General features: G+C 35.9%; 2 protein-coding genes across 2 annotated transcripts; one reads left to right on the top strand and one right to left on the bottom strand.

The window, feature by feature from the left end:
• Positions 1 to 12,483: 12,483 nt before the first annotated feature.
• On the bottom strand, positions 12,484 to 20,526 carry LOC117323599 (cell death regulator Aven-like). The gene is made up of 6 exons (XM_033878911.1): positions 20,235 to 20,526; positions 19,469 to 19,622; positions 18,956 to 19,122; positions 16,088 to 16,580; positions 14,526 to 14,585; positions 12,484 to 12,835 (listed from the first exon to the last, which is right to left on the bottom strand). The coding sequence occupies exons 1-6, from the start codon at positions 20,445 to 20,447 to the stop codon at positions 12,780 to 12,782; spliced, it is 1,143 nt and encodes a 380-aa protein (XP_033734802.1). The 5' UTR covers positions 20,448 to 20,526; the 3' UTR covers positions 12,484 to 12,779.
• A 10,852-nt stretch (positions 20,527 to 31,378) lies between these two features.
• On the top strand, positions 31,379 to 69,122 carry LOC117323598 (flocculation protein FLO11-like). The gene is made up of 7 exons (XM_033878909.1): positions 31,379 to 31,751; positions 45,383 to 45,558; positions 60,072 to 60,216; positions 60,501 to 60,607; positions 61,374 to 61,515; positions 61,800 to 63,042; positions 63,179 to 69,122. The coding sequence occupies exons 1-7, from the start codon at positions 31,613 to 31,615 to the stop codon at positions 63,186 to 63,188; spliced, it is 1,962 nt and encodes a 653-aa protein (XP_033734800.1). The 5' UTR covers positions 31,379 to 31,612; the 3' UTR covers positions 63,189 to 69,122.
• Positions 69,123 to 72,089: the final 2,967 nt, after the last annotated feature.

The raw sequence follows: 72,089 nt of genomic DNA, 5'->3' as shown, positions 1-72,089 counted from the left end.
CTTTAAATAAATACATACTCCAAATGTTGCTTCGTTAAGTATGGCGATAACGCGTCTCAAGTATCATGAGTATCAAAAGGGTAACACAAACTGAGAGACTAGGTTTGTGTAAACGATCCGGAAAGGACTGAATGGGCAATTAAGTGATACAGGGATTGTTTACGAACTTATATGTGATGTACCGCTTATTGTTGGATTGTCTTCACAGATTAACTTTGGTATGTACACTTTCTCACCAAAACCTGATCCTACACTTGTCTGTATAGATACTAGATACACGTATTGAATCGTTCCAAGAAGATTCGCTTTTGTAATGAATTAGTGTTTGTACGTTGGATAGTAAAACATAAACGTACTCCCTAGGATATAAAAGGATAATAAATATCCCATTGCGCGTGTTCTACAGTAGTAACGACAGGGGCACTGATATAGACCCCGAGGGTGTGCCATCCAATTGGAGAACAATAATCTGGACTCTATCCCGAAGAATTTTGGCAGATTCCTTGGGTGAGAATCTCGGCATAACATTCTAACATTACTGACAAGGTATACCATACCAACAGCGTTAATCTCGACAGTGTAGATTTATTGAGAGGAAATGAGGGTTGGAACGGGAGAGACGGAAATCGGGGCGCTAGGGTGGCGCACGAGGGTAAGAGGCGTGGATTGTAGGTCTCGGACTGACACGCCATTCCTATATTAAACATTGTTGTTAGGATGACACCAAGATGATGAATTATCACCAGACTTATCTCCCCTAATCAGGAACTAATGATGAGTTCGGTTTGGGATAGTTCTCCTGTTGTTCCGAATTCTTACATACTCGTTTAATGAACCTTACACCGTTAGTACAGTTCCTTTACGGTGACACTAATGTCTGTAACGGCCATTGAATTTAGAGACAAACATGTTTATCAAAATAAGTTTTTATTCTGAACAAGCATGTATTTTACTATTTGCAGGCAACAGGACGGGGCCATGCTATGTGGATAAAAAAAACTTAACCAGTCTCGGTAAACGTAACAAAGTCGTTTATGGTAATTGGAAGATGTGAGCATAAAGAGACCAATTAATTAGCCGGGGTTCCTTAGGTATGTTAACAACCTGTAAAACTGTACATTAGCGATAACAGTGGCGGCCCAAGATAGAGGGGTTAAAGGTCAACCTAAGAGCTCCGTCAATACTGAGTAACGACGGCGATAGAGAGGCCATCCATTATCCCATAAACTCATTAGAATCTCATCAATCTTTCTAATTTGTCACAAAAATAAATCTGAGACTGTTTAACATGATAAATGTTAGTCAAGTTTCTTTGGTAAGGCCATCGTTTGCGAGTGATCTTCGGGCCATTTTCTGATTTTACGGATGGAATGTGCCATCTTCATGATTCTGGTATATTTCGGCCACTGACGAGGGGCACTACTTTATGGCTCGTGAGATGTTGTTTGGTCATGCGGCACTTGCCCTTTCGTCATGCACGTTTTAACTACTTTCGTGTTTCTTTCTTTCTCTCCGAAACACCTTTCTGGGCAACTCGTTCACCATGTTTTACTAGTCTACGGGTCTACATGTGGTGTCACCGCCTACAACTCTACAAGTATATATTTGTTTAAATTATTTTACACTTTTATAATTTAGTCTATATCAGAACCTATTCGTGTTACATCCTCCCTAAAACACCACCAATAATTTATTAATAAGCCATAATGATTTGGCGAATTTGTATGTTTCTTGTGGGCTTATTTATGGCAAAATGGCCATTACACCAATCGCTAGTGGGCTGATATTTGTTTTGTCCCAGAGAAATCGTGTGATCCAATCTCTTTGAAGTCTAATTAGCGAAGTGTTCTCTTCCGAAAAAACGCGACGGAAAAACATTCATATTTAATTTCCAGTCTGAAATATACTTATATTTTCACAACCAGACGCACAAAATCTAACCCCGGCCATAAATTTTCCATAAACACGTAATGTTTTCGACGACTTCATTAGGGCGTGCAAATGTAAAATACAGGCCCCTTCCATCCTGGTCAGTGTTGATTTACGCCTTCATAAGAAATGGACAAGTCATTAATTTGAAATCAGTAACGCTTTGATGTAAGAACAGAGAAGGGCTGAGCGCACATGTCCTCGCTGACGGATTCAGATAGACGCTTGCGTTGTCCTGCGAACGATTGGTCGCGTGTCGGGGTTAGATAAACTTCGGACTGCAGACAAATTAACGTACCACATCAGCCGACAGATAATAGATATAGCAACGTTTTCCATAATTGATAGATGAAGCCTATATACCGAGTGGTCCACGACCAAAGTAATTGCAATCCTATTTGTTTCTATAGTTGGGGTAGATTTTATTTTTATAAAGAAGTTTGTTGTGAGTTTCAGGATAAATGGTATTAATTATGAACGGCCATCTGTGTGTAGTAATAATGTCAGACGAAACCCCTGTATAGGACTTGTCACATCGCAACAATACCGTGCCCTCTATGGCGTGCTAACAACTCATACTTTTATCATATGTAATTTCATTTTTTCGCAATGATCCAGCGATCTCCAATTGTTGGCCTTGACCCTATAAATGCAATAAAAGTGTCATCATTAACTTTTGAATACCAACGATAGTTCCAACTTAAAGTCGAAGAAAATGTTACAATAGCAACAAATGAAGTATCTTCACGAAAACACATAAACATGTAGAAAGAAAAGGCCGTGTTACAGGTGCTCTGGAAGGGTAAACAATTTTTGCTTCATCGACGGCACCCGTCGTGTAACCCCGTGTAATCACGATCTCACAAAGGAAAGCAAGGTGGTGACAACGTAACCATCACGCATATTTAACAAGCATAAATAATGCTCGTAGCAAGATTATTACCACCATAAGGGGCGAGGTATGTCACTATTGAGAAATGGAAAGTTCAAAGTAAAGAGACTGAAGTTCGTTTATCATACAGCTAAGTGGTAAGCTGTCAGACACGTTGTAAATAAAGGTTGAAGTTCATGATTTATGTCCCAAAGTTTGCCTTTAATGTCAAATTCTAGATTGTATCAATCGACTACGGCCAGGTCATTACTTTGTGGTTATTAAAAGAAAGGCTTTATCGAAATATCGAAATTATTGGGGTTCCAACCGACATGGCAAGGTTTGTATTTGCCTGTTTTGATCAACTCTTATTCGTTAAATTCTGCCTCGTTTAAAACAAAACAAGACCATGTAAAAACAATGAAATATCACCCACTATGTGTCATGGTAACATCGTTAGCGGCCATGTAGTTCATGGCCAAGGGATCGTAATAAAAAAAAAACCTCTGAAATTTGATACAAATGAGATCTTTTGTAAAAAAAAAAAGTCAAAATTGTAAACATCAAACATGTCTTCATTTTTAATTGTTTAAACGTGTCATGACGAGGCTTCATGTTGTGGCGCACGCTCGGTCACCCAGACGGGATTATTTTTATTGACTGCTGATAGGTTGTCCATTTTAAAACTTACATATAAACATTGCTAAAACTTTATAGCATAAAAAGCGAGTAGTTTGCTATACATATTGACTGATGCGCAGTGGAATATAATTGATGGCTTAGAGTCTTACTTCCGCTCATCAAAGCCTCACTGTAAAAACAAAGGAAGTGGTCTAAAATGATCCCGGAGCGGGACAACCTAAACCGGAATGGGACAGTTTTTATTACGTGTATTTATATCCATTTGATTATCTGAATAATATATTATGATGGAAGTTTCCTTCGGGTGACTCACCACAGCTTGGACACATATACAATTTACATAAGAACTGATGCTTCGGTTTTGACTCATCGACCATTGAAGCCTGAACAGTAAAATAGGTATTGATACATTCTGTCTGCACAGCAGATTGTTTCCGGTCATAGCCCCAGACTAAACTAAACTGTCTGACAGCTCTGTATAAACATTTGTTTGGATTGTCGCAGCGTACGTTGTCTGATTCAACACTACATAGGCTTAAATGAAAACAAACTATCGAAATAAAAGTTTGGTTTTTATTTAGATACGCCCTGCTGCAGGGGACGTCGAGTACTCCACACTGACATAGTACCCAAAGGTCACTGTCCACCCTGGCCAGTCATTGTCACCAAATAAAGGGTTAATTCCACTTAATAGGGGCAGTGATCGTATGAACATATTTAGTTCCAAATATGGTTAATTTGAACTTAACTAGTGATACTATCATAGTTACTGTTAATGCTGATGCTGTGAAGCTACCGAATAAACATTTTTATTGCATTTTTGCCAGTGAAATATAGAAAATTATCAAACTAATAAAACTTATATTTTCACTGCAGCGATGAGAAGTGAAAATATGATTTTGCAGTGAAAATATAAGATTTTGCAGTGAAAATATAAGGTTTTCCGTTTTTGACCAATCAGAGCGGACCTTTGTATTCAACTCGTTGAAACTTGCCGATTTTTCCAATCGAAGCGGAGATAGATAAATGGGTTATTTTGCTGTATTTCCGAAATATTCTGACTAGTTTTTGACAAAATACTCACTTGACGTTAGCTATTCATGCACATATTCGCCGATAACAGCAGAAAACGTTTAAATTGCGCTGATCAATCCTTCCAAAATGGCGCCGTCAAGTTGACGTGGAGTAACGTCACAAAGAGATGACGTCATTACTGATTCCCGCACTTTTTTACGCTATTAATTTTTCGATGTTTTTAATTTTGTTTTTAAGTTTATGAAATGATGCAATAAAAAGAAAATTGAATGGTTTCCCGTTAAATATAACATGTATTTCACTCGTATGACAGAATATTTCGATATTTTTCACTCGTGCTTCGCACTCGTGAAAATATCGATATTCTGTCATACTCGTGAAATATATGTTATATTAAACGGGAAACCATTGAATATCCTCTATATATATACGTTGCTTAAAATTATTTGTTCAACTGAAAAAGGGGTAATGAAGTACGGTGATGTTGTCAACTGGTTTCCGGAGAGTATGCTGACATCATGGCTGATGGGATTGGTTATCCTTCACAGGTCGTCATAGAGAATTTTCTCGTGCCATCTGATATAGAGAATGTGGGACAGACATTGGTTGACAAGGGTAGAAAGTTTGTTGGCGATTGTGTTGGTCACTCGCCATGTCGCTGATCCATACAGCAGGACAAACTTGAGATGTGTATCTTCGTGGGCCTGGAGGTCAAGGTCAAGGTCAAGGTCGTGGTGCTCTGGAGGTCAAGAGTGGTCGCATGGTGTGCGGCTACTGACATCCTCAAACGTACCAACGGCATAGAAGTCCTTGAATACAACTCTTCCAATGTAGACGGAAGTCCGTGTTTCCTTCCCCCTACACCTTGTGTAAGTGTTGTTCGTCCTGAACACCTCTGCCGTCTTTGTGTTTCTTCGGAAAGTCTCGGTAACGACAGTGGATTCTTCATGTGTTAACTACCCTTGAAATATATCTGGTTTAGGAATATTAAATCAAGTTTCATGATTCGACGTATGATATAACAAATGTATTTGAAAAAACACGACGTAGTGTGAACCATTGGAGTGCGTGTATACAGGAGCAAAAAAAAAAAAAAAAAAACTCTCAGCCGCAACAGAAAATGACATAAATAAATGTTCCACATCATGAGTCGGATACTATTTTAAGAAAATTACAATTTCGTTTGAATCATCAAAATGTCTAGATTATGTATTGAAGGGCGTTAGCGTTACTGTTATAATCAATCTAACAGTTTTGTTGACACAGTTTTAAAAATAGTCACCGGAAGTCGGACATGTCATGACACTATGCCACGTGCACGTGTTTAGAATACCGATGCGTGAGACAACCGGAAGGACGTACAGTACACTCATATTTTCCGGAAAACAGATGCCGGATTAATTTCATACAACGATCATTTGAATGAAGTATACATTAGACCAATATAGACCATGTTGGGCTATGACATCCATTTACGATGCTGTTTGGTTCTAGGCCGGTTTAGATAGTATAGATTGTCAAGATCTACATTAGGATTAACTTTCAACTTCATTTAATTCTCTTTACAAAAAGATGATTATGGAGAAAAACACTTATTATACAACATTCAACAAATATACAATGTACAAATCACAACGTTCAACCAATATACAGTATATCAATCACAGCATTCAACAGAGAATACATTGTATCAATCACAGCATTCAACAAATATACAATGTATCGATTACAGCATTCAACAGATATACAGGGTACCAATCACAGCATTCAACAGATGTACATTGTATTAATCACAGCATTCAACAAAATTTAAAGTGTATCTATCACAGCATTCAACAAATTTACAGTGTATTGATCACAGCATTCAACAAATTTACAGTTTATCGATCACAGCATTCAACAAATTTACAGTTTATCGATCACAGCATTCAACAGATATACAGAGTATCGATCACAGCACGTAAAGGAGTGTTTGGTTAATGTTCAATCAAGAATTACTATCTTTAATCCTTTGGTTCAGAGGAATTAAAAATTTTACATGCGAGATGAGAATAGACAATATATGGTCCATGTAAAATGCCTCTTTCGCTCGGATAACCACTGACCAGTAGAAATATTAATGGGCGTCCCAGAGTACTCCAGATTGTAAGTTTGATGACAAAGATCTGCTTGGTCATTGGTCACACTGTACACGCCCTATACTCCAGCCTTTTAAACACAATTTGTCATCATGCGTTTCAGACCATTTCGAAGGTCCAGGATCCAACATTTTAACATTTTAAGGCTGATTTGATGATAGCATATGACCTTCTTATAATATTATTAGCATCAATCATCACGCTTCATATACCGGACAAGGACTTTTAACGTCAACAAACATATATCGTATATATTAACCTGGAATAATAGCCGTTACTAAAGGTTAGTCAGCTTAACCAGGTGTCAATCAAATTGACGTTAGCTGAGGATTGTTAAATACATAAGGCTAAGGCATTGTTGTGGTTTGTTGAAAAGTTATTGCTTATTTATGCTACAATTGAATATATTTATATTTCCGGAACAACACATGCATGCATGTGCGTGCGCAGTGTACTCTGAAAAAACAATCTCACAATCCACCGTGCAGCCGGACATGATGAAAGATTACTGATATGGAACGGCTAAAATATATGTGACGAAATCAAGTATATCATGGTGAAATATTAAAACAATCTTGATAACATTTCGGCTTTTAAAAAAAGCTATTTGTTATTGATTAAAACTATTTAAGTATCAGCTTTGTACAAGTAGTCCACGTGAAGCGGTAAACTTTAATTCTTAACAAAAAATGAGGTTTCGAAGCTATTTTGTTTGATATTTTGAGTTGATGTTCAATGGATGAAATAATGATATGAAAGAGAAAAAGAGACATTCATTTTTTTTTTATTATCATTTCCATATTCTCTGTGACCTGTCTTGGAAGTAAATACCGACGGGGTTTTTGTGATAGGGGAGGTAACTCGTACTAAACATTTCAGACAGTCACAGGTTGTACTGCATGCACCCAATATTTGATATTTATAAATACTTCATACATACAGGAGCCGACCAGGCACTAACATCAAAAGCTCTGACCTGGCACATCAAAGTCCCCGATCTGGCACACTGCCTGGCATCGACACCGCAACCCATGGCTTCAGATGCTGGTCTGCATCTTATCGTCAGCGGACCGTGACCGACAGAACCACTATGTATTATAGTACGTACAGGTGAAAAACATGCTATCATCACGCGCAGGCCAACTATGTTTATATAGTGGGTAATATACTGTCTGTACAGAAACTTGATCCATTGGGAATTAAGATATTTCAGATTGGAATAAAGAAGGTGTACCGATCGATTCCCAGATTCTTTGGACGGGGCCAATTCTCTCAGCCAAATGTACTTTGAACGTAAATGATAATACACATTTATGTACACATATCTTTTATAGACATATTAGCGGAATGAGTTATTGGATGCCAAAACACACTAGCTTTGATGATGAAGACATACACCTTGTGTTCTATAGTATAAATCAGTCCGTTTTATGTACAACATGCAACCATTTGTTGGAAGGTTCAGTCGCAGTATATGGATTTATAACAACGCCTTACAATTCCGAAACAGATTGTAATCGACTATATAAGATCTATTAATAGCTTTACTAATTACATTGTCATTTTATTGTCAGTCTGATGTTGATACGTTGGTAAAGCCACGTGTCTTAAATGACACAATTTCATTAACCGGAATAATATTTTCCTTACCTCCGAACATGCTTTACACTGGATCTATTAACAAAATACGATCTACTGAAACGCAAATCATAATAGTCCAGTCCCGTGTTACCTTTTGAAAGGAAAGTACGAGACGTATGTAAGTGTCAAGCGAAAATTGAACCTTACTGCGTTTTGGCAACCCGCTGTCGGGCCATATTCCGTCAACAGGCGGCGGAGAGTCGAGAGAAACTCGGGCTAATGACAAATCGGAGGGATGCCATTAGTATATATATATATATATATATATATCTGGCTAGGCGATTGGGTGCCGTAGATTGTGAATTCGAGGCACGGTCATATATACATATATATATATTTGAAACGTTTTTTTAAGAACGCCGATGTGGCGCAGCGGTATAAGCTGCGGGTATTTCTGGCTAGGCGATTGGGTGCAGTAGATCGTGAGTTCGAGGCCCGGTCAGGGCACGAGTCAAAAAGTTGTCTTCCTTCGTCATTTGTGTTGTTAAGTTATATCATATATATACCTTGGCCTGTTTTGATAAATCTTTGTTGTCGGACGCAGTGGACACCAGGCATTGATTAATAAGGCTAACAAGAGGCCCAGAGGGCCTGCAACACTCACCTGGATATTTAAACAATCGTGGCAAAATACCTTCATTGAAAAAATATACAGTAATACGTGTACTTATACTACATTAAATTTCGTCTCCTACAGACGACGCTGATATTTTTACGAAACGAATCGCTAATGCACCCAACAATGATGAGTGCATGAGTATGGACAGACGACGGACGCTGCGACATGACATAAACCCAACTCGAGCCAGGTGAGCTTAAAATAGAACAAAGGCAGCGAGGTCCTTAGAATTATTTCCGACATTTGAGCAAATTTGCGCACGTACATCAAGGACGTCCCTGGTACAACGTACAGAACTTGTGGCTAATACTGTCATCTGTCTCTGTTTTTAACTTTCCTGTTTCTGATCATGATGTCATAGTTTATCTGGGGTCCATCAAAGGGGGAAACTAAAACGATATGTTTAATAATCGATATTTAAATACACGTGTCAGTAACATAAGTGATATGTTTAGGACATAAATTCGTACGTATAATGACTAGCTATTGGCCGGGTGTTTGGGCTATTGTTACATGTAACGGGTTCCTCTGACCCTATTTCCAATCAATCTATTGTATATGTATCATCTCAAAGAGCACACGGGCGTGGCCATAACAGTGTATTCAGTGCAACATTGCAAAGGGAGGGGGCCAACGTGTCAACTCACAGAAATATGGAAACGTGATTCATATTTAAATTGTCATCTATACATATTGTCGCGTGGTTTATTGAGGTTCCTCATAATTTATATCAGGTTCGTGGAAAGTAATAAGGTCTAAGCGGGTTATCAATCATCAGTCAATTTGGACCACATTGACCTCAAGTGCCATTTTCATTTTGAAAGATGTATTTGTATCATAATCACCGAACACCTGTTTCAATAAAAGATTTTATTTTTTATTTTACTCGCCTTTCTACGCTAACGGGTCAACCTCTATTTCTTTTTCAAATCAATATCAATATCACATGTGAATCCTTCCTAAAAAATGGTTTCAATTAGTCGAATGGTTCTTGAGAAGAAGTCATTAAAATAAGAGGCCCATCGACAATGGTCATCTGACTATACATATACATACCAAGTCACCGAGAAATACCCATGACATATATACACACAAACACTGGAAGTACTGTACACATGACACTTGTAATACACATGACACTTGTAATACACACGACACATATACACACAAACACTAGTAGTACACTTGACACTTGTAATACACACGACACATATACACACAAACACTAGTAGTACACATGACACTTGTAATACACACGACACTTGTAATACACACGACACACAAACACTAGTAGTACACTTGACACTTGTAATACACACGACACATATACACACAAACACTAGTAGTACACATGACACATGTAATACACACGACACTTGTAATACACACGACACACAAACACTAGTAGTACACTTGACACTTGTAATACACATGACACTTGTAATACACACGACACATATACACACAAACACTAGTAGTACACTTGACACTTGTAATACACATGACACTTGTAATACACGACACATATACACACAAACACCAGTAGTACATACGACACATATACACACAAACACTAGTAGTACACATGACACTTGTAATACACACGACACATATACACACAAACACTTGTAGTACACATGACACTTGTGATACACATGACACTTGTAATACACATGACACATATACACACAAACACTAGTAGTACACTTGACACTTATAATACACACGACACATATACACACAAACACTAGTAGTACACATGACACTTGTGATACACATGACACTTGTAATACACATGACACATATACACACAAACACTAGTAGTACACATGACACTTGTAATACACACGACACATATACACACAAACACTAGTAGTACACATGACACTTGTAATACACCCGACACATATACACACAAACACTGGTAGTACACATGACACTTGTAATACACATACACACAAACACCAGTAGTACACATGACACCAGTAATACACATGACAGATATACACACAAACAGTAGAAGTACACATGACACTTGTAATACACACGGCATATATACACACAAACACTTGTAGTACACATGACACTTGTAATACACATGACACATATACACACACAAACACTTGTAATACACATGACACTTGTAATACACACGACACATATATACACACAAACACTTGTAATACACATGACACTTGTAATACACACGACACATACACACAAACACTAGTAGTACACTTGACACTTGTGATACACATGACACTTGTAATACACACGACACATATACACAAACACCAGTATTACACTTGACACTTGTGATACACATGACACTTGTAATACACACAACACATATACACACAAACACTAGTAATACACATGACACTTGTAATACACATGACACTTGTAATACACATGACACATATACACACAAACACTTGTAGTACACATGACACTTAATAATACACACGACACATACACACACAAACACCAGTAGTGCACTTGACACTTGTGATACACATGACACTTGTAATACACACGACACATATACACACAAACACCAGTAGTACACTTGACACATATACACACAAACACAGTAGTACACATGACACCAGTAATACACATGACACATATACACACAAACACCAGTAGTACACTTGACACTTGCGATACACATGACACTTGTAATACACATGACACATATACACACAAACACTTGTAGTACACATGACACTTGTAATACACACGACACATATACACACAAACACTAGTAGTACACATGACACTTGTATAAGTACATACAACACTCTGCTGCAGTGAACTAGCTGACCTGTATCTAGTGCGATTAATTACAAACTTACCACAATTGTTGTAAAACTAATTCTTTTATGAGAATGTGTTAAACTATCCTAGAAAGTGTTTCCTCTAGGGATGTTCTAGGAACGGAAAAAACAATCATACCGAGCCAAAACTCTTTGGCAAAGTAGACAATGATATTGGATACCCGGGTATACTACCCAAATACAGAGCTGATAGTGCTAGGGTAAGTCGGTACAGTGGCTGATTCAGATGCTGACTTCAAAGATGTCCAGCATATAATCTTGGCCAGATAGTCTACCAATGCACGGTTGCTCATTAATATTTTACATTATACCTCATTTTAAAACACTTAATCTTTACTATGTCTTCACAAGTTTATATCTCAGGCAAAAGCGGATTGTGCGCTATAAATTTTGCACTTGATTTCACCTCAAAATAAAACCCATAGTTTAGATAAACAAATAAATTTTACTACTTGTAGTAAGATTTTTGTGAGGAAAACTGCACTTTGATTTGTGGTCTAAGGGAGATAACCTACCTTGTAACTAAATGCACAGCAGGTTACAGTCTGTCAATGTTTTGCCAGGAAACATATTGTTTTGTTTTTAAGATTGTTTCCTGTAATGACTTGTATCCATAATTGATTTGATTTTTAGAGTCTGACTACAAAGATATCCCTTTAAAACTGTCTGTATCATGGGCATGAGTGGTAAAGATGGCAGACACTTTTTTCCCCCAAGCTGCAAATGAAGGTAGAATGACTGTTTCAGTAACAAATACAAAATAACTAGTCATGGGGACAAACATTTTATTGTATTTTCATGTTTAACAAAGCCAAGATTTTAGTTTTACACATTCAGCAATCATTGCCATAGACAACATGTAAAAGCAGACATCTGTTGTTAAATATGCTTTGTTTGGTTTGGACAGACATTTTAAAGCAGATGGACTTGTCACGGCAGACTCATCATTGGAGGTTGGATGATTTCCCCAGACTTGTCATGGGAGGTCAGATGATTTCCCCAGACTTTAGCAGGCAGACCTGTGAGGACAGACTCGTTACGGGAGGTCAGATGATTTCCTCTGTTCAGTCCAGGACACTATCTAACCAGTCCTCCAAATTTTCTGTTTCTTTGTTCAGTTCTGATGAAGAAAATAACAACAAAAATATATCAGTACAATAACTGGGAATGTTCTTTTGTGAAAGTCTAATGTATAAAAGTTTGACAAGAGGGACAACAGAAGTTTTCCATCAAGGGTTCATGAAATGTGAATATCTAGTATTGTACATGGGATTAATTTTGAGAATATATTCATACACACAACATATGTTTTGAATTGGTTAAGTGGCTGTTTTTATGTTTTGTGTACGTGTTGTTATAGATTATATGATATCTTGAGATGTGCTGTGGTAATGTGTTCCTTAACTACCCGAGTGATTTACATGTTTATTTACCTGTGTTATGTATGTTTGTGAATTTTACCTGTCATATACATGTACAAATACAAATGTATTAATATATGTATGCTTTGTGTTTTACCTGTGTTATATGTGTATTGAGGTGATATGTATGTTTTACCTGTGTTATATGTGTATTGAGGTGATATGTATAATGTTTTACCTGTGTTATATGTGTATTGAGGTGATATGTGCAATGTTTTACCTGTGTTATATGTGTATTGAGGTGATATGTATGTTTTACCTGTGTTATATGTGTATTGAGGTGATATGTGCAATGTTTTACCTGTGTTATATGTGTATTGAGGTGATATGTATAATGTTTTACCTGTGTTATATGTGTATTGAGGTGATATGTATAATGTTTTACCTGTGTTATATGTGTATTGAGGTGATATGTATAATGTTTTACCTGTGTTATATGTGCATTGATCATAGGTGATATGTATAATGTTTTACCTGTGTTATATGTGTATTGAGGTGATGTATATAATGTTTTACCTGTTTTATATGTGTATTGAGGTGATATGTGTAATGTTTTACCTGTGTTATATGTGTATTGAGGTGATGTGTATAATGTTTTTACCTGTGTTATATGTGTATTGAGGTGATATGTATAATGTTTTACCTGTGTTATAGGTGTATTGAGGTGATATGTATAATGTTTTTACCTGTGTTATATGTGTATTGAGGTGATGTGTATAATGTTTTTACCTGTGTTATATATGTAGTGAGGTGATGTGTATAATGTTTTTACCTGTGTTATAGGTGTATTGAGGTGATATGTATAATGTTTTACCTGTGTTATATGTGTATTGAGGTGATATGTGTAATGTTTTTACCTGTGTTATATATGTAGTGAGGTGATGTGTATAACATGTTTTACCTGTGTTATATATGTAGTGAGGTGATATGTATAATGTTTTTACCTGTGTTATATGTGTATTGAGGTGATATGTGTAATGTTTTTACCTGTGTTATATATGTAGTGAGGTGATGTGTATAATGTTTTTACCTGTGTTATATATGTATTGAGGTGATGTGTATAATGTTTTTACCTGTGTTATATATGTAGTGAGGTGATATGTATAATGTTTTTACCTGTGTTATATGTGTATTGAGGTGATATGTATAATGTTTTACCTGTGTTATATGTATATTGTGGTGATATGTATAATGTTTTTACCTTTGTTTGATGTAGTGAGGTGATGTGTATAATGTTTTTACCTGTGTTATATATGTAGTGAGGTGATATGTATAATGTTTTTACCTGTGTTATATATGTAGTGAGGTGATGTGTATAATGTTTTTACCTGTGTTAATGTTTTTACCTGTGTTATATGTGTATTGAGGTGATATGTATAATGTTTTTACCTTTGTTTGTTGTAGTAATCCCTGTTTTATCTGGTGGGGTTTTTACTGTATCTTGGATACCTGCAAATTACAAAATGAAAAATATCCTGTTTTTTTTTTTTATGTTACCCACTTTGTACATATTTTTACATAAAACATCAGGTATCAAATCCTTTTTTCTGTAGCATTAATACTTGTTCTGCAGATTACACAGTCATTGATGTAGAACTCAATACACCTTTTCTTTTCATGTCTAATATCATATCAATGGTATTGGTATTCAGGAACAGATCTTAGAATATTATATTTGACCCCTATGACCTTGAAAGTAAGTCAAAGTCATTCCTGCTGTAGTAACAAATCTGATAGCCCTTCATATATGCATGCTATTGGCCCAATATCATTCCTTGGGCTATTTGGTTATTGAGGAGATGTCATTTGAATATTTTGTTACATTTGATCCCTGTGACCTTGAAAATAGCTATTTAACACATTCAAACCCTGTATTCCAGCATGCTATCAACCCAGCATCATGACCTTGGCCATCTTGAGTTAAAGAGAAGTTGTTTAAAATTTTGATAAATTTTGCCCCTGTCACCATGAAAGTATGTCATGCTAGGTCATTCAGTTAGCTATTTAAATTCAAAATATGACCAGAAGGTCAACAAAGGTTTTAAAGGCAAAACAGATGGAATATTCCTTCACATTTCCATCAATTATGACATCAATGACCTTGATGGTTGTGAAAACATAAACTCTGACCTTTACTATACACAATGATGTCATTTTATGCAATTAGTTCACTAATACTAATTAGATATTGCTTCTTATCTGCAGAACTTATATGTAAATGAAATGTTTTCTTAATCATATCAAGATTTATACATGTTCAAGGGGGAAAAGTCTGTATCTTGTAGGGATATCTAGGGTCCAATTATCAAATGATCTTTATTGATTCCATGCAAGTTTGATCTTTTCTCTTCTTTCCCCTTAATTATCCATTACAACAGTTCTGTCTACAATACAAAATAATGCTGATATATGCTCAAAGTTTTAGTGCTGTGTTTAATTATTTTATTGCTTGATTGCCTTTCAATTATAATTTTCATTCAAGCTTTGAAAAGAAATCTGTAAATAAAAATAATGATAACAGAGTTGAAAGTCAAAATCACAGCTGTTTTTGTTAAATATCAATCTTAAAGTCAAATATGAAACTGCTAGTAAACTAAGGAACATGAGGAACCTACATGAAACAGCAATACAAATCCTCAGTCAAAATTAAAGATGGCTGTAAAAAGTTTTGGTTTTTTAATCAATCTCAAAATTGAACATGTACATCAGAGTACCAAATCGAAACTACAAATGGAATTTGAAAAAAGATCCTTTCAGTATTGCTGAATGAAGTACAACATTAAACAAGAATCATTTAAGCTGACTAAAAGATTAACGAAGGAAGATTTGAAGTTGAATAGCAGATAATTAACTGATAATAGGGCTAAAATGAAGTTGTAATTTAAATGAAAATGTGTATACTAATGAAAAGCGTATGAAACACTGGGGAGTATTAATCTTAAAAAACTTACTATTTTGCTGAGTTGTCTCCCCTAGATCAGTGGAATCTGAAGGATTGTCAAGAGACAGAAGAAAGTCCAAATCATCTTCTAGGTTATTACTGGTCACACCTCCTGTCGTCTCACCTGTATTAGTATGTGTGTTAATTACAGGTGTTCTAACCACAGGTGTAGTGTTCACAGAGGCACCAACATTACATAATGGATCTTTTTGGTTTGATTCAGCAGCTGCAGATCTATGACAGACAGGTTCAGATTTAACTAAATGTTCATCTTTTTTCTGTCCAGGTCCTGTCCTCACTGTATCTACCACACTTGGTACTTTATCATTGTCAACTTGAGGCTGTGTATGGTCTGTTTTACAAGGACTTGTATTGTCCTGCTGTTTGATGTCCGAAGTGTGAGGACTTTTATTGTGAGGCTGTGTTACATCCGCCAACTTAAGATTTTGATACTGTAGCGTGTGCTCTTTGGCATCAGCTTCCATCTCCAGTATCTGTTCAGCCTAGAGAAAGAAAAGTAGAAATATTTATCAGTTTCTTTAAAGACATTTTCATTGGTTTATCACACAAAGCATATAAATTCTTCTCCAATAAAGTTGATATGTATACAGATATACAACAAGAGATCCCAGAGGGATCTTGGCGCCCACCATTGAATGATCTTTATAGGTTCCATGTCAGATTGATCTTTTCTCTACTTTTCCCTTCCTCTAAGTCTTACTAATCTGTGTAAATTCAGAAACAGCCCTCTAGTGCTTTTCAAACAACGGTAACCTATACATAAAATTTAAGATTTAGCGATCATGGCTGTCTGTTATTTTCGGATTGGTCCCAAAATGCAACACCAGGGACCAAGGGGAACCTACATATGAAATTTCAGAAAGATCCCTTCAGTACCTTCTGTAAAATAGCGATAACAAACTTCAATTGTCAAAATACAAGATGACTGCCTGTCGGGCAGGTTGTTTTCTGACTGGTCTCAAAATCCAATATGCATAACTAGGCACAGAGGGCAACCTACAAATGAAATTTCAGAAAGATCCCTTCAGCGATTTCTGATAAATAGCGATAACAAACTTCAATTGTCAAAATCCAAGATGGCTGCCTGTCGACCATGTTGTTTTCCGATAGGTCTCAAAATGTAATATGCATAACCAGGCACCAAGGGGAACCTATTTATGAAATTTGAGAAAGATCCTTTCACTACTTTCAGAGAAATAGCGATAACAAACTTCAATTGTCAAAATCCAAGATGGCTGCCTGTCGGCCATGTTGTTTTCCGATTGGTCTCAAAATGCAATATGCATACCTAGGCACCAAGGGGAACCCACATATGAAATTTGAGAAAGATCCCTTCAGTACTTTCTGAGAAATAGCGATAACAAACTTCAATTATCAAAATCCAAGATGGCTGCCTGTCGGCCATGTTGTTTTCCGATTGGTCTCAAAATGCAATATGCATAACTAGGCACCAAGGGGAATCTACATATGAAGTTTGAGAAAGATCCCTTCAGTACTTTCTCAGAAATAGCGATAACAAACTTCAATTATCAAAATCCAAAATGGCTGCCTGTCGGCCATGTTGTTTTCCGATTGGTCTCAAAATGCAATATGCATAACTAAGTACCAAGGGGAGCATACATATGAAATCTGAGAAAGATCCCTTCAGTACTTTCTCAGAAATAGTGATAACAAACTTCAATTATCAAAATCCAAGATGGCTGCCTGTCGGCCATGTTGTTTTCCGATCGGTCTCAAAATGCAATATGCATAACTAGGCACCAAGTGGAACCTACATATGAAATTTGAGAAAGATCCCTTCAGTACTTTCTCAGAAATAGCGATAACAAACTTCAATTATCAAAATCCAAGATGGCTGCCTGTCGGCCATGTTGTTTTCTGATTGGTCTCAAAATGCAATATGCATAACAAGGCACCAAGGGGAGCCTACAAATGAAATTTGAGAAAGATCCCTTCTGTACTTTCTAAGAAATAGCGATAACAAACTTCAATTGTCAAAATCCAAGATGGCTGCCTGTCGGCCATGTTGTTATCCGATTGGTCTCAAAATGCAATATGCATAACTAGGGACCAAGGGGAACCCACATATGAAATTTGAGAAAGATCCCTTCAGTACTTTCGGAGGATTAGCGATAACAAGAATTGTTTACGGACGGACGGAGGGACGGACGGACGGACGGACGACGGACCACGGACGCAGGGCGATTTGAATAGCCCACCATCTGATGATGGTGGGCTAAAAATAGTATTTTTTCTATTGGCTATACAAACTAGATACAGAATTTTCTGTTGCACATGTCATAATCATCAAAATCAAATGTTCTGATCAAAGTTGAATTTTCATTTGACCACATATCAGTATTGTCCTCTCCTCATTATAAAGATTATCTCCCCTTTGACTGTCATAATTATGTACTAATTTACCATATTTTCCCATCAGTTAAATGATAGCTGGTTCCTGCCAACTTGGTTACCGGCTAGGGAGATATTTTCTTTAGTTTATTTGGTAGAGCATTAGACCAGTCAGATAGGAGTCAGTGGCATTCAAATAAATACAATATATAATGACGATGAGTTCTGTAACAATATACCATAACAGATTTATACCTACACTAAAGAGATCGTGATCTACCCCCAGTCTGTGGTACAGAGGTATACACTGTAACAATATACCATAACAGATTTATAGCTACACTAAAGAGATCCTGATCCACCCCCAGTCTGTGGTACAGAGGTATACACTGTAGCAATATACCATAACAGATTTATACCTACACTAAAGAGATCCTGATCCACCCCCAGTCTGTGGTAAAGAGGTATACACTGTAACAATATACCATAACAGATTTATACCTACACTAAAGAGATCCTGATCCACCCCCAGTCTGTGGTACAGAGGTATACACTGGAAACTGGCGGCCAGATCAGATGGGTCTATAGTTAACAGCTTTGCATCTGTACACACACTTTCTCCTTCTTCCCAGTCCTCCTCTTCCTTGAACCGAAACTGAGAACTGGTGCCACCTGTCAAAAGAGATCAAATGTTAGCATTACAATTAAACAAACATCATGTTCTCTGTAAAAATCTGGGTCACAATGTTTAAATCGGTCACTACAGGTATAGTGATATAGCCAATGTATTATGTCGGATATATTTCTTGTCAGTCAACATACTGCTCCAATATCTGACAGGCAATACTTGTGTAGCAAACATATCTAAACATTAAAAAAAAGCAATTTACTATTATTGGCAAACTTGATAGTACCAGATGATACAAAAAAGATTACAATATAAGAATGATAATATCAATTGAAAACAACCTTTTAACACTCGAACTAACATGTAGCAACAAGCGACTTTCTGCCATACCAGCTGTATTTAAAAGGTTGACAAAATCCTCTCCTTTTTTCTGTGTCGTCTCCGTGTCCGGGGGAAGTATTTCATATCGTGCCCAGTTGCTGACAACTTCTCTACGCTTGAATGTCTTATGGACTTGTGCAGATTCTTGGTCATTGTCACTGCTCTGTGAATGGAAAAATTGTGTGTGCTACAAATTAGAAAATTTTTGTTTTCACTGTGGTAAAACCTGTAAACAACATGCTCACACATCCTCAACGCACTACTGAAAAGAATACACATGCAAGATCTTCAGACTGCATTTATTTTTATAACGTACTTGAAACTGGCTTTCAAAGAAAATACTAGAGGGATACATTTAGTTAAGCAACTTTAGTGAATTTTACATCTTACAATACATTTGTATGTTAAAAGAAAAATACTTTTCTTTCCATCAATGTCTAATGTATGTCATACATTGTAAGTTACATGAATGTGTATTAGGATTAAGGAAGGAGTAGTGAAAAATATCCTGCCCGTGCCATGCTTCGAACTAGCGACCTTTTGCTCTCCTACCACAAGGCTAGTCTGTGCTAAGTTCGTTACAACTTATATATATATATATATGTACGACCCATCTCATAAATTATTCTATCATTTTTAACCTGGGGTACTGAGCAGTACATGTACGTTTAAACTTATCTGTAAAAAATGTCAAAATCTATAATTTGTCAGAGGAAACTCGGATTAGTAACAGAGATTTATGGTTTATTAATCATAAACTACATAAAAATCTTACATCACTACCAGAGGACGAATGTGTGGGTTTTGCAGCACCAGCGTGAGAATCGGATTTTTTCCCTTCTAGTCTCTGGTCTACTTTCACTTTACCCTTTCCACCAGCACTCTTTGATTTCGGTTGACGTGAATCTTTCGACTGGTCATCTTTATTTATACCATGCTTCTTTTTATATTGAGTGCTTCTCTTCTTTTTATGTTCGTCTGGTCGCATATTTACAATGACATCAGTTGAGTTTTGTTAAGCAGGCGATGAAAAGAAAGCACAGCGTGTTGTGTACTTCCGGTAAGATGAAATAATTATGAACCCGACAAACGGAAATGAATTTCCGGATTAATAATGGAGGCGATGCAGGACGGGATTCATCACAGGTGCCTGACTTGTTTTATAAAATAATAATATATAGATGAGACATGTACGTTTTTAGCTTGGTGTAAAGTGTACTCTATTTAATATTTATTGATTCATTATTCTAATAAAAATCAGTGATTTAAATAACAACGTAGATGAGATCAAACTAAATCACATTGATTTATTTCAATTGATTTCTGTTTTACCACTGATTGGCATCAGCACTTTTGTTAATTAACCTCACCATCATCAGATGACAGACTATTCAAATAGCCTTGTGTCTGTGGTCATTGATCCGTGATTGGGGTGTCTGTGTTCGTCTTTTTTCCTTCCTTAAATTACATATAGTCTTGTTATCTCATAATTTCTTGAGGCAAATTGTACTGGGTATCCACAGGTCTTTCTTGGTCTCTAGTTGTGCCCTTTTGATTTTAGGACCAATTATAAAAACAAAATGGTTGACAGGCAGCCATCTTGGATTTTGACAAAACAAAAATTGTTATTGCTATTTCTTTAGAGGTGCTGGATGGATCTTTCTCATGTGTAGATTCCCTTTGGTCCCTTGTTGTACTTTCTTTTTTAAAATTTTGACACTGATCATATAATACATAAGTATTATTTTACCAGGGTTTCATCAGTTTTTTAGTATAGGACTGATAAAGATCATTTAAATGTGGGCAGCAAGATCCTAGAATCCCTTGTTATGTTTGGTTTTCCAGAGGAGTAAAGATAAAAGCTAACTACAATGTATACATTAAGTGGTTTTTACTTAAACATATTAATTTAGGGTTTGATGTACACATAAGTATGTACATTGTAGTTGTGTATGGAGTTATAATCAGTATAATAGCTGTATATATACATACATGTGTCTAAAGGTCTCTGATGTAAGTTATTTATCACATGTGACATGAAATGAAAGTAAGAAATATGTATTCAAAATCTTTTGATGAAATAACTGGTCCCAGAAATAGAACTATATTGTTGTTCCAGAAAGAATTAAATATTAGTGGCTTTAGACTAAATATCATCAGGAGTAAATTTGATGGTATTGACTGTAAAATTTGTCAACAGTCAATCAGGGTCCCTGATAGAATACAGTGATAATTTTGATTCACAAGATGACCTCTAATGATATTATGCAAATTAAATATCTTGTGTATCACTTGCAGGACCAACAGTATTCATTGTTCTGGGGGTTTTCTTGAGTAAATCAGCAGATAACCAACAAGAGTGTTGTTCTATATAATGTAATATTCCTTTATTTTATAGCAATTGTGAAACAAGTTACATCAACTTATGTTAATCATTCTTGTTAGCCTGGATGGAAGCACGTGAGAGTCCTTACTGTGGGAGGAAACCAAAGTACCCGGCGAAAACCCATGTTGTAGGGCAGGTGACCCCATACCTTTTCACATCTGAACAGCCAGAACAGGCCAAAATCAAACCCTGGCCACTTGTGCCAGTCCGACCACCTGAATTCTTTATGCCAAAATGAGACAGTAATTTTAAATCTCATAAATGATCATAAAATCTCAATTCAACTAAAAAGGAAATTCTCAAATAATCAGATGAGTATTTACTATACCACTTTTAGCAATTGCTCTGTGTTTTAATTTTTCAGACTGTTTTAATGGTGATTTGACTGATGAGCGAGTTTCCATTGGTGTTATAAATATCCTTTTGTACATGTCAAAGGGTAAAGATGATCATATTTACCCTTTGACTACTTGACTTTACGGCCGGACTCTTGTATTCCTTGTGGAATCTGTCGACCGGGTAACACAGAACTATACCCTTTACACTTAACGATGGATCTCCCACCTCCCGTATATTCTTTTGTACATGTGTAAAGAAATTCTCTTACTGAGTAATATACTATATACCTATATAAATAGATAATTTTAAGTTTAGGATCACAATGAGTGTAATAAACTACACTTCCTTAAAAATAAAATTTATCAATTACTCAAACACTGATATGAAAGTCTTAATGAGGGAACCTAGCCAAACACTAAAGTCAAATATATTATTAACATCCCAAATGATATTTCCCAGTACTTGATTATCTTAACCTGACTACCCAAATTATCATCAGAGCTTGAATCCGATCACATGAAACGTTTCAATAGAAGAGTTGTATGTACAGATTTTTTTATTATTAAATTTTCTTTACACTTGAATGTTGATTTCATTGCTATCATGGCTAGTTGTTGGCTTGTTTACATTTATCTGAAGTAAAATGAAAATGTATAAAAAAGGATTGTTAAGAAGTGAATGAAAGCAGTTTGAAATAGAAATATGAAAAAGCATTCATTATGAAGGAAATAAGAAAGTGGCTATACATGTATATGGATATATGTTCCTTGTGCTCCATTCATTGGAATAATGCTAAGAAATGACAAGGTCGTGCCAGAATCAAGGTATTCAATGTTTGAATGACCTTGTAACACAGAACTCAAATGGACCAGTATGTACACCAGACTTGACAGCCTTACCTGCACTATTGGCCTGACACATTAATCATATCATCCTGATTTCAATGTTAAAAGTTTATTTTTTCTTGTATATTTTGTATGAAGAATATGACATTTCCTAGGTAAGATTTTTCATTAATTTCCCCCAGTTTTGTCAGTACTAGAATGCCAAGCAGTGTGTATTGTTAGATCTAGTATGGTATAATAAACTGTATCGGTTCATTAATTATAAGTGTCACCGACTATAGGTGAGTGGCCCCACCTGATACTGCCAGGCAGGTTAAGTCGTCGCCGCGGACACACAGGTACCAGTACCTAATCAACATCCCACCTGTAACATTTCTCACCTTATGTATTGTATTATTTAGTTGAATTAATTTAAAGTTTGTATTATGACTGGTTCTGTTGAAAGAGAAAAACAAATTTTCATACAATATTGATTTTTTTCCTTAAATATGAATAATATAATTTGACGCCTTATTTTAAGCAAGTTATAGATTAATATGTTTTTCCTAGCACCATGTGACCTGTTTATTTAACAAACAGTTATGGTTACAAATAATGAATTGTTGATCATAGCTACCTGTAATGTATATAAATAAATTTTCCGTTATAGATTTTAACAATTCAAGTGTATTCTGAAATATGAATTTCATTGTGTTGATTAAATATACGGTTATATAAGTACCCAGTTTCTTTGTGAAGCACTTGACAGAATTATGAGGTGAAGGTTGGTGTACTGGGTGTTTACTTTGGGTCATCCTGTGAAACACCAATCCCTTAGTATGGTAACAATGTACTCACATCATAATTAAATCAAGAAACGATAACATATGATACTGGTGTTTACCTGTATGAAAATTGTTGAGTCACTTGAAACCATGGACCTGATAGGACATCTGTTTATGATAATATAAAATTAAATTGTATGGTTCCCATCATATACACCTAATGTACATATTAAAAATATCAAATCGATTTCAAAATCTCCTGTTAAAGATATAAATCTCAAAGAAATTTAATTTAAAGAAAATCAATTACTATAATATAAGTTTTGATAATAGCAATCTGCAAATTAAACAGGTAGAAATTTAAAAAGTGGAATACATGATAATAGATCACAAATGATACATAATGAAACAAAAAACAATTTATGTGTTCAGTATTGTTTAACGTCCTATCAACAGCTAAGGTAATTCAAGAACACCAACAATTAATGGCTATTAAGAGCACAACTCAATATTGTAGAATGTAAGGGAATCAAATAATATGCTGTAAATTAATGATAAGTAATTGAACACAATGAATTAAGAAAGAAAAGGAACAAATGGTAAATAGCGGGAGAGAACAGTACATGGGTTGTGTAAAGGAGGTCTTTTGATGGGTGTGGAGAGCAATTAAGTATGGAGGACATTTGAAACGTTAATAAAGAGAACTCAATTAATGAATACTGAAATGGAGAACATGAACAATGAACGATGGAAAAGAGCACAATTAATGAGTTGTGAGAGAGAGCACTATTAAGGAGCAATGAAAAAGAGCATGCTTAATAATGGGGTGTTTGTGAGAGAGAGAGCACAATTAAGGAGCAATGAAAAAGAGCACATTTTATGGATTGTGGAAGAGAGCACAATAACGGGACAATGAAATAGAGCAAAATTAATGAGTTGTGAAAAGAAACACAATTAATGAGCAGTATGAGAGAGAAAAAGTGTACAATTAAGGAGCGATGAAAAGAGCACAATAAGGGGCAATGAAAAAGAGCTCAAGTAATGAATTGTGAGGGAAACACAATCAATGAGAAAATAAGGTGCATAATTCAACTAGGAATGAGAAGGAATAAAAAGAAGTGAAAGCACAACCAATGAAAATTGAGATAGATCAAACTTGAATAAACATTAATTAGCAATGAACAAGTGATGTTACAGATTACTGTTACTGAGTATATTAGCAGAGTTTGTGAAAGAGGACCAGACTAATTGACTATAGTTGTAGCACAACTAATGACTAACAAAAGAGAGTATAATTTAATGAGAACATTTGACAGGACAGTTGAGTAGGAAGAGGGAATACAATATACAATGAATGAGAAGTGAAAGGGACAAATTAAGTCGTGAAAGAGAACTAAAGTAATGGGTAATCACAGTTTACAATTTAGAGTAAAAGGGGACACAAGTATTGAATAATTAAAGATAACAATTAATAGTGAAAGGGAACAAGAGTAACCGGGTAATTAAAAATAACAATTAAGAGCAAAAGGGAACACAAGTAATGGATAATCAAAGATAACAACTTTAATAGAGTTAAAGGGATCAGGAGTAATTGGTAATTAAAGATAAACAATTAATTACATGTAGGAGTGAAAGAGAACTTAATAAATGAGAAATCAAAGCAAGTACAATTAAACATTGGTAAAAATATCCATGAAATTTAGGCTCTTCATTGTAAACATTATATAATTTCTGCATATTAAATCACCTTAACTTAACATTAATTTTGTAGAGAAAACTGGCGTAGGGTTATCACCAGCCTTCTCTAGAAGACTAATGAATGCTCCCGTATCCCTAAACCCCACATTGTGGTGACAAGTACTCACGTTAAGTGGCTTCACGTTCACATTGCGGGGTTCAGGATCAAAGAGACCGCTCTCTGACACCCCGCGGGATTAAATACTAGCTCACGTGCGGAATGAGTTCCAACCAAGGGAGATAACTCCCCCGATTTTCACTACAATTTGTAATTTTCTTCCCATTTATTTCAGAATGGCTGTCACTAACCAGGTTCTTATAATCATGTCTTCTACCTGCAGCTTCAGAAGGAAGGACAAGTTCTTTTGTCACGGTGAGTAGTAATAAATGTGATGCATGTACATTCTGTACATAGGAGGTCAAGGATTATACATTCTATCTAACAGCAGAAGATTGGGTAATTTCAAGGGACTATGTTATTGTAGCTTAATATGTAGGTTTTTTCTCATATTTCTATATTGATGAAAAATAATTGCCTCAACAACAATGGGACACCTGGAGGTTAAGTGATTCAGACTTGTAAGTAGCTTGTTCAGAGCTTTCCTTGACATTTTAAAGGTCATTGAGGGAAACAGGTAATGATCTGTCCATGAAATGTGCGAAGATAACTTAAACCATATTTCAGACATTGGTATTACATGTAATCATGTTGAAGGGAGTAAGGTTCGTAGACAACAAGGCTTCATGAAACATACAAACTGCTCTATTATATAATTACAAAGTTAAGACACAAGGTAGGTTTGTTTGGCAAAGAACGAGGCAGAACAGTTTTGCTTTGGAGACAAAGAATGAGAAAGAAAAAACTTGCTTTGGAGACAAATATTGAGGACGGAACAATCCTGCTTTGGCAACAAAGAATGAGAAAAAAAATGTTTATGAATTAAAAATGAAAGTAAGAACAACCCTGCTTGGGAGACAAAAAATGTGAGACAGAGCAAATCTATTTGAAGGACAAAGAATAAGAGACAGAACAAACCTGCTTGAAGGACAAAGAATAAGAGACAGAACAAACCTATTTGAAGGACAAAGAATGATAGACAGAACAACCCTATTTGAAGGACAAAGAATGAGAGACAACAAACCTATTTGAAGAACAAAGAATGAGAGATCTAACAAACCTATTTCAAGGATAAAGAATGAGAGATCTAACAAACCTATTTCAAGGATAAAGAATGAGAGATAGAACAAACCTATTTCAAGGATAAAGAATGAGAGATAGAACAAACCTATTTCAAGAATAAAGAATGAGAGACAACAAACCTATTTCAAGGATAAAGAATGAGAGATAGAACAAACCTATTTCAAGGATAAAGAATGAGAGATAGAACAAACCTATTTCAAGGATAAAGAATGAGAGATAGAACAAACCTATTTGAAGGATAAAGAATGAGAGATAGAACAAACCTATTTCAAGGACAGAGCATGAGAGATAGAACAAACCTATTTGAAGAACAAAGAATTAGAGACAGAACAAACCTATTAAAGAACTAAGAATGAGAGACAGAACAACCCTATTTGAAGGACAAAGATTGAGAGACAGAACAAACCTATTTCAAGGACAGAGCATGAGAGACAGAGCAAACCTATTTGAAGAACAAAGAATTAGAGACAGAACAAACCTATTTGAAGAACAAAGAATAAGAGACAACAAACCTATTTAAGAACAAAGAATGAGAGACAGAACAAACTTATTTGAAGGATTAAGAATGAGAGACAACAAACCTATTTGAAGGATAAAGAATGAGAGATAGAACAAACCTATTTCAAGGACAGAGCATGAGAGACTGAACAAACCTATTTGAAGAACAAAGAATGAGAGACTGAACAAACCTATTTCAAGGATAAAGAATGGGATACAACAAACCTATTTGAAGGACAAAGAATGATAGACAGAACAATCCTGCTTGAAGGACAAAGAAAGAGAGACAGGGCAGCCCTGCTTGAAGGGCAACGAGTAAGAGGCAGAAAAAACCCTTTCAGGGAACTAAGAAATAGAGACAGAACAAACCTATTTAAGAACAAAGAATAAGAGACAACAAACCTATTTCAAGGATAAGGAATGAGAAACAGAACAAACCTATTTGAAGAACAAAGAATGAGAGATAGAACAAACCTATTTGAAGGACAAAGAATAAGAGACAGAACAAACCTATTTGAAGGACAAAGAATGATAGACAGAACAACCCTATTTGAAGGACAAAGAATGAGAGACAACAAACCTATTTGAAGAACAAAGAATGAGAGATCTAACAAACCTATTTCAAGGATAAAGAATGAGAGATCTAACAAACCTATTTCAAGGATAAAGAATGAGAGATAGAACAAACCTATTTCAAGGATAAAGAATGAGAGACAACAAACCTATTTCAAGGATAAAGAATGAGAGATAGAACAAACCTATTTCAAGGATAAAGAATGAGAGATAGAACAAACCTATTTCAAGGATAAAGAATGAGAGATAGAACAAACCTATTTCAAGGATAAAGAATGAGAGATAGAACAAACCTATTTCAAGGACAGAGCATGAGAGATAGAACAAACCTATTTGAAGGATAAAGAATGAGAGATAGAACAAACCTATTTCAAGGACAGAGCATGAGAGATAGAACAAACCTATTTGAAGAACAAAGAATTAGAGACAGAACAAACCTATTTAAGAACTAAGAATGAGAGACAGAACAACCCTATTTGAAGGACAAAGATTGAGAGACAGAACAACCCTATTTCAAGGACAGAGCATGAGAGATAGAACAAACCTATTTGAAGGATAAAGAATGAGAGACAGAACAAACCTATTTGAAGGACAAAGATTGAGAGACTGAACAAACCTATTTCAAGGATAAAGAATGGGATACAACAAACCTATTTGAAGGACAAAGAATGATAGACAGAACAATCCTGCTTGAAGGACAAAGAAAGAGAGACAGGGCAGCCCTGCTTGAAGGGCAACGAGTAAGAGGCAGAAAAAAACCCTTTTAGGGAACTAAGAATGAGAGACAGAACAAACCTATTTAAGAACAAAGAATAAGAGACAGAACAAACCTATTTAAGAACAAAGAATAAGAGACAACAAACCTATTTCAAGGATAAGGAATGAGAAACAGAACAAACCTATTTGAAGAACAAAGAATGAGAGATAGAACAAACCTATTTGAAGGACAAAGATTGAGAGACAGAAAAAACCTATTTCAAGGACAAAGAATGATAGACAGGGCAGCCCTGCTTGAAGAACAAAGATTGAGAGACAGGACAGTCCTGCTTGAAGGGCAACGAGTAAGAGGCAGAAAAAACCCTTTTAAGGAATTAAGAATAAGAGACAGAACAAACCTATTTGAAGAACATAGATTGAGAGACATAGCAATCCTGATTGGGAAAGGAGAGACAAGACAGTCCGATTTGAGTAACAAAAAATGATAGACAGAGCAAACCTGCTTTAAGGACATAGAATGAGAGACAGAACAGTTTATTTAAGAGACACCATGTTTGGGAGACAGGGGATGGAAGACAGAACAACCTTGATTGGGAGATAAAGAATGAGAGATGGAACAATCCTGTCTTGAAAGAAAGAATCAGATAAAGAACAGTCCTGGTTTTGGCTGTAAAAGCTCAAACTAGAAAGTGCCTAGTTCTCCCTATTCCTTCCTATAGGGAACAACCAACCAATTGAAAAAATAGATTTTTGAAACAGCCCCTGTGTATAGAAAGTTGAGCTAAGGATAATATGTCTGGCAGCCACTGATTGGCCAGTATGTTATGAAGCGAGAAAATAGATATGTAGCCTGATAGGTAACTATCAATAAGAAATGTTGATATTAATTTCGTAAGTCCGATTGATTTTTTTCCCAAAAGTTCAGGTAATAACAATTAACAGGTAAACATTTAAGATTTTTGAGAATTTTTACTGCGAAATTCACCCATTTTCAAAATGGCTACCCTGGAGAAAATTTGAGCTGAAGGACCCAACTTTTTTTTTTTGATTAGGTGTTATATCAGACCCTAAACTTTTGTTATAAACCATAATTGTCATATTGAATTCAAGAATTTGAATGAAATACTCGAAAATGTTAACACTAAAGTCTATGGGAAATCAATTGGTTGGTTGGTCTCTATAGCAAGCTACCGCATATGACATTTTGTGCCATCCAGCGTCCCTGGAAACCAGATGATGGGACCGACTAGCACATTTTCCGATGGGATTCTCATCTTGGAGGAATTGTAGCAGAATTTCGAGAGGAATTTAGAGTCAGGGGGGATTTATAATGAAAATATGACCCATGTAGAGTCACATGTTTATATTTCTGAGTAGCACAATATCTATACTCGGCTATTAACCAAAAGCCATCACTTTAAATTCAAAGCTTATCAAGATATTAAAATTAACATTTCAAAATTGATTCAATTTTAATGTCGTTTTCTCTTAAGAATTTCATCTCTGGTACCGAAAGAAGAATTAACCTACCAGCCTTAGACTTGCAGTCAGGCACTGCATATTTTGATAGCATGTCCTATGGTTCTATCCTGTTCGAGAAAAGTTATATTTGAAAAATGTGAAAGATGCTGTAATAGCAGAAATGAATGATTTTTTAATCTATTTTTCATGTGGAAAATTTTTTAATAGAATATGCCTTCATCAATATTTGCACCTAAAATACATGTACTGCAATGTAAAATTTAGACGGTATTTAGAGGAATGACATTTTCTTATCTCTGCAATGTAAAATTTAGAAGGTAAGAGGAAGTACATATCTATATTCTGTGTAAGCTGTTACTCTGGGGACATATCAAGACAGTCGAGGATCAAAGATTTCCAATCGCTGTTTCATATCACTTTGATACCTAATTATCTTTAGTGAATAATTCAGTGGAACTAACACAAGATCTAGAGATATGAGATTGTCTATTGTCAGTACCTATCAACTATTTAGTCATCCACATCACTGATTTTTTTTGTTTATGAAATATTTTTGGAAATTTTTTTTCTTTGGAATGTGATTTTTACGTTTTGTACATTTTTAAACATACAATTCTTTTTGAAGTGACAATGCTACCACAGCTGCATGTATGTAATGTGTGCACATTTTACTGCTTTAAAGTCATAATAAATCCACATTTAAACCTAATGATTTGAAAAGGCATGTCTAGTGTTGTTGATAAACACGAGGGAAGGTCTATTGAAATTTGATCTTCAACAAAACAACTCATAAAAAGGTGTACAAGTTCTGTGTTAAAGTAAGATGATTGGTCATCGATACCTTATGTAAACATTTTAATGGTGTGGATGTAATAGACTCATACTGTGTCCACTGTTGTGTCATAATCTGTGTCCAGTGTAGATGTCCAGTGTATCACAGGTGTTTGTCCACCCATTGAGTGACCTTGCTGGCCCTATCAGGTGAAGGATTATACGTTCGTATTACGTATCTTGTATATATAATGAGGGAGTGTTATTCATCTCTTTTGAATATAATCGCCAAATCTTTCATCTTCTTTTGAAACTCGACAGAGATAAGAACCTGCCTAATGAAAGAAGAACTGTCATAAATTTCACCAGCTTAACAATTAATATCGTTTATACTTAGAGTGTTCAGTCAGGCGCAGCATTATTACACTAGTCATCTATTTGGAATATTGGTTAATTTTGACTGGGTGCCAAAACAAGCAGGTAATGGTTGATTGGAGACACTTGTAAAGAGAACAGACTGTGTATTGTCCCGACCACTATACGCACCAGTGTCTATTCAAATACCCAATAACGGTAGGTAAATAGGTGTTGTGCCTATCGGAGACTTTAGGTGATCACGTGATCACTGTGTATTATTGGATTTCCCCAGGTAGGTAAGGTGAGGTAGGCAGGTAGATTGGTTAGTATCGACGAGCTCTCAACAAGAGTAGAAACACCCAGACTTCACGACGGTGGCCATGCATTTGTCTTTATAATAATCGCTGGCCGGATCCAAGATATACTTCACCTCACCTGTAACGAGTTTAATATTTACGTTTTCGCCATCATCACACCTGGACCATGGATTGCCTGGTACAGCAGCCAGTCTGGACAGGAGCCTACCATCACAGGCCTCTGCCCCTCTCTCACCATCATCATCATTTCTTCTCTCCCTACTACTTCCCAAAGAAGAGATCATCAATCTCCCATTACTATCCAGGTAAGTTAGAATGTCAGTAGGGGACTCCCTATTCTTTATGTTAATTACTGTGATTGGGATTTCTGATCATTTTGGGTTTAAGTTATGACCTATAGATATACACTAGTGTTTGGTAATATACTTATATTGTGTGGTATGTAGTCAGGATTCCTCAAACAGTGACCGAAAAAAAACTCACAAATCACATAATTATTTCTAATGTGTACATTATACAAACTTCTCTGAGACTATCTAGCGATTGCGTAATCTCTTGTGTTTTCTGGGAAATGACTCACAAATGAATACAAAGCTTTTCAGGATTTATTATGATTGAATTAATTAATTTCCCGGATTTTGTACATTCAAACCTAAAGACCACATTTATATAAAAATGCTGTCTTTAGGGTCACCTGTTTTAACAAACACCTCTCTTTAAAGACCATCTTTATATAACGAGAACCTGTCTATTGGAGCCACCTTCATACAAATTTGTATAACAACATCCTGTCTATAAGAGCCACCTCTATATAACAAAACCTGTCTATAAGGACCACCTTTATATAACAAAAAGCATTCCATGAGAGCCACCAGTTTTGGTTTCTAATGTAATTAATTGTACACGAACCTCTATATAAGAGTCACTTTTCTCTGTTCCATTGATTGGTCTTTATAGACAGGTTGACTATAATACCTGGTATGTTAATTGATTTTGACTGTGTAATTAAGTTCACAATAGAGTTTAGATCTGTCTATATATTGTACTGGAGGTAACTCAATTCAATTTTCGAATTTATAAATTTAGAAAAATAAACCTTGTCTTAATAATGATCAATATTGATGTCTGGGATAGACAGGATTCTATATAACACAAGTCCTCTACATTCAGTTGATATACCAGAAACCAAGTTAAATATCTAGTTTATACAGATTATATTTTGGATACATAATTCAAATTATGCAGGTTTCTACAATACATGTGGTCTGAAGTATGAAGGTTTTTGGAATATACAGGATGTTTTCTCAATAACTTGTACTGTATAGCTAGGTTAGGATCATGTGGCAGATCTCTCTGATGAAATCAATCTTATTAAGTCTGAAAGTATTGAACATCAGACCTGGAGATACAATATACACTATAGACATTACATTAGTAACAATTGTAGATTCACCAGATATTGTATTAGTGAACTTTATGGCTAAAGATATTCAATAGACAATATTTCAATTTCTACTCAAGTTGGACTCAATGAAACTACCAAACATAATCTGTTTCATTTGCTCATGAATTTGACAGATTAACACTGATCAGTGCGTATGACTACATGGTTAAAATCCTTCCGCAGAACGATTTAACTTTTTCTACGTTGTTGTTATAAACATGGAATAATTATTAAAATGATCAAATTTATTATGTATTCTTGTATTTCATGAAAGACCAGATATACTAAATACTTCTATTTTGACAAAAAATGCTGTTTTTAATCCTAATATTGCGGACTATTTAACTCGACCAACAAGACATGCACAATCCGGAACTCCTCGGGCTTTTCCGCATTTGGACTTGCACAAGCTTCGAGACTTTAATATCTAAACCGACTTTTTTATTCGAAAAAAAAAAAAAAAAAAAAAAAATTGAAATATAAGGATTGAATCTTTAATTGATTTGGTCGATTTCATGGGGTCATGAATTGAGTTGGTCTTGAGAAAAATTCATCATGAACTGCAGACTTCTAGATACTATAGACATTATGTTAGTGAACTTTGTGACTAGGAGATACATTGAGTGTTATATTGGTCGACTTTTTGACTAGGTGTTTCATTGAGTGTTATATTAGTAAACTTTGTGACTAGGTGTTTCATTGAGTGTTATATTAGTGAACTTTGTGACTAGGCGTTTCATTGAGTGTTATATTAGTGAACTTTGTGACTAGGGGTTTCATTGAGTGTTATATTAGTAAACTTTGTGACTAGGTGTTTCATTGAGTGTTATATTAGTGAACTTTGTGATAGACGTTTCATTGAGTGTTATATTAGTGAACTTTGTGACTAGGCGTTTCATTGAGTGTTATATTAGTGAACTTTGTGACTAGGTGTTTCATTGAGTGTTATATTAGTGAACTTTGTGACTAGGTGTTTCATTGAGTGTTATATTAGTAAACTTTGTGACTAGATGTTTCATTGAGTGTTATATTAGTAAACTTTGTGACTAGGCATTTCATTGAGTGTTATATTAGTAAACTTTGTGACTAGGTGTTTCATTGAGTGCTATATTAGTAAACTTTGTGACTAGGTGTTTCATTGAGTGTTATATTAGTGAACTTTGTGACTAGATGTTTCATTGAGTGTTATATTAGTAAACTTTGTGACTAGGCATTTCATTGAGTGTTATATTAGTAAACTTTGTGACTAGGTGTTTCATTGAGTGCTATATTAGTAAACTTTGTGACTAGGTGTTTCATTGAGTGTTATATTAGTAAACTTTGTGACTGGGTGTTTCATTGAGTGTTATATTAGTAAACTTTGTGACTAGGCATTTCATTGAGTGTTATATTAGTAAACTTTAATTTTGTGGTTCTCTATGCCCTGCTTGAGTATGCATTTCATGTTTATTGCCTACTTTTGTATGGAGTGAATGTGCCAGAAATGATTTTTGACTGGCTGTAATGACAGTGTAAGATAGTCATAAGTCTATTAGTTTTGACTTTGTGGCAGGGGTTTGTTGCTAATTATTTATTACACTGTAATTGGTTAATTAGTAACTTATATAGGCGAGGACATTCAGAATATGAAGGTTGTGTTGTTGACATACATTGTCAAAAAGTAAATGTGGGTATAATTAACAAGTTTTCATTCATTTTTATTGCTTTTTCTTTGAGTATAAATTTTGTAGTGTCAGCAATCCCATTGTGTTACTTGTACCTTAGTTATGTATTTGTATTTAAGTTGTGTATCTGTATCTGAGATGTGTACCTGTATCTGAGATGTGTACCTGTACCTGAGTTGTGTACCTGTATCTGAGATGTGTACCTGTACCACAGTATAAAGGGAATACATGCATGTACCTAAGTTGTGTACCTGTATCTGAGATGTGTACCTGTATCTGAGATGTGTACCTGTACCTGAGTTGTGTACCTGTACCTGAGATGTGTACCTGTACCTGAGTTGTGTACCTGTATCTGAGATGTGTACCTGTATCTGAGATGTGTACCTGTATCTGAGATGTGTACCTGTACCTGAGTTGTGTACCTGTACCTAAGATGTGTACCTGTATCTGAGATGTGTACCTGTACCTGAGATGTGTACCTGTACCTGAGTTGTGTACCTGTATCTGACTTGTGTACCTGTACCTGAGTTGTGTACCTGTATCTGACTTGTGTACCTGTACCTAAGTTGTGTACATGTACCCATATATAAAGGGAATACCTGCACCGAAGTTGTGTACCTGTACCTAAGTTGTGTACCTGTACCTAAGTTGTGTTCCTGTACCTAAGTTGTATACCTGTACCTGTATATAAAGGGAATACCTGTACCTAAGTTGTGTACCTGTACCTGTATATAAAGGGAACACCTGTACCTAAGTTGTGTACCTGTACCTAAGTTGTGTACCTGTACCCGTATATAAAGGGAATACCTCTACCTTAGTTGTGTACCTGTACCTAAGTTGTGTACATGTACCCGTATATAAAGGGAATACCTGTACCTAAGTTGTGTACACGTACCTAAGTTGTGTACCTGTACCTAAGTTGTGTACATGTACCCGTATATAAAGGGAATACCTGTACCTAAGTTGTGTACCTGTACCTAAGTTGTGTACCTGTACCTAAGTTGTGTACATGTACCCGTATATAAAGGGAATACCTGTACCTAAGTTGTGTACTTGTACCTGTATATAACGGGAATACCTGTACCTAAGTTACTTACCTGTTTCTGACTTACACTACAGTACCTGAGCTAGCTGTATTACAACTCAACAACCTTATCTGGGTAGGATTCTGATTTACCTGTCTCTCACCTGGAACTCTGTAGCTGTGTTCCAATATTTACACAAGCATGCTGACTTCCTGTGGAATTTTACAAATGTGTATCATAATCTCATTTAACTTCTTCTAACTGACAACTGAAGAATTACATTATAAATGGGTGGAATTAAATCTTACTTCCTGCCCCTATTTAGCATGATTCTGTATAAATACTTAAATCTCACTGGTATTGTGGTCAGTTTGAATTATAGAGCCTGACGTAACGACACCGGTCCATCCACGTAGGGTTTAGTGTTGTATTTTATTTATGACTGGGTCTAACTTCCACACCTCTGTATCCTCACATGTCCATGTAAAATGTGAATGGGATCCCATTTATTGCTTTCATTCGTTTCTAGACTACAATTGATTTTGTCTCACCTGTATGGACGATGACGTACAATTTGTTATCATAAGTATTCAAGTTTCCACAAGAGCAGTGATTATTAATTCAGTAGGATTAAAAATGATATGAACTGAATAAAATTATAGCCAAAATTTTAAATTATTTATTGGAGAAATGATATATAGAAACCCAATGCATGTTGTTATTTAGTCATTTAAAAATTTTAAATTGATCTTAACTCCAGTTATCGTTTATTTAATTCTTACAAAAGCAGCTGAAAATCTTTATAGTTTGATACAGTATAACTTTTAAAAATATTTAAGGTTATTTAAGTGCAATTAATCTGAATGAAAGATAAAACATTGCCTATTGTTATTATCCTTTGATCGTTTGAATTTGTGGTAGCTATCTCCTGGTTGTCTGACTCGACTGTTAACGATACCAGACAATATCCCTGATGCTATGTTTAGATCAATTCTAACATTGGCCGACAGCTTTAGTCAAGCAATCACAGAATTTGTTTTACGTTTGCAGTGTGAAAATACGTCATTGGATTGTGTTAAAGGCAACTTGATTATTGACAAACCAGTCTGTTACCTTTTGAAATCTCCAAGGAGAACATTGATTTTCTATCTCCTGCGAATTGTTTCCTCCCTTTCAATTTTTCTTATTCAGATTCTGATGACAAATATACACAAAATGCTATTTGTTATCAAACTCAATTTTGTAAAGTACAAAGATCAAGTCAAAAAGTTCAACAGGAAATCTGGTTGTTAATGGGTAGGGTTATACAAAGGACCCAGTGATGTCACAAATCAATTTCCCATCACAATTAAAAACGATTTTTTATGGTGCATTATACTAATCAATGTCCCAGAGTTCCATATTTCAATGATTTTGTTTTCTATCATTATATAAGGCTTTTAATGCCTGTGAGAGGGATGTAATTACACAAAAGTGCCTGCACTGTTGTTTTCATTTTTGAATGCATTTTATTTATAGTGAAAAAAAAATCTTGACAAATTTATCTAGAACTCGATTTCACTTCCATTACTGAGTATCCGTTTTTCCGTTAGAGTACACGATTTCTGTTATGACCAATCCATTTTGCTATAGTACCAGATATTTCACTTCAGCAATCCATTTTTTTAGGTACACTTTATACCTATATTTCCACCTACAAATGTACATTAAGATACTTTAACTTCAAATTAACTTTGTTTGATTTTGTTATATCCCCGAAAACTTCCAATTATGGATCACCCTAATTAATTGAATATGCTGTTAATTGCCACCAGGTTTTAGTTTAGACTAGTAATAATGATGAAACACTCTATATATAGTTGATATTTTGAAAAAAAATAGATATGTTATAATATGTATGTATATTATAATCCTATATGCTGATGTATATAAAATGAATAAAGTTGTATTTTAAAATTGATATGCTTAACTGCCCCTATCTACTGATGTTAAGAAATGAATTAGGCCAGGTATGCTTCTATGCAAATTAATTATATCACATAAATACTTTCATATATTAATTAACTTCAATAAAGTTATGATTATGCATGACCATGTGATATTCAGTGTAATCTAGTTGCTCGTAAATCAACATCCTGAAATCATGTCTGCTGTACCTGATGACCTTTGTCTTGTGACCTCCCTATCTAGTGTAGTGACCTCTGTATCCGGTGAGCTCTAGATCTGTATCTGTTGACCTCTATATGTATCTAAGTGGCCTCTAAGTATCCGATGACCTCTGTATCTCAGGTGACCTCTTCATCTGAAGACCTCTAGATCTGTATCTGTTGACCTCTGTATCTGGTGACCTCTAGATCTGTATCTGACCTCTGAGTATCTGGTGACCTCTGTATCTAGTGGCCTCTGAGTATCAGATGACCTCTGTATCTCAGGTGACCACTTCATCTGAAGACCTCTAGATCTGTATCTGGTGACCTCTATATGTATCTGGTGACCTCTAGATCTGTATCTGTTGACCTCTGAGTATCTGGTGACCTCTGTATCTGGTGACTTCGAGATCTGTTTCTGGTGACCTCTGTATCTAGTGATTTCTGAGTATCTGGTGACCTCTATATCAGATAATCTATCTGTATCTAGTGACCTACCTATATCTTGTGACCTATGAGTATCTGGTAACCTAGCTGCTTGTATCTGCTGAGTTCCATATCTGCTGATCTGTCTGTATCTGGTGACCTGCCTGTTTCTAGTGAGTGCTGTATCTGGGGAGCTCTGTATTGTTTGACCTGTCTGTATATGGTCAGCTCTGTGCTTGATGAGTATCTGGTGACCTGTCTGTATCTGGTGACCTGTCTGTATATGATGACCTGTCTATATCTGGTGACCTGTCTATATCTGGTGACCTGTCTGTATCTGGTGACCTGTCTGTATCTGGGGAGCTCTGTATTGTTTGACCTGTCTGTATATGGTCAGCTCTGTGCTTGATGAGTATCTGGTGACCTGTCTGTATCTGGTGACCTGTCTGTATATGATGACCTGTCTATATCTGGTGACCTGTCTATATCTGGTGACCTGTCTGTATCTGGTGACCTGTCTATATCTGGTGACCTCTCTATATCTGGTGACCTGTCTATATCTGGTGACCTGTTGGTTGCCCTATAATGCTACTCAACGAAAGTACTGGTATATGTTTCCCAGGAAGGCCAATGTCTTTATTGATTATTTGATCCACCAAGTCTTCCGTTAGGAAATCAGACAGATTGATCGCTCTCTGCTATAAGCTATCCTGATCAGGTTGGTCCACAGGTGTTAATTCCAGGACTTGAAGGAATACACATGTACATCTCACCTGTACAACATACCTGTATATCTCATCTGTACAGCATACCTGTACATCTCACCTGTACAACATACCTGTACATCTCACCTGTATTTTGTATTTTGTATATCTCACCTGTTCAGCAAACCTGTATATCTCACCTGTACATCATACATGTACCTTTCAAGTCATATCAAGTTGTATATTATACATGTACAATGTACCTGTTCAATATACCTTTACAAAATGTACACATGTATATTGTTTAGTGCAAAGGCATGGCATAAAGGTGATTGGGACATACATATCTGTTGTAAAAGTATTTGTTAGCTGACTGGAGTATAGGTAGGCAGTTATGAGAACACTGACTATACTTGGTAATTTGTCTTGTTAAATTTCCGATATTTCATATATAAAATTTCTTATATGTCGTATGTATAAAATTTCTTATATTTCGTATTTAAAATTTCCAATATTTCCTATTTGAAATTTCCAATGTTTCATATATGGAATTTTCAATATTTCATATATAAAATTTCTAATATTTAGTATATAAAATTTACAATATTTTATATACCACTGTGTATACACCTATAACGTTAAAGTATATAATGTCATAAGATGAGGTGAATTTAGTGCATATCAAATGAAGAAATAAGTTATCATTTAATCAAGGATATGTACATTATTGGACAGGTAAGTAATACAGTACTATACATGAATGCCTCAAAGATCACTAAGGTCAGCCTAGGGCTAGGGGGTACATATGCATTTGATTATGTCAAAAGGTAGACTAATTAATTGCCAGTTAATTAAAGAGGGAAAGAAGGGGAACTTACTAATATAATTTTTTTTTATATCAATTTTTTTTTAATCTATCTTAGTAAATTAAATGTCTGTTTGGTATATATTATGTATAAAACAACACATCATATAAGATACATAAGTGATTGTCATTGTATAGTTCAGTTACTTAAAATTCTGTTTCCCAACAATGAAAATAGTGTACCCTTGTGAACCTACTTGGTAATTGAATTAAAAAATCATAGAAGTGTATCCAGCTTGGTGACACTGCCACTAAGTTTGTTAATACTACAATTCACATGTGGGCATTCTTCACACATTCCAAGGGTTTGTCTTTCCACCACAATGAAGGCACCCTTTATTCCCTGGTGTCTTTTACTCCAACAATGAGGACATCATTTACACCTTCCCTAGCTTTGTGTTTTCCTTCACAATGACAACATCATTTACACCTTCCCTAGTTTTGTCTTTTCCTTCACAATGAGGACATTTTTACACCTTCCCTAGCTTTGTGTTTTCCTCACAATGTAGACATCACTCATACCTTCCCTGGTTTTGTCTTTTCCTCACAATGAGGAAATCATTTACACCTTCCCTGGTTTTGTCTTTTCCTCACAATGAAGACATCGCTCATACCTTCCCTAGCTTTGTGTTTTCCTCACAATGAAGACATCGCTCATACCTTCCCTGGTTTTGTCTTTTCCTTCACAATGAGGACATTTTTACACCTTCCCTCATTTTGTCTTTTCCTCACAATGACAACATCATTTACACCTTCCCTCATTTTGTCTTTTCCTCACAATGAAGACATCACTCACACCTTCCCTGGTTTTGTCTTTTCCTCACAATGAGGACATCATTTACACCTTCCCATGTGTCTTTTTTCCACAATGAATTAATTTTGGTCATACATCAACATAACCAGACATTAGATTCTTTGATTGAAGTAGGGAAAGTTGGAGTAGGATATCAATGCATTGGTGTTATAATTAGGAAATTATATGGCAGTATTTCATCATTAAAATTGTGATGATCAAATTAGAAATATATATTTATTTTAATGATTTAGCTACAGTAAAAATAGTTTTGGTGACACCATAATCCTTAAGTTTCAGTGTTTAATACCCAAACATCTTGAAACAAATTTGGAATAAGGCTTTTTCAAACACAAATCAAACACTGATTCAAACAAACCAATTATGAATAAATATATGATAGACAAATGTTTAGGTAGCTGACAACTCGAGATTGTTAACACTATACATGAACAATCAGGCTATGGAATTACAAGTGTCTGTAGTGTATTAAACCCCTGTTTTTGACACTGTACCTAACATATATCATGCATTTAAGTGTCTGGCAAATGACTTCAAGTGCTAGTGCATTAAATGGTTGACCTTCGACCTTCCTATATTTCGGCCATGGGCCATGCGGGAGAGCCAGTCGATGAACCTTGAAGAGTTAAGGCATTCATCCTCTACCTACGGTTCCCTACTCAAAGTGCCTTAATACACTTCAAGTTGCCAATTTCTGCTATATTGTGAAGTCAGTGTTAAAAGTCGGTGAGAAGTTTGAAATCCCATTCTGCGGTGAACTCTGTGTTTGATAATTTGATCAGGTCACTAGAGTATTTAGTTGCCATTTATATACAAATTTACAGTTGAATTGACAATTAATTCTTATTGTTTGCTCACATGTAAGAAAGTGTGTACCACCCTTCTCTGATTTCGCTGATTTATATAAATGTATATTGTAGAATTCTTATAAAGTTTTTGTTCTTTCCTTATGGTAAGCGATTCAATAGAAAGATACAAAAAATGTAAATGATATATTAAACTGATATATATGTATGGCTGCAGTTCTCCATTTTTTCTTTGATAATTTGCTATCCTTATTGAAAGAAAATCTCATTTGTAATTATATCATTGTAAATTGAGAAAATGTCATGCACAATCTGGCAGACTTAATATATCAATGGCTCATAAGTTAATGTCACCATTATAATATTTATGATTTTCAAAAAGGATTTTCAAACCTTGCCATCATCTTAAAATAAAAGGGTACATGTCAATTCAAGTTTGCTATGATGGGCCCTGCATAAATCATAAATAGAAAGATGAAAATGACAATCAGAAAATTATGTTTATGTATTATGTCAAACCCATTGTGGCACGTCACATCTTACTTGAATTTGACTTTCGGAATTGTTAAACAATTACTTCTTCATACTCAAAGCTAAAGAAGTATATGTCATTAGTGAATGCCATTAGTTTCTGACATGTAGTTCAAATGAGTCAAACCACACAGAAACCTGAACGATATATACAATGTACCTGTATTCAGAGTAATTTAAATCAGAATTAACTTTTTGTTAAATGTTATTTTTATTTAAGATGTGTGATTATTACTGTACAAGCATCAGTGTGGAACGCTATACATTAACAATTTTCAACTGTATTTTTTATTTGACTGCGACATGGCATTTTGGAGGTAACGGTGACCTTACGAATCATTAACTATTGTTAGATAGGAGTGGGGAGGGGGTGTACCAGTCTGTCCCGCGACCTACTGGTCAGTTATAACAAACTCTGTATCAGTTACAGTAAAAACCTATAAAAGTGAGATTTGCTGTTTAACAAGAGTTCTACTGTCGACATGCTCCTGTGACTGGTGTCATTACTGTCTAGGGGGTAAATGCTCCCACTGATACGGAATGTTCAGTCAACGATCATATTGGTTATATTAATTGACATTTTAAAAAGTTTTTGTTTATATTAATTGACATTTTTAAAAGTTTTAATTCTATTACTACATGTCTTGCTGTTTTAGAAAATGAAAAACATATTAAGATACATTATAATATTAGATGATTGGATCAAATGAAAGCATTTCCAGTGTACATTCCAGAAGTCTATCCAACATATGTAGTTTGGTATATATGTCCATCAAGTGTATATTTTGGGTTTGTATGTTTTTATGTCAGAGGGAACTCTGACATAAAAACATACAAACCCAAAATATACACTTTTGCATTATTGCATTTTGTTTTGTTAAAGAGGACAAAATTTAGGGTATAGGTCAAAGTTCAGTGTATGATTTTGTATGAGAAGTCAAAGTTCAGTGTATGTTTTTGTATGAGAGGTCAATGTTTGATGTTTGTTTTTGTATTAGAGGTCAAAGTTCAGTGTATGATTTTGTATGACAGGTTAAAGTTCAGTGTATGTTTTTGTATGAGAGTTCAAAGTTCAGTGTATGATTTTGTATGAGGTCAAAGTTCAGTGTATGATTTTATATGAGAGGTCAAAGTTCAGTGTATGTTTTTGTATGAGAGGTCAAAGTTCAGTGTATGTTTTTGTAGGTGAGGTCAGTATTCAGCATATGTTTTGAAAGAGACCAATGTTTTTGGGGGTTAGTCTTCTGGGGTATTTGACCAAATAAGAGGACTAATCCCATGCATTCAAGATCTGTTTTGTTGATGTCTTTCTTTGCCCAAAAGAAATGGTACTGTTTATATTTTCTATGTTCAAGAGACTATATCAAGTGTTTTATTTGATGTTTGTAAGCTTGTGTAATGTATGTGTTTTTAAAATGATTGTTCATTCTTAAAAGGAGATGATTGCCTGTTAGAAGAAATCTACAGGTGTAGGAAAAACCAAGTTGGTCTTTACAGTGTGTAAATATTAGGTTCAAGTTACATGTAGACTTAACGACTTCCTTCAACTCTTCACCGATTGGGTTTACATCCGCAAATCAGTGGGGTACGTGGGCGGACCTGTCCTGTCTTACAGTCCTTCTCACAGGTGCTCGTCAAACCCTCTAAATCAAAATCTCCACAGGACTTGTTACTGAATATATTTGAAACAAACAGTGACTTTCTTTTAAAAAAAAATCCTACTTTCATGTTATAAGATTATGCCTGATTTTGTTTTGTGTTTGAATGCTAAACATTCATATTTAGAGTTTCTTTGATTTATATACGGTATATTATATATGTGTGTGTCCCATTAGGTGGATGATTCACAGGTTTACCATTCCATGCTATTTTTACCTGATGTAATCTTTCGGTGTTTGCCCATTGTAATCGGGATTGATACGGCTTATGGTATTGAGTGTAAAGCCAGCTCTTGGTATATTGTGTACACTGTTGTCCAAACCTACTCAGGGAATAATGCTCTCGAGACATTTTCGTCCTAGGTTGATAGTCCAGTCTAGCTAATGTAACTGGGAAGGTGCCAGATTTCTGACATAACCAATATTTTGCTTTTTATGGTGTAAAAATGTCACATACATACACGAACATGGTTATAGTCATTGATCTATCAAATTAACAACTGGGATGAAAAAATATTTTTTAATTGATTTACCTAAAAGTACATGTATCTATAAACAACAATAGGGTTAATTGTGAAGGGACTGAAATCAAAGTGGTAACCATACAATAAAATCTTGTTTTGTATAACAAATGTATAAACATATATTCATGTCTTAACTATGGTAAGATCACACCATTTGGTGGCATTATAATGCAGCACAGTTTCTGACTTTGAGGGTTCCTTGGTTCGAATCCTAGTTTGGTCCATCATTGTTTTCAGTTTTCGATTGATACACTAGAAATGATATTTTATATTTTAACATGAATTCAGTGTAATTTGATATAAATTTACCACAGTAGTCAGATATCATCAAATCGTTTTGAAGAAGCTCGCTGTTAGGGTGAAATTAACCAATTCAACTTATCCCGAACCTGTCCTCGCTGTTAGGGTGAAACCAATTCAACTTATCCCGAACCTGTCCTCGCTGTTAGGGTGAAACCAATTCAACTTATCTCTAACCTGTTAGGACAGATCCCTTCTATTCTTAGTTAATACAGCTGATATAGTATTCTGTTAATATCATATAAATACCATTTTCTGTCATTTCTAGATGGTATTAAATCTATTGATTTTTATTGTTGTCAAAATTGTTGAAGTGAAACAGTGTCTCTTTCTGATAACAGTGTGTAATTTGAGGGCCAGGTTTTACCGATCAGATTGGTGTTATATCAGGATATTATCCTTGGTAACTCTAGTATTATACAATAGGTATATGATAAGGGGTTATAATTATATTTCATTCCATTTTTTGATATTGACATTTAATCTATTAAAAACTTTCCCAGACATAACATGTGACCATGTATGAGATTTTAATTTAAATTTACGTATCGGAATATTTAACTAAATCTATTTTGTGTATGTCGTACTATATATTCAATGCTAATGGCATGTTTTTTTTTTTAGAATTTTAGAGACAGATAAAAGAGGGAATTGACATCTAATTCAACTTCAACATTTAGATTAAAATATGTACCGTACATATTAAATTTTGCCAGATCCTAATACTCTTGTATTGGCAAAATCAATTTATAATTTTTTTAGAGTGATATAAACCTAATCAATGTTATTTACTCCTAACTCTGAAAATGTATTACTGTTAATATATAGTTATGCTGACATTAAATGGTTGTCTGGCATAGAATGTGTGAAATCTTCTACTCTTGTCAGTATTTGGGGATTTCTTTATGAAAACCTTATACAGTCATAAAATTGTTTGATATTAAGAATTCTCATATCGTTAATAGTTTCTGTTAAATCATTTAAAGCAATACCTCAATTTTTTTATGAACATTTCTTTTTCGTTTCAGCATCCTCATATAACTTCCCATCCAAACACGACGACGTGGGTTTCCCCACTGATATTAAAATAGAAGCTAGTGAAGAATGTTTACTTGACGATGACAAAGATGAGAAAATCTGCGTAGTATGTGGAGAAAAGGCGTCTGGGTACTATTTCGGTGCTCTGGTCTGTCTACCATGCAAAGTAAGTACTGTGTTCTGTATAATGACCTCCTCAACTCTTTGTCAACTTGTGATGTTCTTAATTTGTTGTTTTTATGTAGTAAAGGGTTGGATAGCCAAGGTTTTGTGTCCATAGTGAGGTATCCAAGGTGTTGTGTCCATAGTGAGGTATCCAAGGTGTTGTGTCCATAGTGAGGTATCCAAAGTGTTGTGTCCATAGTGAGGTACAAGGTGTTGTGTCCATAGTGCGGTTTCCAAGGTTTTGTGTCCATAGTGAGGAATCCAAGGTGTTGTGTCCATCGTGAGAGGTCCAAGGTGTTGTGTCCATAGTGAGGTATCCAAGGTGTTGTGTCCATAGTTAGGTATCCAAGGTGTTGTGTCCATGGTAAGGTATCCAAGTTGTTGTGTCCATAGTGAGGAATCCAAGGTGTTGTGTCCATAGTGAGGTATCCAAGGTGTTGTGTCCATAGTGTTGTGTCCATAGTGAGGTATCTAAAGTGTTGTGTCCATAGTGAGAGATCCAAGGTGTTGTGTCCATAGTGTTGTGTCCATAGTGTGGTTTCCAAGGTTTTGTGTCCATAGTGAGGTATCCAAGGTGTTGTGTCCATAGTGATGTATCCAAGGTGTTGTGTCCATAGTTAGGTATCCAAGGTGTTGTGTCCATGGTGAGGTATCCAAGTTGTTGTGTCCATAGTGAGGAATCCAAGGTGTTGTGTCCATAGTGAGAGATCCAAGGTGTTGTGTCCATAGTGAGGTATCCAAAGTGTTGTGTCCATAGTGAGGTATCCAAGGTGTTGTGTCCTTAGTGAGGTATCCAAGGTGTTGTATCTATAGTGAGGTATCCAAGGTGTTGTATCTATAGTGAGGTATCCAAGGTGTTGTGTCTGTAGTGAGGTATCCAAGGTGTTGTGTCTGTAGTGAGGTACAAGGTGTTGTATCTATAGTGAGGTATCCAAGGTGTTGTGTCCATAGTGTGGTATCCAAGGTGTTGTATCCATAGTGAGGTATCCAAGGTGTTGTGTCCATCGTGAGGTATCCAAAGTTTTGTATCCAAAGTGTTGTATCCATAGTGGGGTATCCAAGGTGTTGTGTCCATAGTGAGGTATCCAAAGTGTTGTATCCAAAGTGTTGTATCCATAGTGGGGTATCCAAGGTGTTGTGTCCATAGTGAGGTATCCAAGGTGTTGTATCTATAGTGAGGTATCCAAGGTGTTGTGTCCATAGTGAGAGATCCAAGGTGTTGTGTCCATAGTGAGGTATCCAAAGTGTTGTGTCCATAGTGGGGTATCCAAGGTGTTGTGTCCATGGTGAGGTATTCAATGTGTGTCCATAGTGAGGTATCCAAGGTGTTGTGTCCATTGTGAGGTATCCAAGGTGTTGTGTCCATAGTGAGGTATCCAATGTATTGTATCCATAGTGAGGTATCTAATGTGTTGTATCCATAGTGAGGGATCCAATGTGTTGTATCCATAATGAGGTATCCAAGGTGTTGTATCTATAGTGAGGTATCCAAGGTGTTGTGTCCATAGTGAGAGATCCAAGGTGTTGTGTCCATTGTGAGGTATCCAAGGTGTTGCATCCATAGTAAGGTATCCAATGTATTGTATCCATAGTGAGGTATCTAATGTGTTGTATCCATAGTGAGGGATCCAATGTGTTGTATCCATAGTGAGGTATCCAAGGTGCTGTATCCATAGTGAGGTGTGCATGGTGTTGTGTCCAGAGTGAAGTACAAATGTATACATGTTTTGTTTCCAGAAAATATTTTTCATGTCTTGAATAAATCTTGTTTGACATTTAAATGGTGACAAATACATTTTCAAAGTAAAGTATTTAATTCATAATTACCACAATTATGTAATTCAGATGTAGTTCTTATTGAATTGAATGAGAACTATTTACTGGCTATTCTTTTTTTCCTGTTCGGCCATCTTGTAGACATTTTGTCTAAGGTAGTAAGACCTACTAGTGTATTTATTTATAAAGTTACCAGTTTGATCTTAAAATGTTAAATCAATCATACCAATTAGGCATTTGAAAACCTGTAAAATAACCGGAAGAATATTATTACAAAGTTATTGAATTTCAGATAACTTCAAAATGCTTAAGTATTATATCAATGATTTCTTTGATGAATAACATGAAGGCGAAATATTCATGCTACCTGCATTCTACACTATTTCCCTAGCCTATATATCCAGTGATATTTGACAAAGTTCCACCGAGTCAGGGCCATAGACATTCTTATATTGAAAAGATAACCTTAAGGTTAAAGTAGCTGATAAAAAAGGTTTAGTTAGAACTCATGTGTGTTAAAGATCTGTATAAAAAAAAGTTTTAAAATTAATTAAAGAAAATACATTTAATGAAGGTGATGGTATCTAATTGACTGCCATAAAAAAGCAAACCTATGTAAATTGTTATTTTATCTTAATCCAAGGATGCAAGTGAAAAAAGAATTTGTAGTGATGATTACTTATTAATACAATACAAACAGTATTTAATTAAATTCCACCCTGAATCCGGAATTTGTTGGCCATTGACCAAAGAATTGTTCCCGGAAAATGACTGCATAGTTTCTAAAATCTGTAACTCAAATTCAATCTGCTAAACATATTGTCCAACTAGAAGGTGCCCAGTAGACAGTGTATAAAAGTATATACATGTAGTTTGATTATTTGAAATATAACACTGAATTAATTAAGAAAAAGAAAATTTGGATGATAAAGATAGATTAAAAGATACATGTATGTATACTTTTTTGTATTAAAACCTTACTAGAGGCAGAAAATTCCTATGAATGTTGCCAAATATATATCTATTTATATTTGAAATAGATTATCAACATCTTTAGAGACTAGTGGTTTGTAGATGTGTTAGGAATTACAAAAAGTTGAAAACCTATTAATTAAAAGACTTACTCATTTACATTTACATTAATATCAATTCAGGTGTAGAATCCTGTTTGGTCTAAACTTAGACATGTGGCAGCTAGAATTGGTTCCAACTGACCTGGTTATCAGTGAATTAAATGGTTTCTAAAGAATTTAATATTTAACAGCAATAAATTTATCAATCAACATAATTTTACTTTAAGTTATATTTACACAGTACTCCTGGTTATTAGAAGATCCTCACTATAAAGCCTTTGTTATAAATAGTATAATGAATTTCTTAACGTATATTACAGGGTACTTTAGATATCTAGTGCTCTATTCAGGTGTTTGTGAATGATGGATGGGAATAAATTGTATACGATTCTAGAAATATAAAAGATTTTTTGAAATATATTTGTGAATAATTATTACTAGTTTTATATTATTCTGGGTGGTTGTATCCCTAAGTTATTCATTAAAGGCAAATCTGCCATCAGGGACACCATTTGAGTATCTGTTCTGCTCAAAAGAGGATATTGACCTCAACAAACTGTACAAGTAAGAGTGGTATCTTTCCTTTATGATTAAACATTTATATTAAAAAAGTCTCAAAAAATCACAGTGTAAGCCCTAATTTAGGACAGTGTTCAAGGTAACGTATTGTTGGAGGTATTGATTAGAGGGATAGGTCTGTATACAGCAGGTGTGTGGTTTCATGTGCAGACCAAAAACAAAACTCACTACTCCTATTTGATCCATGACAAACAGACGTAACAGTTGAACAAGTGGACCTCGGATCTCCATGCTCCCGATTAACACTACAGTAGGCTGCTTGTCATGTTTGAGAAGGTTAAGACATTGTTGAAGATTAAGGTGGAAAGGCAGTTATCTGTTACCTGATGTCTGTATGATCAAAATACACCTTTTATTAAAACTATAAAACATGTGTATGCAGCACCTCTACAGACACGCCTATGCATAGACATGGTACTTGTACACTCTCAGATACCACACTTGTATATATATATACAACACCTATTATATACATATGCATCACCTGTACAATACCTGTACACATACACATGCCACACATGTACATGTACACCCTACCACACCTGTATATGTACACCTACCACACCTGAAATGTACCCTACTACACCTGTATATGTACACCTACAACACCTGTACATGTACACATACCACACATGTACATGTACACCCTACCACACCTGTATATGTACACCTACAACACCTACACATACCACACCTGTACATGTACACCTACCACACCTGTACATGTACACCTACCACACCTGTACATGTACACCTACCACACCTGTACATGTACACCTACCTGTAGTACCACACCTGTATATGTACACCTACCACACCTGTACATATATACCTACCACACCTTTACATGTACACGTACCACACCTGTACAGATACACATACAACAAATCTACATATGAATTACAACACTTGTACATTAATTATACAATACCTTTACATAAACACATATGACAAATCTACATACACACATAAAAACACCTGTACATATTATACACATACAACAACTGTACATATTCACAACACCTGCCCATAAACACACACTGGTATGACAATGCTATATACACGTATACAACGCCTGTACCCAGTTAAAGTAAAGATAACATTATATGAAACAAAGTATTTTACTCTTAAAAATTGTTTGAAATTTAATTTCTGTAATTTTGAATAATTTTTGTACCTGATAAATTTTAGCATTAGCTAAGGTTGTCCTTATAATTATACATATTGACCTTGTACACGAATGTATGGATTATACTTCCTGGAAGTACATATACATTGCTGTAAATAGGTTTTAAAATTGTCATACTAATCAAATTTAAATGCTACCCATTGCATGTTTGTGTACTGGTCTCCTAGCAACAGCCCTTCCACTTTAAATGAAGGGTCTCAAAAACAGGAGTGTGTATCAAGTTTAATTAAGCATTAATTAATTTTACAAACATATTGTTCTTCTGAAGGCATTTAGATTGTCAATCAACATTTTTTATCATTTTTTTTTCTGCTTTCGACTTGATGGCGGGTGACGTACATAAGAGATAAATGGTTAAAGGGTCTCTGATTAAAGTATGATAGTCGTGATAGTGGAGACAGTCCAGTAGATAGATAAGGGACTGGGTAGACGACACGGGACAACAGGATGTGATAAACTTGTTTACATACAATAGATGACAAAGCTGTCGTTTAGATTACTATACTGAGCTCTCGGAGAAGCTTGTGATTTAATTACAGATATTAAATATATAAATTATATCTGTAAGAGGTCAATTGTACCCAGACTGGCTAGCTAAAGTACACAGATCTAAATAATTAAAGGTGATCAGATCTTAAAAGTGTCAGTAATCAGTTATATTACAGTTAGTCTTAGAATCTTTCTGATTGACATGTAAGTTTTTTGTGTTGATGTAAAAAAAAATTCTTCAATAGTAATACTAGTTCTTACCCACAAGTGGAAAATAGGACTTTTCTTTTAATTGTGTAAAAGTGGAGATTTATGAAATTGTCCCCCTTCATCCAAAGATGCTTCAGATAATATATGAACCAACTCTTTACATTCCTACAGAAGAAGATGACTTTTAAGGAATTTACTATGTTTCCCCTATTGGACCCCGCCCTTCATGCCCTTCGTTTGCTTAATCTGTAGACTGGCGGGCTGGCGGGCTGGCAAGCAGAGGATCACAGGTTCGATCCCCGGTTGTTTTCTAGGTTCGTTATATAACACAGAAGGGAAACGATCATTAACATGATAGTTTACCAAGGATAAGCCCCACCCCCTTGTGATACAGACATTAGCATAAAGATTGCACCACAAATAAGCCCCTTGTATCCTCATAAAAAATGACTGATTTATGTTGGGACTGGGATTAATTTCTATAATGACTATATGGTATTAATCTATAAAAGCCTGTTAATGAGTCATTACTCCTCCGCCTTCTGTGGGTGAATGCTGTCTATAAATAATGTCTGATGTTATCATATTAGCTGTTTTTGAGAAAATTCAAAGCTGTTAACCTCTTCATATCGACATGACAGTGCTGGAAAGAGGTGTGACCAAACTGCATATTAGACCAGGTAGCTGCTGTGACACGTTTTGCCAATATTAAAGGACTTGTCTGATAGCTCTGTCGTATGGCAATGTTGATCCAGTATTGAAATTATTGTGTATGTTTGTCTACTTCAATCTTCTCAAGTCTAAAGAATAACATTCTATTATTGATTGACAGTCATTGTGAAATACAGGAATTAAGACTTTTTTAAATACGAAAAAAACTATACTGCTGTTCTTTGAAAAATATACTTGACCGAATTCTTAATTGTGAAGATTTTATTAATATTTTCATTTTCTTTGATGCTTTTTTTTTCATTCAATCTTTTGTGACTGTCTTTTATTCTGCTTCATTGGCGTCTTCCCAATTCCGCAAGCAAGTTGTCTTTTGAAGCCATTATTTTCACTGTATAGAACACTTGGATATCCCCTCAAAGACATTGATCTCTGACCAGTTTGTTTTGTGTTAACTGTTAGTAAATTTATAATTCTAATTTTATTGATTGTTGCTCTTAGTGACCACTTTCTTTGAGGGAACTTAAATACTATTGATCTGAGCATAAGTGTGTGTGACCTTGACTTTGTGACCTTGAATTTGTGATCCTAAATTTACATATGGTTTGTTGAGTGGAGAAAATACAGTGAGATATTGAGGTCCAATTAGATATGTGCCCTGTACATATTTGTATACTGGCCCATTACTGTTGTGAAAGATCAAATCAATGGAATTAAGAAGTCAAGAGGCATTCATATATAAATATAAAGTCAATTGACAGCTTGTGCTTTTCCCCGGGTCATTGTTAGTTAATTATCTGTTTGGTAAACAATATATACATGAAGATTAGTTCTGATCACCATTTTGTAGTTTATAACTTCTCAATATGATATTGATCTGTTGATGAAAGTTTAATGATTGAATGTTGACCCTATAATTAGCCTCTCCACATAGCCAGTTTCAGAACTATATTGAACCTTCCTGTCAATGGACATTTTAACATTACACGGTTACTAGGCACGACAAATTATAAATGATTTTAATTGTATATGGACCATATAAAACAATATAGAAATCATAAATCATATCTGCCTTTACAGAAATTTTGGATAAAAGCATCATGTTTGAAAAATTCTAAAAAAATATATATATACTGTGGTTGGACATTACCTTGTGAGGTTGGACATTATCTTGTGAGGTTGGACATTATCTTGTGAGGTTGGACATTATCTTGTGAGGTTGGATATTATCTTGTGAGGTTGGATATTATCTTGTGAGGTTGGATATTATCTTGTGAGGTTGGACATTATCTTGTGAGGTTGGATATTATCTTGTGAGGTTGGACATTATCTTGAGGCTGGACATTATCTTGTGAGGTTGGATATTATCTTGTGAGGTTGGACATTATCTTGTGAGGTTGGATATTATCTTGTGAGGTTGGACATTATCTTGTGAGGTTGGACATTATCTTGTGAGGTTGGATATTATCTTGTGAGGTTGGACATTATCTTGTGAGGTTGAATATTATCTTGTGAGGTTGAATATTATATTGTGAGGTTGGACATTATCTTGAGGCTGGACATTATCTTGTGAGGTTGGATATTATCTTGTGAGGTTGGACATTATCTTGTGAGGTTGGACATTATCTTGTGAGGTTGGATATTATCTTGTGAGGTTGGACATTATCTTGTGAGGTTGAATATTATCTTGTGAGGTTGAATATTATATTGTGAGGTTGGACATTATCTTGTGAGGTTGGATATTATCATATGAGGTTGGATATTATCTTGTGAGGTTAGCTATTATCTTGTGTGGTTGGATATTATATTGTGATGTTGGATATTATCTTGTGATGTTGGATATTATTTTGTCAGGTTGGATATTATCTTGTGAGGTTGGACATTATCTTGTGTGGTTGGATATTATCATATGAGGTGGAACATTATACAATTATTGCCCTTGTTCCGGGTTGACATGAATATTTGACCACCCGAGAGGTGTCATGTCACCCGAGGGCGTAGCCCGAGGGTGACATGACACCTCAAGGGTGGGCAAATATTCATGTCAACTCAGAACAAGGGCAGTAATTGTTTTATTATACCGAAAAAAACATAAGTGAATTAATTTTGGTATCAATAAGTTTATTTATTACTATCAACAGTTTTTAAGAAAAGTTTTTAAGAGGTACCCCATTGTCTTTCTGGACCCGGTATAAAATTCTCCCAGTTGAACTTTCAATGTATGGACGTCGAAGTTTTCACAATCCTTTGGTCTAGGCCTACCTGTTGCAGATAGGAAATGTCTAAAGGAATCCACGGCCACATTGATGACCCTTTTGGTGTTTTTAGAATCCTTTTCTTGCAATAATTTCGCCAATTCCTCCTCTGTTGGCAGACGATAGCGTCCGCCGGCAGCCATTGTTGTTGTCAAGCAGAATACTCGGAACTTCTCTGATTCGACTACTTTTGAAGACGTTACGGAAGAGAGTTCCGAGTTGGGGCTCACGAGAGGGTGACATAACGATTTTGGAGGGCTCACGAGAGGGTGACATAACGAATGTTTTTAATCACGTGACATGGTTTTCACTAATCAGAAGCTGTGATACAAGTCTGAGGTATAATAATATCTTGTGAGGTTGGATGTTATCTTGTGTGGTTGGATATTATCTTGTGTGGTTGGATATTACCTTGTGTGGGTGGATATTATCTTGTGATGTTGGACATTATCTTGTGAGGTTGGATATTATCTTGTGTGGTTGTATATTATCTTGTGAGGTTGTGAGGCTGGATATTATCTTGTGAGGTTGCATGGACATTATCTTATGAGATTGGATATTTACCATGTGAGGTTGGATATTATCTTGTAAGGTTGGACATTATCTTGTGAGGTTGGACATTATCTTGTGAGGTTGGATATTATCTTGTGAGGTTGGATATTATCTTGTAAGGTTGGACATTATCTTGTGAGGTTGGATATTATCTTGTGAGGTTGGACATTATCTTGTGAGGTTGGACATTATCTTGTAAGGTTGGACATTATCTTGTGAGGTTGGACATTATCTTGTGAGGTTGGATATTATCTTGTGAGGTTGGATATTATCTTGTAAGGTTGGACATTATCTTGTGAGGTTGGATATTATCTTGTGAGGTTGGATATTATCTTGTGAGGTTGGATATTATCTTGTGAGGTTGGATATTATCTTGTAAGGTTGGACATTATCTTGTGAGGTTGGACATTATCTTGTGAGGTTGGACATTATCTTGTGAGGTTGGATATTATCTTGTAAGGTTGGACATTATCTTGTGAGGTTGGACATTATCTTGTGAGGTTGGATATTATCTTGTGAGGTTGGATATTATCTTGTAAGGTTGGACATTATCTTGTGAGGTTGGATATTATCTTGTGAGGTTGGATATTATCTTGTGAGGTTGGATATTATCTTGTGAGGTTGGATATTATCTTGTGAGGTTGGATATTATCTTGTAAGGTTGGACATTATCTTGTGAGGTTGGATATTATCTTGTGAGGTTGGATATTATCTTGTGAGGTTAGACATTATCTTGTGAGGTTGGATATTACCATGTGAGGTTGGATATTATCTTGTAAGGTTGGACATTGTCTTGTGGGTTAGACATTAACTTGGGTTGGACATTGACTTGTGTTGTTTATATCTTGATTAGATAAGAATTATTTTCTAATATATCAGATAATGATCAGCAGTTAAATCTGCCTATAATTATGGCTAATGGAGATTTAACCACAGAATTATGGGAATTTGTCTTTTAAAGTTGTTAGTGTCTCCAAGTATAGAAAAGATAGTGTCGCCTATCAATGTACCATATTTTTAAAATAACTGCACCAACAAAAACACCTTTGTTGGAAAGGGACAACTTTGTTCAGCTACAAGGGCAGACATATCTAAGTTTTCAATCTCAGCTTTATTCAAATGAAATGGATTTCCTGCATATCAGTGATCAGTCATTATTGAATTGTTGCAGGTAAAGTTACACTCGGAAGTGACACAGACAAATTTTACACCGTGAAATGTAATAGTCCTATTCAAATTGGCAGTCGTTTTAAATTCGTAATTTAGTAATTAGTTTGTGGTGTAGCTTCAATGTGTCGTCCCTGATCAATGTTTGTATAATATCTATAAACACCCACATATTACTATATATAGAACATTTACACATAGTGTAAATAAAGGTAGAAAACAGTTGTTGCCATGTTTACGCAGGTTGTGTATGTCAACTAAAATTCAAAATGGCTGAAACAAGCCTGTGTAAACATGCCTGAGATGTGTATTGAAGGTCGAGCCTCAGGGAGAACGGCTATACCATAGCATTACAGGTTTTGTTCCGTTTAAATAATTCTCATTTGTTTAGATATAATTAACAAAAAGATTTTCAACCCTTGCCTTACTGACACCTTTAGAGGCTTATTATAACTATGATCACTTGTATATGGAGGTGATTTTAACAATCTCCCATTAGAATTAAAATCACTTAGCAGAATGTCATTCAGCTTACAGGCTTTTTGTGTTTAATCAATGAACCAGACATTGAGTTTGCAAATATTTTTATCATATTAAATTAATCAGACGTTTGATCAGGTATAGAACAAACTGTTGGAGTTTTTTCAGTTCCAGTTGTCGAGTTTGTATAGGGTATTGGAAACAGGTAAAATATTACCACCATTAAAGCTAATGTAGAGATCTCAACACCGTGAATGAGTAGCTCGCAGGATTCAGGTGTGGGCAAAGCGGGAAACAATGAAGTCCCTTAACTATATATATAAACTCTTATCAGCAATTAAATTTCAAAGAGAAATTATAATGATTAAATGAGGATGGTTCCTGTTTGGCTTCTGATCACCAACACGACATCAGACACCTTTAAAAGTTCAGGTGTACTTCTGAACTCAATTCTTATCATATACTGGTTAGTTCAGGTGTAATTACATACTGGATAGTCCAGGTGTAATTATGTACTGGATAGTTCAGGTGTAATTATACACTGGATAGTTCAGGTGTAATTATATACTGGATAGTTCAGGTGTAATTATGTACTGGATAGTTCAGGTGTAATTATATACTGGATAGTTCAGGTGTAATTATGTACTGGATAGTTCAGGTGTAATTTGAATGTGTACTCACAAACTTAACGTAATAAGTCATTTCCTTGTACTTGACAGAGTTTCTGTGTGTACCTCTGACTTAAATTGCTTTTGAACTTGAGAGTGTCATGTAGTTCATGAAGGTAGACTGTCTGTATTTGAGGTCAGGAGATCCGAGTCTTATCCAATGTATTTTCTTGTCATGTTTTTACATGTAGACGTCTATTGGAAATCAATAAAAAAGGGTTACCATTTAATATTTACTCATTTTCCAATCACATATGTATTATTTTTTTTAGATTTTTAAGATTTAGCTGGGTTTTCCTTTAAAAAACAACCCTTAGAATTTCTGTTTGGTTTGGTAAAGGCAGTTTTGAACAGGTTGAAGGTTGGTACTATCAATACATGTAAATGGTAATATTGATTAGAGGCTATTGATTGGAGGATATTGATCAAGCAGTCACTTTCATTCCAGGTGAAGGTTGAAAAAATTAGAATGATTTGTGTCAAGATAGGTTAGTGACCTCAACATACAGAGTTGTATACAAATTCTTTATTGAAGCACAGCATGCTAATTTGTGTTGGTTCATGCAAGTACAGAAATGTCTGTGGAATTCTATAGCGCGCTGGTGTCCTCATACTGATGTAAACTAGGAGTTCTGTTATAGCTATACTCTAGGTGTGTCCCAACACTGATTTAATCCTAGAGTCCTGTAATAGCTCGGTGTACCCCCACACTGATGTAAACCTGGAGTTCTGTTATAGCTATACTCTAGGTGTGTCCCAACACTGATGTAAACTAGGAGTTCTGTTATAGCTAGGTGTACCCCCACACTGATGTATACCTGGAGACCTGTTATAGCTAGGTGTACCCCCACACTGATGTATACCTGGAGACCTGCTATAGCTAGGTGTACCCCCACACTGATGTAAACCTGTAGACCTGTTATAGCTAGGTGTACCCCCACACTGATGTAAACCTGTAGACCTGTTATAGCTAGGTGTACCCCCACACTGATGTAAACCTGGAGTCCTGTTATAGCTAGGTGTACCCCCACACTGATGTAAACCTGGAGTCCTGTTATAGCTATGTGTACCCCCACACTGATGTAAACCTGGAGTCCTGTTATAGCTAGGTGTACCCCCACACTGATGTAACCCTGGAGTCCTGTTATAGCTAGGTGTACCCCCACACTGATATAACCCTGGAGTCCTGTTATAGCTAGGTGTACCCCCACACTGATATAACCCTGGAGTCCTGTTATAGCTAGATGTACCCCCACACTGATGTAAACCTGGAGACCTGTTATAGCTAAATGTACCCCCACACTGATGTAAACCTGGAGTCCTGTTATAGCTAGGTGTACCCCACACTGATGTAAACCTGGAGTCCTGTTATAGCTAGGTATACCCCCACACTGATGTAAACCTGGAGTCCTGTTATAGCTAGGTGTACCCCCACACTGATGTAAACCCTGGAGACCTGTTATAGCTAGGTGTACCCCCACACTGATGTAAACCTGGAGTCCTGTTATAGCTAGATGTACCCCCACACTGATGTAAACCTGGAGTCCTGTTATAGCTAGGTGTACCCCCACACTGATATAACCCTGGAGTCCTGTTATAGCTAGGTGTACCCCCACACTGATATAACCCTGGAGTCCTGTTATAGCTAGGTGTACCCCCACACTGATGTAAACCTGGAGTCCTGTTATAGCTAGGTGTACCCCCACACTGATGTAAACCTTGCTGGAGTCTTGGCTCCAGTTTCATCAATGTTCCTTAAGGAAATAAATCTTAGTTAAGGAACCTTTCTTTTGTCAGAATATTGATGAAACTGGCCCCAGTAAAATATAGCTTGGTGTGTCTCCACAGAAGAGATCTGATACATCTGCTGGGTAGATATATCCCGCTTAAAGTTTGTGTTGTAAACATGTTTTTACCCAGGAAAAGTACCTTTACAATTACTCTCATGGTCAACTGAGGTCGTTTTTTTCTCTGAATTTGAACTTGATAGGTAGAAAAAAACATTAGAGTTGTTTACACCGATATGTTGACAATATGTTGGGAAAACACAAGGTACTTCATGTATATTCATTATCACAATCTTTATATTGGCGATTGATTTCTGTGTTGAGAGCCATAACATTGATCCTGGAGTATTGATCTCGAATACACAGGTAGGTAGTGTTAGGAAGGTTTGGTTCAGCACCACCAGATGATGTTCAGGGTTTATGGCAGAAACAAACTCATCTCTAGGGAAATCACTTATTGGTATTTACAGATTATTGTCTCAGTTTGAAGCATAATCAGGTTAAGCAGGTGAAATTGTATAATTAATGCCCTACCATGACAGAGCACAAATTGCTGATACAGTTGGAAATGTTTTTGGATATATACAGGTTATTTGTCCTGATCCACTGTGTATTGGTTAGGTACGACTAAACAACCACTACCTTGATCATTACACAACCATTGCAATCTCCGGTAAAACTATTATTCCTGTCCTTCTGATATGCTGGTGTATATTTCATTTCTGATTGGGTGAGTTCCTGTTATACTGATGATAATTGCTGAGCAAGCAAATTCTGTACAGAGTAAATCAGACATGCTAATGTGGAAAAAAGGTTTGTAAATGTATAATGTGACATGCAGATTGATTTCTACTTCTCATCACTGCCACACACACTACCATATCACACTCTCATCACTGCCACACTCACACCCAGATTATATTTCCAATCATACCACACTCCTATCCGTACCACACTCCCATCTGTACCAAACTCTCATCAAAGTCACATTGCCATCTGACCCAAACTCTCATCAAAGTCACACTACCATCTGACCCAAACTCTCATCAAAGTCACACTACCATCTGTACCAAACTCTCATCAAAGCTATACTACCATCATCTGTATCAAACTCTCATCAAAGCTACACTACCATCATCTGTATCAAACTCTCATCAAAGCCACACTACTACCATCTGTACCAAACTCTCATCAAAGTCACACTCCTATCTGTACCAAACTCTCATCACAGCCACAATCCTATCTGTACCATTTACTCTCATCACAGCCACAATCCTATCTGTACCAAACTCTCATCACAGCCACAATCCTATCTGTACCAAACTCCCATCTGTTTATCAAATAGTTGTGTTTGAAGATATTTCTTGTTTGACCTTTAAAACATGATTCCTAACTACCAGCTGGAGAAGTTTTTGTCATTTTTTTTTTAAAGTTTTGATATTGTATAATCTGAAGTGAACCCATCACTGTTACAAGTGTTACTTGATTGAAAATGAGTAGCTGTTCGATTAAACGACTGTTAAGTCTCCCAAGTTTCCAGGAAGACTGACAGTGTGATATCTCTTATTTAAGTGTCTGATAACCTGTTATTTACCAAGGCTGTTGTTTGTGTATTTACAGAGCTTTTACATCCGCTGCACAAAGGAGGGCGAGCCAACCTTCACCTGCCAGTGCAATGGCAACTGTGACATTGCAAAACAGGGCCGCATTCGGTGCCAGTACTGTCGCTACCAGCGATGTCTTATGGCTGGAATGTGCCGTAAAGGTGAGTTGAAACATCATTAGGTACATGTATATTATGTATGCACTGAAATAATTTTCAAAGACAGCCTTATTTTTGGGAAAAAATGATCGTGAAGACTTAACAACAGATATGCTTCCAGGAAAACAAAAGAATTACATTTTACTCTAGATTTTGCTAAGTGAGAAAATGTACGGTGTAATGGTTACTGTAAAGTGTGTGTGTGAGTCGAGATCCATGTTCGTACTATTGAGAAGTTGAGGTTTTTATTTTGTGAGTTGGAAAATAAAATTTTGTGTTTTTTACAGAAAAGCCCGAAACTGTCCAGCCAGCCGAAGGACAGGTGTTGTGTAAGGTTTGCGGAGACATTGCTAACGGTATTCACTTTGGGGTCAACACCTGTGAAGGATGTAAGGTATGTCTCCAGTACTACAATGTAGGTTTTAGTATACAAGAATGTACAATATAATGATACAATTGACACTTGACACTTTAGCTCAGTTCAGCTAATTCTTTTTTTTTTTTTTTTTTTTTGCTAATTCAAATATATTGGTAAAATTGATTAAAGTTTTTGTTATACTTGATGAGCTCACAGAATCAGAATCATATGACTATGTACCTTGTGAATCTTCTTTGCCCACAATAATTTTTGTACAATGAACTAAACTGATGACAATTTCTGCTGAAATTATTCGTTTGGAGCCGATATGAATCCCTCTTGAAATCTACGTTTTGCTCGAACTTAAATTCTGTAGATCTGGTCTAGCAGATATACATCAGTGTATTGTCCAGATGCGTTCTTGTCTTTTTGGAGCAGATTTGTAAGTGGTAGGACCCCATCTTGATAAATTGTTTTGAACTTGAAGTCAAACTGAGACAGATTTCTCTAATGATGATGATAAGTCTGTGATCCGGATCAGAATTAGTTATGTTTTAATCTCATTTGAAATGCAACATGGTCTTCATGGCTGCCATCTTGAAAATTTAGCCCATCCATTTCAAAATTAGCAACAAGTTTATATGAACTGATTTTGCTGAAAATCAAATGAAAATGAGTCAATACCAGTACTGCAGCCAACTTTTCATATTTTTTATCAAATTAAAATCAATGTCAAAATTATGGCCTTTTGGGCCCCTACTTGGTTAAAATCTTTACATTAAAGGCCTTTTTTTTTTTGCAGAAATTCTTTCGACGAGGTTTAGTTGAGAACCAAAGCTATGTGTGCAAGGGAGATAAGAAATGTACCATCAATCCACGGAATCGCAACAACTGCCGCTTTTGCCGCTACCAGAAATGTATCACTGTTGGTATGTCCAGAGAAGGTAATTAGCTTTCTTTATGATGTTGATTGTAAAATTGTATCTTCCATGCATATTAGTATATAGAACCAGCCAAAATTAAAATAGCTGAGTAATAACATTAGACCTGGTCTGACGTGTCACAGATTTACACACCTTGACATTGTCTTAGTATGCAGGACATGGTTATGGCAGAGTTTGTATAGGGTGTTTGGCTGTAACACTGTGTAGATTTCGTCTTTATCCCAAATTTCTCTCGGTAAACAACTTCAGATGAATATTGATGAATATTGATGTCTCTGTTGCAGCTATCAAGATGGGTCGTCCAAAGAAGTCCGATAACAGTGACAGTCTTTTGTCCTGTTCCCCTGGAACTGACCTGTCTGATCTGTCTGAGGAGAGTAACAGCCCTCACTCCTCTCTGAGTGAGATGTCACCCCATTCCTCCTTCGACAGTGGAGCAGGCTCACCCATGTCCCAGCATGACTCAGACTCCAAGTCTGTGGACGATGCATCTTACATTGGCTTCTTGGTAGCGAGCAAGAAGATCAAGACGGAGTCAAGTGAATCAGCCTGTGAGCAGACAGACTCCAAGAGGATGCCCATGCCTACAGATCTGCTATATACACAACTGACTCCCATGTCCGATCATTGTTCCATGGTCAGTAACACTCTCCGTACCTCTCACTGTAGCCAGGCTAACTCCTGCTGGACTAGCTCCTCCTCCACCCCCATCAACACTTGGCATGGCCCTACCACCTCCTCCCCCTCAGCCCGCACACCCTGTGTGGCACCTTCCAATAACATGGGCCAAAACCAGCCAACAGCCCAGCCCACTGCCCTCTCCTTCATGGAGGAGGAAATGGATGAAATTCTGGACTATCTCCAGACTGAGCAAAACATTCAGGCTCAGGACAAAACTCCCTGCCCCACCTCCAGGCCATCTCATCAAAACTTCAACTACTACCCTGACAACTTCCCCACCCGGTCCCCATGTATGATGGATAGGAGTGGATGTCCAGTACCCCCACAGCATATGCCTGTAGAGACCAGTGCTGACCCCACCACCTCTACCTTCCCTGACCCCTCCACAAACAATGTCCAATATCCTAATACACCCAACTTTTCAGATTCACCAATCAGTTCAAACCAATATCAGATGAACTCTCCCTCCCAGAGCCCTATATATCCCCACTCCCCAGGCAGTTCTAGCCAGTATTGCCCCTCCCCCAGTAACTCCAACCCCTGCCCAGGGTCTCCGGGTAATACCTCACAGTACATGAGCTCCCCAGCCAACTCCCCACACTACAGTGGGCCACAGTTTCATAGCTCCCCTATCCACTCTGCCCAGTATTCGCCCAGCTCCCCCTCCAACTGTATGTACCCCGACTCCCCCCACAGTAGTTGCCAGTACTCCCCGCCCCCACAGGAGCCAGTCCAGCACACTGATTGCCAACAGTACCCAGCTATCATCAAGGCAGAGTTTCCCGGTAGCATGCCAAGACTCCATCCCACTGCTACCTACACCAACACCACCGACGGTTTTAGCAGGTACATTAACAAATTTTAGATATACAGACTTTATTTCTGCTCATTTCCATCAGTTCAGACTAATTGTTGATGAAATTAATGATGTTTTTCACACACAATTGACATTTTCTTCATTTGAATTTTTTTTATTTACTAGATCACGCTGAGCCAGTTTCGTACCTTTTGATGTAGCAATAATTCAGGCGACACCTTGTCACCAAGGGAGAGAACTGTGATTGATCTCCAAGTGCCCACACCTTACCTAGGCCTACAGAGTGCCAGATGTACACCTATATTTAAGACATTGACAAGTTCCTGGCTGTCTTTTGACAGCCTAGTTGGAATTGCAACTTCTAGTTCATTTAGTTTCATTCATTTATCATATTCATCCTGTCCTATCTATACATAACTTTGTTACAGAAGGTGGAGACTAGCTATAATTACGAGATGTTTGTTTAACAAACATCAAGCTTATTTTATTGATGATTAGCTTGGAGTGTGAGTAACGTTTATAGAACTATTGTTTTTTATAACATTTGACCAAAGGATCTGCATTCCTTTCACGCTTTTTATGTTATACATGTATTTTGCCATTTCTGAGCTTCTCATGACCCGGATCATATCAGTTGATCCAAGTTATTCAACTTTTTATATACAATTTTATACATTGTAATTATTGTTTGACTTAGAAATGCAGTCCTTTAGTTAAAGGATCAGTCGAGTTTCAGACTTGATTCTTCCAATTATTTATATTTGTTCTGAGTCGAGTTTCAGACTCAGGTTTTTGTAATATGTTATATGTGCATAATACGACAAAATGACAGCAGTATCGACTGTTGGAAAGCGAAATGATGATCAGTATATGATTTATATTATGTATTCTTATATCTACATAATGATCAGTACAATATACATATCTACATAATACAAGACTTTGTGGAGGTTGTTAGCTTGACTGTGATACACAGTTGTTAAGTTTATTGTTGGTGCATGTCCATTTTATTTGTTATATAGTTGTTTATATTAGGCAGCAGTGGGGGATAGTGTTCTAGTTCCACTACTACACTGAATTGTTAAATTATTTTGTTTGTTTATTTCATTATTTGTTATTTTCGTTACTTTTTAAAAATTTTGAATTCTTTTAAATTTGTGTTCTTTTTTATTTGAAATTTGTTTCCTTGTTATTAAATTTACTAACTTCTTTGGAATTTTAAAAGCACAAAAGAAATGCTATTAGAACCAAAATGGAGATTTATTTTTAGATATATTGTAGAGGAACTAGGAGCTATTGCCTGGTGTTGCCATGACAATGATATACTAACCTTGACAACAGATGTATGTCTGTATTCCGTCCATTCATCAAACTAATTACTTTGCCACATTTTCCCTTACAGTGCTTGAGTTTACCTCAACCCCTCGACTAAAGCTTATCTTAAAGCTTACCTTGCTTAACCAATGAAATTTGACATCTCTTAGACCTTGAGTTTGATTGGCTGAGCTTTTGAGACACGACTCAACCAGTTGTTGGCGATTTTGTGGCAAAAAAAACCTTAAATTAACATCGAGTATCAAGTTTGTCATGCTTATGTCATCAGCAAGACTTGTATGTGTATAAAACACAGTACATGATTGATATCACATCATCTTCAATCCTTGACAAGCTTTACTTTTGATTTAGTGAAGAAATGCGGCTTTAAGACAAATCTATACACTTTATTAAGTTAGTTGACAAGACCTATTTCTGGGTTGTTATGCTGCTATGTATATGTATTTTGATTTTACATATCTTTGATTTGCAAGGCATATTTTATGTCAATCACATTTTTCTGTTGACATTTAAAGCATTTCAACAGTTTTAGTATCCTGGATACTAACATTTTATAATTTGTAGAGACAGCTTAATTTATTTTATGAATGAGGTGAAATTCAGTTCAGAGTTTTATTTTTGTTTTGAGCTATCAATAGTGCTAAAACCAAACAAATTCAACTTTTTATTTTAATAAAAATTATTTTAAAAGTTCAAAAATTTTCAGTGACATTTTTGGATACAAAATTAATCCTTGCAATTAGTTTGCTGTCACTATTCTAGAGTTGTCTCCCCTTCAGTGAATCAACCCTAAACAAAATAGTCTATGGCAGTCACTTATATTTATTGTTTTTTCTTTTTCTTTTTTTAAAGTTTTTGGCATATGTATATCAACTTATCAAATTATCTCTTTATATTTCAAAAACTTGTCTAAACCTGACTGTCATAGACTATCTGGAACTTTATATTTGGAGTATTTCGCCATGATTACACATTTAGAAACATCTTTGTGTTTGGTTTTTTCTCACAAGATTGCATTGGATATCTAAGATACATCTATATTAAAAAAATGCATGCCTGTTGATTCACTGGAGGGTTATTTTTTTTATTTATTTTTAATGGTTTAGACAAGTTTTTGTTAACATTTATTTCATAAAATCAGCAGTTTAGATACAAAGAATATTTTTTGATTTTTTTAAAATTAATTTTTTTAATATTTTTATTTTCAGTTTTGTCTGATAGATTTCTCAGACAACATCACAAAAGATAAGCAACCTTTTTTTTAATTTTAATTTTTAAATCTTATTTTTTCATGCAGATAAAAAATATGAAAATTCTACTATGATTTTTCTTTTTCATTTTGGATAAAGATAGTTTATCTTTTGCAATAAAGATATGTGTTAAACAATATTAAAATATACCTCCCGTAATTTGTTCATGCAATGGTTTGTTGGAGGATTAAAACTTTTTTGTTTTGAAATTTAGGGAAAGTTTTGGTACTTTGCAGAAATCCGAGCCAACCTTTTATAAAAGGAATATTTTGTGATATAGTTTTACAATGATTCCATCCAAATTGACATTATTTTTTCTCCATTTTGGTACAACTGTTTTTATGATATTTTTGATACATTGGTGTGTGTTATGTGACAGGTTGCAACTACTGTGTTTATACTTAAAGAAAATTCCACCAGGGAAAATATCAATTTAAATGAAGGGGTTTAAAACACTTAAAGTTGTTTTTAGTTTTATGTTTATGAACATCATTTAGAAAATTTCATCAAATTCATTTACTAATGAAATTGTGGACTTTCAAAATATGGAGATATACCATTTTCACAATACAAAATATTTTCAAAAAGTAAAAGAAAATGAAAGTTTTGATACAAATGATTTGAAAATTTTGGAATGGTACTGTAAATTTTTAATGTATTTGAAAAAGATTATTGTATATAACTTGAAACCATGACAACTGGATGCAAAATGCTCCAGATGCTGTAACTGCTGATCAATATATAATCAATTTTTTGTATGAATTTCTTCATCTTCACACATACTCAATGTATAACATGCACTTTACCACAGCCACATTTATATTTACAATCCATTGTTTTAACAAACTTTACACATACCTTAACACAAACAGTTTTATATTATGAACACTATACACACGTGTAAGACCACATATATATACAACCTCACCTGATAAAGACACTTTATGTACACATGTGCCAGTTTATCTATGTATTATGTAAACACATGATGCTACTTTTACCTACAAATACACATGTACACACGTGCCACTTTACCAACAATTACATATTATGTACACACATGTGACGTTGACACGAGTGCTACTTTTACCTACAATTTCCCTATACATTATCTGTACACACGTACCATTTTCCCACACATTTTAAACACATGTGCGATTTCCCAACAAATACATGTCATACGTACATGTATCACGTTCCCTACAAATACACATGTACTCACGTGTGATATTTCATTGAAAAATGGTAATTAGACTACCTATACTCATGCATGCAGAAATCAAAGCCCTGTCACACTCTCTCAAACATTACAACAGTAGGTAGCAGTTCCACATCCAATCCCATATCTGTTACTTCCATACTGGTGTACATATCACTCACAATATTCTCTATATATTTTGCATATAAAACTAATTTTCATACGTTCTGAATTGAAAATATATAAATGTATATTACATCATAGAAACATATTTCATACATCAAATATTCATCAGTTAAAATATTTATATAAAATAGAAATGCCGTTGATGCATAAATTTTAATATCTTCATTCTGGTTGTGATAAAAATAAGTAACAATTATCTTGCCATTCTACATAAAATATATTAAGGAAATTTGGATGCCAATGATCAATAATTGTCGATGTCCTTCTAACAGGATTTAATGTCAAATTCAGATGAAAATTTGAACATTAAAAGCATGAAGTATGTTACTAGGATCTGGTGTGTTTTATCCTGCCCGTTGATCTTAGCCTATGTTGTTCCATTAGCCAATTTATCCTGGCTAAATTATTTAGTCTATGTTGTAACATTAGCCAATATCCACTGGCTATTCACCTAGCCTATGTTGTAGCATTAGCAAAATTATATCAATGTTTGATGTCTTGTAGATGTAGCCATTTATGTCATTGCAATCATCAGAATGGAGTATGTCACTTAAAGGGATACAGTTTGGTATTTTTTTGGGAATTATTTCACTTTAAGGAGATACAGTATATGTCCCTGTGAATTCTATCACATTATGGAGATACAGTGTGCTATTTCTGTGTGATTTTGTCACTAAAGGTGATGCTGTATATTTCCATGTGAATTCTGTCACTTTAAGGCGATATGAAATTTCTTTGGGAATTCTGTAACTAAGGAGATGGGGTATGATAATTTACATACATCGATTCTCTGGGAATTGTGTCACTTGAAGGAGATACCGTATGGTTTTTCTCCCTGAATTCTGTCACTTTAAGGAGATTTGGTGTATGATTTCTCCCTGAATTCTGTCACTTTAAGGAGATTTGGTGTATGATTTCTCTGTGAATTCTGTCACTTGAAGGAGATACAGTATGGTTTTTATCCCTGAATTCTGTCACTTTAAGGAGATTTGGTGTATGATTTCTCTGGGAATACTGTCACTTAAGGAGATGCAGTATGATGTTTTACATACATGGATTCTCTGGGGGTTGTGTCACTTTAAGAGTTACATTTTATACAGTATTGTTATTTCAGGTGCAGGGGTTTTCTGTAAATGACAGGGTATATATATCAAAACAAAGGCTGATTTCAATTTATGATTGTGATTTTCTGAGCATGAAAGATCTGAAGATGATTAATGAACAAATTTAGGAATCCTTTAAATAAAATTATTCTTTAAAAAGATGCAATAAAATCTGCTACTCAGATGGCCTACTTATCCTATAAATCAGGATAATTTGTTTGTCATGAGCTACATAACACTGATTTCGGGGTCAGAGATGGCACAGCGAAATCACAAGTCGTAATCACTAATACCAATGGTAACAATCATATGATGTAATTAGTCAAGAGAAGCAGAGCAGTTAGCACAAAAGTAAGAAAAACTGTAATATAGAACTGACTTCTGTTTTAATGCTTATCTTGATTTCCAGTTATGCTGTAATATGTTATATCTTTATCAAGATAGTTAAGGGTACCTGGAACCTAGAATTGAGCTGCTAAGTTTGTCTATATTTCGGGTGACTGTGATGTGATTTTAAGGTGATAAGGGTAATATTGCTCACTGAAGTTGCCATTAGGAGATCTGAGTACAGTTAACGGATAATCAGGGCCTTTTCGTCCTCTTAATCCTAAGATCCTTTTGGCTACCTCTTGCTGGTTTTACACCCTCAAGACCCTTACATCCTCCTGATGATGTTGGCCTTACGTTTGTCATCGTATGTCATATGTGTTTTTGTCCTGCAAGCTTTTCCCATGATTAAATACTTATTTTATTCCCTAATTTTCTTTACAGCTTTTAAGCACTCTTTTTTTTAGAATAACACAAATGGAATATTAAAAGAATGGATAAAATATGATGAAAATGTATATTTCGAAATGTCTTTAGTATGTTGAAATTTTGTGAATTTTTTGCATTTTCTTCCTTAAAACAGATTAAGAAAACTGATGGCTCTGCCAATTTTGATGATACCAGTTGAGTGTATATTTGTTGTGACAATTGTAGCCTATTTGGATTGAGATGGTCACTCTCAAGGAAATAAAGTTGTTTTGTGATACCTATATAAGTTGTTGACTTATTTAAATTACATCTCAACATGTCCTACAATAACAGATCTCCATTGTGGTTATCTATTAATTTATCTATTTAACTGGTTTTAACATCCGCTATTACAAATCTGAAGTCTTCATTGATGGGGGACGCCAACAGCCAGGGTTAGATTAGAATGGGTGTTTAGAGGGACACCAACAGTCAGGGTTATATAAAGTCAGGTGTCTTAGAGGGACACCAACAGTAAGGGTTATATGGGGACATGTGTCTAGAGGGATACCAACAGTCAGGGTTATATAAAGTCAGGTGTCTTAGAGGGACACCAACTCTTAGAGGGATACCAACAATAAGGGTTATATGAGGACATGTGTCTAAGAGGGAGGGACACAAAATGCCAGGGTCATAAGAAGACGGTCTTGGAGGACACCAACAAACGGGGTTATGTGATGACAGGTGTCTAAGAGGGACAATAACAGCCAGGGTTATATGACAACGGGTGTCAAAATAAACACTAGTTGTCAGGGCTATGTGAGGACAGCAGTCAAGGTTATAAGAGGGTGGGTGTCTAGGGACAACATTCAGGGTTGTATGAGGACAGGGGTCTAGGGACAACAGTCAAGGTTATATGATGACGGATGTCTAGGGACAACATTCAGGGTTATATGATGACGGGTGTCTAGGGACAACATTCAGGGCTATATAAGGACGGGTGTCTAGAGACAACATTCAGGGTTATATGATGACGGGTGTCTAGGGACAACATTCAGGGCTATATAAGGACGGGTGTCTAGAGACAACATTCAGGGTTATATGATGACGGGTGTCTAGGGACAACATTCAGAGTTGTATGAGGACGGGTGTCTAGGGACAACATTCAGGGTTATATGATGACGGTTGTCTGGGGACAACATTCAGGGTTATATGATGACGGGTGTCTAGGGACAACATTCAGGGTTATATGAGGACGGGTGTCTAGGGACAAAATTCAGGGCTATATAATGACGGGTGTCTAACGTTAGAGACAACATTCAGGGTTGTATGAGGACAGATTTCTAGGGACAACAGTCAGGGTTATATGATGACGGGTGTCTAGGGACAACATTCAGAGTTGTATGAGGACCGATTTCTAGGGACAACAGTCGGGGTTATATGAGGACGGGTGTCTAGGGACAACATTCAGAGTTATATGAGGACGGGTGCCTAGAGACAACATTCAGGGTTATATGATGACGGATGTCTAGGGACAACATTCAGGGTTATATGAGGACGGGTGTCTAGGGGCAACATTCAGGGTTATATGATAACGGGTTTCTAGGGACAACATTCAGGTTTATATGAGGACGGGTGTATAGGGACAACATTCAGGGTTATATGAGGACGGGTTTCTAGGGACAACATTCAGGGCTATATAAGGACGGGTGTCTAGGGACAACATTCAGGGCTATATCAGGACGGGTGTGTAGGGACAACATTCAGGGTTATATGATGACGGATGTCTAGGGACAACATTCAGGGCTATATAAGGACGGGTGTGTAGGGACAACATTCAGGGTTTATTTGAGGACGGGTGTCTAGGGACAACATTCGGGGTTATATGAGGACGGGTGTCTAGGGACAACATTCAGGGCTATATAAGGACGGGTGTCTAGGGACAACATTCAGGGTTATATGAGGACGGGTGTCTAGGGACAACATTAAGAGTTGTATGAGGACAGATTTCTGGGACAACAGTCGGGGTTATATGAGGACGGGTGTCTAGGGACAACATTCAGAGTTATATGAGGACAGTTTTCTAGGGACAACATTCAGGGTTATATGATGACGGGTTTCTAGGGACAATATTCAGGTTTATTTGAGGACGGGTGTCTAGGGACAACATTCGGGGTTATATGAGGACGGGTGTCTAGGGACAACATTCAGGGCTATATAAGGACGGGTGTCTAGGGACAACATTCAGGGTTATATGAGGACGGGTGTCTAGGGACAGCATTTAGAGTTGTATGAGGACAGATTTCTGGGACAACAGTCGGGGTTATATGAGGACGGGTGTCTAGGGACAACATTCAGAGTTATATGAGGACAGATTTCTAGGGACAATATTCAGGGTTATATGAGGACGGGTGTCTAGGGGCAACATTCAGGGTTATATGATGACGGGTTTCTAGGGACAATATTCAGGTTTATATGAGGACGGGTGTCTAGGGACAACATTCAGAGTTGTATGAGGACATATTTCTAGGGACAACAGTCAGGGTTATATGAAGATGGGTGTCTAGGGACAACATTCAGGGTTATATGAGGACGGGTGTCTAGGGGCAACATTCAGGGTTATATGATGACGGGTTTCTAGGGACAATATTCAGGTTTATATGAGGACGGGTGTCTAGGGACAACATTCAGGGTTATATGAGGACGGGTGTGTAGGGACAACATTCAGGGTTATATGAGGACGGCTGACTAGGGACAACATTCAGGGTTATATGAGAACGGGTGTGTAGGGACAATATTCAGGGTTATATGAGGACGGCTGACTAGGGACAACATTCAGGGTTATATGAGGACGGGTGTGTAGGGACAACATTCAGGGTTATATGAGGACGGGTGTGTAGGGACAACATTCAGGGTTATATGAAGACGGGTGTCTAGGGACAACATTCAGGGTTATATGAGGACAGATTTCTTGGGACAACATTCAGGGTTATATGAGGACGGGTGTCTAGGGGCAGCATTTAGGGTTACTATAGTATATGAGGACGGGTGTCGAGTGACAACATTCAGGGTTATATTAGTACGGGTGTTTAGGGACAACATTGAGGGTTATATGAGGACGGGTGTCTAGGGACAACATTCAGGGTTGTATGAGGATGGGTGTTTAAGGACAATATTCAGGGTTATATGAGAACGGCTGACTAGGGACAACATTCAGGGTTATATGAGGACGGATGTGTAGGGACAACATTTAGGGTTATATGAGGACG

This window comes from Pecten maximus, chromosome 3 (assembly GCF_902652985.1).
Source record: "Pecten maximus chromosome 3, xPecMax1.1, whole genome shotgun sequence".
Classification (NCBI taxonomy): Eukaryota; Metazoa; Mollusca; class Bivalvia; order Pectinida; family Pectinidae; genus Pecten; species Pecten maximus.
The sequence above is the reverse complement of the archived record's forward strand: the minus strand, read 5'-3'. Positions and strand labels throughout refer to the sequence as shown.

Bases quoted from the DNA above. Each gene is read 5' to 3' on its own strand.
- LOC117323598 (XM_033878909.1), top strand. From the start codon at position 31,613: ATGGATTGCCTGGTACAGCAGCCAGTCTGGACAGGAGCCTACCATCAC. The intron at 45,559-60,071 runs GTAAGTACTGTG...GTGTATTTACAG, and splicing joins TGGTCTGTCTACCATGCAAA to AGCTTTTACATCCGCTGCAC. The intron at 60,217-60,500 runs GTGAGTTGAAAC...TGTTTTTTACAG, and splicing joins GGCTGGAATGTGCCGTAAAG to AAAAGCCCGAAACTGTCCAG.
- LOC117323599 (XM_033878911.1), bottom strand. From the start codon at position 20,447: ATGCGACCAGACGAACATAAAAAGAAGAGAAGCACTCAATATAAAAAG. The intron at 19,623-20,234 runs GTAAGATTTTTA...TTCCATTCACAG, and splicing joins ATTCGTCCTCTGGTAGTGAT to AGCAGTGACAATGACCAAGA. The intron at 16,581-18,955 runs GTAGGTATAAAT...TTCTTTCTCTAG, and splicing joins TGGATCAGGATCTCTTTAGT to GCTGAACAGATACTGGAGAT.